This window comes from Topomyia yanbarensis, chromosome 3 (assembly GCF_030247195.1).
Source record: "Topomyia yanbarensis strain Yona2022 chromosome 3, ASM3024719v1, whole genome shotgun sequence".
In the NCBI taxonomy this organism is placed as follows: Eukaryota; Metazoa; Arthropoda; class Insecta; order Diptera; family Culicidae; genus Topomyia; species Topomyia yanbarensis.
The window spans coordinates 214,768,475-214,838,822 of record NC_080672.1 but is presented as its reverse complement, the minus strand read 5'-3'; positions in this window follow the sequence as shown (position 1 = coordinate 214,838,822).

The following is a 70,348-nucleotide window of genomic DNA, read 5'->3' as shown; positions in this document are numbered from 1 at the left end:
AAGCGCGAAAAAGAGCCCCAAGCCCGAAAAATGATCTCAAGTTCGAAAAAGGACCCCAAGCCCAAAAAGACCCCAACCCCAAAAGAGGACCCCAAGTTCGAAAAAGACAAGAAGCCCGAAAAAGGGCCCCAAGCCCGACAAAGGACCCCAAGCCCGAAGAAGGACCATATGCCGGAAAAAGGGCCACAAGACTATAAGCTTGAAAGAGGACCCCAAGTCCGAAAAGCACCCCAAGCCCGAAAAAGGACCCCAAGCCCGAAAAAGGACCCCAAGCCCGAAAAAGGACCCCAAGCCCGAAAAGGACCCCAAACCCGAAAAAGGACCCCAAGCCCGAAAAAGCATCCCAAACCCGACAAAGGACCCCAAGCCCGCATAAGGACCCCAAGCCCGAAAAATGACCCCAAGCCTGAAAAAGGATCCCCAGCCCGAAAAGGGACCCCAAGCCCGAAAAAGGACCCCAAGTCCGAAAAAGACCAAAAGCCCGAAAAAGGCCCCAAGCGTGAAAAAGCACCCTAAGATCGAAAAGGGACGACAAGCCCAAAAAAGGACCCCAAGCCCAAAAAACCCCAAGCCGGAAAGAGAACCCCAAGATAGAAAAGGACCACAAGCCCGAAAAAGGACCCCAAGCCCGAAAAATGAGCATAAGCCCGAAAAAGGAACCAAAGCCCGAATGCGGACCTCAAGTTCGTAAAAGGAACCCAAGCCCGAAAAAGGACCCCACGCCCGAAAAAGGACCATATGCCGGAAAAAGGACCATATGCCGGAAAAAGGACCACAACACTACAAGCTTGAAAGAGAATCCCAAGCCCGAAAAGGACCCCAAGCCTGAAAAAGCACCCCAAGCCCGAAAAAGCATCCCAAGCCCGTAAAAGGACCCCAAGTTCTAAAAAGATCCCCAAGCCCGAAAAAGACCACAACCCAGAAAAAGGGCCCCATGTCCGAAAAAGGACCCCAAGCCCGAAAAAGGACCCCAAGCCCGAAAAATGAACGTAAGCCCGAAAAAGGACCCCAAGCCCGTAAAAGGACCCCAAGTTCGTAAAAGGACCACAAGCCTGAAAAAGGACCCCAAGTCCGAAAAATAAACCCAAGCCCGAAAAAGGACCACAAGACTACAAGCTTGAAAGAGGATCCCAAGCCCGAAAAGGACCCCAAGCCTGAAAAAGCACCCCCAGCCCGAAAAAGCACCCCATGTCCGTAAAAGGACCCCAAGTTCTAAAAAGGACCCCAAGCCCGAAAAAGACCACAAGCCCGAAAAAGGACCCCAAGCCCTACAAAGGAACCCAAGCCCGAAAAAGGACCCCAATCACGAAAAATGAACGTAAGCCCGAAAAAGGACCAGAAGCCCGAAAAAGGACCCCAAGTTCGTAAAAGGATCCCAAGTTCGTAAAAGGACCCCAAGCCCGAAAAAGGACCCCAAACCCGAAAAAGGACCCCAAGCCCGAATAAGGATCCCAACCCCGACAAAGGACCCCAAGCCCGCATAAGGACCCCAAGCCCGAAAAATGACCCCAAGCCTGAAAAAGGATCCCCAGCCCGAAAAGGACCCCAAGCCCGAAAAAAGACCCCAAGTCCGAAAAAGACCAAAAGCCCGCTAAAGGCCCCAAGCCTGAAAAAGCACCCTAAGATCGAAAAGGGACGACAAGCCCAAAAAAGGACCCCGAAAAATGAGCATAAGCCCGAAAAAGGAACCCAAGCCCAAAAGCGGACCTCAAGTTCGTAAAAGGAACCCAAGCCCGTAAAAGGACCCCACGCCCGAAAAAGGAGCATATGCCGGAAAAAGGACCATATGACGGAAAAAGGACCACAACACTACAAGCTTGAAAGAGGATCCCAAGCCCGAAAAGGACCCCAAGCCTGAAAAAGCACCCCAAGCCCGAAAAAGCATCCCAAGCTGGTAAAAGGACCCCAAGTTCTAAAAAGGACCCCAAGCCCGAAAAAGACCACAAGCCCGAAAAAGGGCCCCAAGTCCGAAAAAGGACCCCAAGCCCGAAAAAGGACACCAAGCCCGAAAAATAAACCTAAGCCCGAAAAAGGACCCCAAGCCCGTAAAAGGACCCTAAGTTCGTAAAAGGACCACAAGCCTGAAAAGGGACCCCAAGTCCGAAAAATAAACCCAAGCCCGAAAAAGAACCACAAGACTACAAGCTTGAAAGAGGATCCCAAGCCCAAAAAGGACCCCAAGCCTGAAAAAGCACCCCAAGCCCGAAAAAGCACCCCATGTCCTTAAAAGGACCCCAAGTTCTAAAAAGGACCCCAAGCCCGAAAAAGACCACAAGCCCTACAAAGTAACCCAAGCCCTACAAAGGAACCCAAGCCCTACAAAGGAACCCAAGCCCGAAAAAGGACCCCAATCCCGAAAAATGAACGTAAGCCCGAAAAAGGACCAGAAGCCCGAAAAAGGACCCCAAGTTCGTAAAAGGACCCCAAGCCTGAAAAAGGACCCCAAGTCCGAAAAGGGACCCCAAGCCCGAAAAAGACCACAAGCCCAAAAAAGTACCTTAAGCACGAAAAGGACTTCAAGCCCGAAAAAGGACCCCAATCCCGAAAAAGAACACTAGCCCGAAAAAGAGCCCCAAGCCCGAAAAAGGACCCCAAGTTCGTAAAAGGACCCCAAGTTCGTAAAAGGACCCCAAGCCTGAAAAACGACCCCAAGTCTGAAAAAGGACCCCAAACCCGAAAAACACCACAAGCCCAAAAAAGTACCTCAAGCACGAAAAGGACTTCAAGCCCGAAATAGGACCCCAATCCCGAAAAAGAACCCTAGCCCGAAAAGAGCCCCAAGCCCGAAAAAGGATCTCAAGTTCGAAAAAGGACCCCAATTCCGAAAAAAACCACAAGCCCGAAAAGGACCCCAAGCCCGAAAAAGAACCCCAAGTTCGTAAAAGGACCCCAAGCTTGAAAAAGGACTCCAAGTCCAAAAAAGACCCCAAACCCGAAAAAGGAATCTACGCCCGAAATAGGACCATATGCCGGAAAAAGGACCACAACACTACAAGCTTGAAAGAGGATCCCAAGCCCGAAAAGGACCCCAAGCCTGAAAAAGCACCCCAAGCCCGAAAAAGCATCCCTAGCTGGTAAAAGGACCCCAAGTTCTAAAAAGGACCCCAAGCCCGAAAAAGACCACAAGCCCGCAAAAGGACCCCAAGCCCTACAAAGGAACCCAAGCCCGAAAAAGGACCCCAAGCCTGAAAAAGACCACAAGCCCAAAAAGTACCTCAAGCACGAAAAGGACTTCAAGCCCGAAAAAGGACCCCAATCAAGAAAAAGAACCCCAAGTCTGAAAAAGGACCCCAAGCCCGAAAAAGACCCCAAGACCGAAAAAGAGCCCCAAGCCCGAAAAAGGACCCCAAGTTCGTAAAATGACCCCAAGTTCGTAAAAGGACCCCAAGCCTGAAAAAGGACCCCAAGTCTGAAAAAGGACCCCAAGCCCGAAAAAGACCACAAGCCCAAAAAAGTACCTCAAGCACGAAAAGGACTTCAAGCCCGAAATAGGACCCCAATCCCGAAAAAGAACCCTAGCTCGAAAAGAGCCCCAAGCCCAAAAAAGGATCTCAAGTTCGAAAAAGGACCCCAAGCCTGAAAAAGGACCCCAAGTCCGAAAAAGACCCCAAACCCGAAAAAGGAATCCACGCCCGAAAAAGGACCATATTCCGGAAAAAGTACCACAACACTACAAGCTTGAAAGAGGATCCCAAGCCCGAAAAGGACCCAAAGCCTGAAAAAGTACCCCAAGCCCGAAAAAGCACCCCAAGTCCGTAAAAGGACCCCAAGTTCTAAAAAGGACACCAAGCCCGACAAAGACCACAAGCCCGAAAAAGGACCCCAAGCCCGACAAAGAAACCCAAGCCCGAAAAAGGACCCCAATCCCGAAAAATGAACGTAAGCCCGAAAAAGGACCAGAAGCCCGAAAAAGGACCCCAAGTTCGTAAAAGGACCCCAAGTTCGTAAAAGGTCCCCAAGCCTGAAAAAGGACCCCAAGTCCGAAAAAGGACCCCAAGCCCGAAAAAGACCACAAGCCCAAAAAAGTACCTCAAGCACGAAAAGGACTTTAAGCCCGAAAAAGTACCCCAATCCCGAAAAAGAACCCTAGCCCGAAAAAGCATCCCAAGCCCGAAAAAGAACCAGAAGCCCGAAAAAGACCCCAAGCCCGAAAAACGACCGTAAGCCCGCAAAAGCACCTCAAGCCCGAAAAACGACCCCAAGTCCGAAAAAGACCCCAAGCTAGAAAAACACCCCCAGCCCGAAAAAGGACCCCAAGCCCGAAAAAGGACCTCAAGTTCGAAAAAGAACCGAAGCCCGAAAAGAGCCCCGAGACCGAAAAAGGATCTCAAGTTCGAAAATGGACCCCAAGCCAGAAAAAGGTCCCCCAGCCCGAAAAGGACCCCAAGCTCAAAAAAGACAACAAGCCCGAAAAAGGATCACTAGCCCGAAAAAGGACCCCAAGCCTGAAAAAGGATCCTAAACCCGAAAAAGGACCCAAAGCCCAAAAAGGACAACAAGACTACAAGCTTGAAAGAGGACCCCAAGCCCGAAAAGGACCAAGCCCGAAAAAGATACCAAGCCCGAAAAAGAACCCTAAGCCCGAAAAAGGATCCCTAACCCGAAAAAAGATCACAAGCCCGCATAAGGACCCCAAGCCCGAAAAATGACCCCAAGCCTGATAAACGATCCCAAGCCCGAAAAATAACCCCAAGCCCGAAAAAGGACCCCAAGTCCGAAAAAGACACCAAGTCCCAAAAAGACCAAAAGCCAGCAAAAGGGCCCCTAGCCTGAAAAAGCACCCCAAGATCGAAAAATGACGACAAGCCAAAAGGACCCCAAGCCCGAAAAAAACCCCAAGCCGGAAAGAGGACCCCAAGTTTGAAAAAAAATCCAAGATCGAAAAAGGACCACAAGCCCAAAAAAGGACACCAAATCCGAAAAAAGGTCCCCAAGATCGAAGCAGAAACCAAAGCCCGAAAAAGACCACAAGCCCGAAAAAGGACCCCAAGCCTGAAAAGCACCCTAAGCCCGAAAAAGTACGACAAGCCCAAAATAGGACCCCAAGCCCGAAAAAGGACCACAAGCCCGAAAAGGACCCGTCGCCCGAAAAAGGACCCCAAGTTCGTAAAAGAACGCAAGCCCGAAAAAATACCACAAGCCCGAAACAGGATCACAAGGCTACAAGCCTGAAAAAGGACCCCAAATCCAAAAAAGGCCCCAAGCCCAAAAAAGGACACCTAGCCCGAAAAAGGACACCATGCTCGAAAAAGGACCCAAGCCCGAAAAAGGGTCCCAAACCCGAAAAAGGACCCCAAGCCCGCATAAGGACCCCAAACCTGAAAAATGACCCCAAGCATGAAAAAGGATCACAAGATTGAAAAGGGACAAGCCCAAAAACGGACCCCAAACCCAAAAAAGCCCAAGCCAGAAAGAGGACCCCAAGATCGAAAAGGACCCCAAGTCCGAAAAAGGTCCCCAAGCTCGAAAAAGACAACAAGCCCGAAACGGGACCCCTAGCCCGAAAAAGGACCTCAAGCCCGAAAGGGACCACAAGCCCGAAAGAGACCACAAGTCCAAAAAAGTCCCCAAGCCCAAAAAAGGAAACCTAGCCCGAAAAAGGAGTCCAAGCCCGAAAAAGGGGCCCAAGCCCAATAAAGGACCCCAAGCCTGAAAAAGGACCCCACGCCCGAAAAAACACCCCAAGCCCGTAAAAGGACCCCAAGTTCTAAAATAGACCCCAAGCCCGAAAAAGGACCCCAAGCCCGAAAAAGGACCCCAAGCCCGAAAAAGGACCCCAAGCCAGAAATAGGACACGAAGCTTGAAGAAGACCGCAAGCCCAAAAAGGACCCTAAGCCCGAAAAAGGACCCCAAGGCCGAAGAAGGACAATAAGCCGGAAAAAAGGACCAAAAGACTACAAGCTTGAAAGAGGACCCCAAGCCCAAAAAAAGACCCCAAGCCCGAAAAAGGACCCCAAGCCCGAAAAAGACCCCAAGCCCAAAATAGTACCTCAAGCACGAAAAGGACTCCAAGCCCGAAAAAGGACGCCAATCCCGAAAAAGCACCCCAAGCCCGAAAAACGACCCCAAGCGCGAAAAAGAGCCCCAAGCCCAAAAAGACCCCAAGCCCAAAAAAGGACCCCAAGTTCGAAAAAGACAAGAAGCCCGAAAAAGGATCCCAAGCCTGACAAAGGACCCCAAGCCCGAAGAAGGACCATATGCCGGAAAAAGGGCCACAAGTCTATAAGCTTGAAAGAGGACCCCAAGTCCGTAAAGCACCCCAAGCCCGAAAAAGGACCCCAAGCCCGAAAAAGGACCCCAAGCCCGAAAAAGGACCCCAAACCCGAAAAAAGACCCCAAGCCCGAAAAAGGATCCCAAACCCGACAAAGGACCCCAAGCCCGCATAAGGACCCCAAGCCCGGAAAATGACCCCAAGCCTGAAAAAGGATCCCCAACCCGAAAAAGGACCCCAAGCCCGAAAAAGGACCCCAAGTCCGAAAAAGGACCCCAAGTCCGAAAAAGACCAAAAGCCCGCAAAAGGCCCCAAGCCTGAAAAAGCACCCTAAGATCGAAAAGGGACGACAAGCCCAAAAAAGGACCCCAAGCCCAAAAAACCCCAAGCCGGAAAGAGAACCCCAAGATAGAAAAGGACCACAAGCCCGAAAAAGGACCCCAAGCCCGAAAAATGAGCATAAGCCCGAAAAAGGAACCCAAGCCCGAAAGCGGACCTCAAGTTCGTAAAAGGAACCCAAGCCCGAAAAAGGACCCCACGTCCAAAAAAGGACCATATGCCGGAAAAAGGACCACAACACTACAAGCTTGAAAGAGGATCCCAAGCCCGAAAAGGACCCCAAGCCTGAAAAAGCACCCCAAGTTCTAAAAAGGACCTCAAGCCCGAAAAAGGACCACAAGTCCGAAAAAGGGCCCAAGCCCGAAAAAGGACCCTAAGCCCGAAAAAGGACCCCAAGCCTGAAAAATGAACCGAAGCCCGAAAAAGGACCCCAAGCCCGAAGAAGGACCCCAAGCTCGTAAAAGGACCACAAGCCTGAAAAAGGACCCCAAGTCCGAAAAAGGACCCCAAACCTGAAAAATGACCCCAAGCCTGAAAAAGGATCACAAGATTGTAAAGGGACAAGCCCAAAAACGGACCTCAAGCCCAAAAAAGCCCAAGCCAGAAAGAGGACCCCGATCGAAAAGGACCCCAAGTCCGAAAAAGGTCCCCAAGCTCGAAAAGGACAACAAGCCCGACTCGGGACCCCTAGCCCGCAAAAGGACCTCAAGCCCGAAAGGGACCACAAGCCCGAAAGAGACCACAAGTCCAAAAAAGTCCCCAAGCCCAAAAAAGGAAACCTATCCCGAAAAAGGAGTCCAAGCCCGAAAAAGGGGGCCCAAGCCCAATAAAGGACCCCAAGCCTGAAAAAGCACCCCACGCCCGAACAAGCACCCCAAGCCCGTAAAAGGACCCCAAGTTCTAAAATGGACCCCAAGCCCGAAAAAGGACCCCAAGCCAGAAATAGGAAACGAAGCTTGAAGAAGACCGCAAGCCCAAAAAGGACCCTAAGCCCGAAAAAGGACCCCAAGGCCGAAGAAGGACAATAAGCCGGAAAAAGGACCAAAAGACTACAAGCTTGAAAGAGGACCCCAAGCCCAAAAAAGACCCCAAGCCCGAAAAAGGACCCCAAGCCCGAAAAAGACCCCAAGCCCAAAATAGTACCTCAAGCACGAAAAGGACTCCAAGCCCGAAAAAGGACGCCAATCCCGAAAAAGCACCCCAAGCCCGAAAAAGGACCCCAAGCGCGAAAAAGAGCCCCAAGCCCGAAAAATTATCTCAAGTTCGAAAAAGGACCCCAAGCCCAAAAAGACCCCAACCCCAAAAGAGGACCCCAAGTTCGAAAAAGACAAGAAGCCCGAAAAAGGACCCCAAGCCCGACAAAGGACCCCAAGCCCGAAGAAGGACCATATGCCGGAAAAAGGGCCACAAGACTATAAGCTTGAAAGAGGACCCCAAGTCCGAAAAGCACCCCAAGCCCGAAAAAGGACCCCAAGCCCGAAAAAGGACACCAAGCCCGAAAAAGGACCCCAAGCCCGAAAAAGGACCCCAAGCCCGAAAAGGACCCCAAACCCGAAAAAGGACCCCAAGCCCGAAAAAGCATCCCAAACCCGACAAAGGACCCCAAGCCCGCATAAGGACCCCAAGCCCGAAAAATGACCCCAAGCCTGAAAAAGGATCCCCAGCCCGAAAAGGGACCCCAAGCCCGAAAAAGGACCCCAAGTCCGAAAAAGACCAAAAGCCCGAAAAAGGCCCCAAGCCTGAAAAAGCACCCTAAGATCGAAAAGGGACGACAAGCCCAAAAAAGGACCCCAAGCCCAAAAAACCCCAAGCCGGAAAGAGAACCCCAAGATAGAAAAGGACCACAAGCCCGAAAAAGGACCCCAAGCCCGAAAAATGAGCATAAGCCCGAAAAAGGAACCCAAGCCCGAATGCGGACCTCAAGTTCGTAAAAGGAATCCAAGCCCGAAAAAGGACCCCAAGCCCGAAAAATTACCATATGCCGGAAAAAGGACCATATGCCGGAAAAAGGACCACAACACTACAAGCTTGAAAAAGGATCCCAAGCCCGAAAAGGACCCCAAGCCTGAAAAAGCACCCCAAGCCCGAAAAAGCATCCCAAGCCCGTAAAAGGACCCCAAGTTCTAAAAATGACCCCAAGCCCGAAAAAGACCACAACCCCGAAAAAGGGCCCCAAGTCCGAAAAAGGACCCCAAGCCCGAAAAAGGACCCCAAGCCCGAAAAATGAACGTAAGCCCGAAAAGGGCCCCAAGCCCGTAAAAGGACCCCAAGTTCGTAAAAGGACCACAAGCCTGAAAAAGACCCCAAGTCCGAAAAATAAACCCAAGCCCGAAAAAGGACCACAAGACTACAAGCTTGAAAGAGGATCCCAAGCCCGAAAAGGACCCCAAGCCTGAAAAAGCACCCCCAGCCCGAAAAAGCACCCCATGTCCGTAAAAGGACCCCAAGTTCTAAAAAGGACCCCAAGCCAGAAAAAGACCACAAGCCCGAAAAAGGACCCCAAGCCCTACAAAGGAACCCAAGCCCGAAAAAGGACCCCAATCACGAAAAATGAACGTAAGCCCGAAAAAGGACCAGAAGCCCGAAAAAGGACCCCAAGTTCGTAAAAGGATCCCAAGTTCGTAAAAGGACCCCGAGCCTGAAAAAGGACCCCAAGTCCGAAAAAGGACCCCAAGCCCGAAAAAGACCACAAGCCCAGAAAAATACCTCAAGCACGAAAAGGACTTCAAGCCCGAAAAAGCACCCCAAGCCCGTAAAAGGACCCCAAGTTCTAAAATGGACCCCAAGCCCGAAAAAGGACCCCAAGCCAGAAATAGGACACGAAGCTTGAAGAAGACCGCAAGCCCAAAAAGGACCCTAAGCCCGAAAAAGGACCCCAAGGCCGAAGAAGGACAATAAGCCGGAAAAAAGGACCAAAAGACTACAAGCTTGAAAGAGGACCCCAAGCCCAAAAAAAGACCCCAAGCCCGAAAAAGGACCCCAAGCCCGAAAAAGACCCCAAGCCCAAAATAGTACCTCAAGCACGAAAAGGACTCCAAGCCTGAAAAAGGACGCCAATCCCGAAAAAGCAACCCAAGCCCGAAAAAGGACCCCAAGCGCGAAAAAGAGCCCCAAGCCCGAAAAATGATCTCAAGTTCGAAAAAGGACCCCAATCCCAAAAAGACCCCAAGCCCAAAAAAGGACCCCAAGTTCGAAAAAGACAAGAAGCCCGAAAAAGGACCTTAAGCCCGACAAAGGACCCCAAGCCCGAAGAAGGACCATATGCCGGAAAAAGGGCCACAAGACTATAAGCTTGAAAGAGGACCCCAAGTCCGAAAAGCACCCCAAGCCCGAAAAAGGACCCCAAGCCCGAAAAAGGACCCCAAGCCCGAAAAAGGACCCCAATCCCGAAAAAGGACCCCAAACCCGAAAAAGGACCCCAAGCCCGAATAAGGATCCCAAACCCGACAAAGGACCCCAAGCCCGCATATGGACCCCAAGCCCGAAAAATGACCCCAAGCCTGAAAAAGGATCCCCAGCCCGAAAAGGACCCCAAGCCCGAAAAAAGACCCCAAGTCCGAAAAAGACCAAAAGCCCGCTAAAGGCCCCAAGCCTGAAAAAGCACCCTAAGATCGAAAAGGGACGACAAGCCCAAAAAAGGACCCCGAAAAATGAGCATAAGCCCGAAAAAGGAACCCAAGCCCAAAAGCGGACCTCAAGTCCGTAAAAGGAACCCAAGCCAGTAAAAGGACCCCACGCCCGAAAAAGGACCATATGCCGGAAAAATGACCATATGCCGGAAAAAGGACCACAACACTACAAGCTTGAAAGAGGATCCCAAGCCCGAAAAGGACCCCAAGCCCGAAAAAGCACCCCATGTCCGTAAAAGGACCCCAAGTTCTAAAAAGGACCCCAAGCCCGAAAAAGACCACAAGCCCGAAAAAGGACCCCAAGCCCTACAAAGGAACCCAAGCCCGAAAAAGGACCCCAATTCCGAAAAATGAACGTAAGCCCGAAAAAGGACCAGAAGCCCGAAAAAGGACCCCAAGTTCGTAAAAGGACCCCAAGCCTGAAAAAGGACCCCAAGTCCGAAAAGGGACCCCAAGCCCGAAAAAGACCACAAGCCCAAAAAAGTACCTCAAGCACGAAAAGGACTTCAAGCCCGAAAAAGGACCCCAATCCCGAAAAAGAACCCTAGCCCGAAAAAGAGCCCCAAGCCCAAAAAAGGACCCCAAGTTCGTAAAAGGACCCCAAGTTCGTAAAAGGACCCCAAGCCTGAAAAACGACCCCAAGTCTGAAAAAGGACCCCAAGCCCGAAAAAGACCACAAGCCCAAAAAAGTACCTCAAGCACGAAAAGGACTTCAAGCCCGAAAAAGGACCCCAATCCCGAAAAAGAACCCTAGCCCGAAAAAGAGCCCCAAGCCCAAAAAAGGACCCCAAGTTCGTAAAAGGACCCCAAGTTCGTAAAAGGACCCCAAGCTTGAAAAAGGACTCCAAGTCCGAAAAAGACCCCAAACCCGAAAAAGGAGTCTACGCCCGAAATAGGACCATATGCCGGAAAAAGGACCACAACACTACAAGCTTGAAAGAGGATCCCAAGCCAGAAAAGGACCCCAAGCCTGAAAAAGCACCCGAAGCCCGAAAAAGCACCCCATGTCCGTAAAAGGACCCCAAGTTCTAAAAAGGACCCCAAGCCCGAAAAAGACCACAGGCCCGCAAAAGGACCCCAAGCCCTACAAAGGAACCCACGCCCGAAAAAGGACCCCAAGCCCGAAAAAGACCACAAGCCCAAAAAAGTACCTCAAGCACGAAAAGGATTTCAAGCCCGAAAAAGGACCCCAATCAAGAAAAAGAACCCCAAGTCTGAAAAAGGACCCCAAGCCCGAAAAAGACCCCAAGACCGAAAAAGAGCCCCAAGCCCGAAAAAGGACCCCAAGTTCGTAAAATGACCCCAAGTTCGTAAAAGGACCCCAAGCCTGAAAAGGACCCCAAGTCTGAAAAAGGACCCCAAGCCCGAAAAAGACCACAAGCCCAAAAAAGTACCTCAAGCACGAAAAGGACTTCAAGCCCGAAATAGGACCCCAATCCCGAAAAAGAACCCTAGCCCGAAAAGAGCCCCAAGCCCGAAAAAGGATCTCATGTTCGAAAAAGGACCCCAAGTCCGAAAAAACCACAAGGCAGAAAAGGACCCCAAGCCCGAAAAAGGACCCTAAGTTCGTAAAAGGACCCCAAGCCTGAAAAAGGACCCCAAGTCCGAAAAAGACCCCAAACCCGAAAAAGGAATCCACGCCCGAAAAAGGACCATATTCCGGAAAAAGTACCACAACACTACAAGCTTGAAAGAGGATCCCAAGCCCGAAAAGAACCCCAAGCCTGAAAAAGTACCCCAAGCCCGAAAAAGCACCCCAAGTCCGTAAAAGGACCCCAAGTTCTAAAAAGGACACCAAGCCCGACAAAGACCACAAGCCCGAAAAAGGACCCCAAGCCCGACAAAGGAACCCAAGCCCGAAAAAGGACCCCAATCCCGAAAAATGAACGTAAGCCCGAAAAAGGACCAGAAGCCCGAAAAAGGACCCCAAGTTCGAAAAAGGACCCCAAGTTCGTAAAAGGTCCCCAAGCCTGAAAAAGGACCCCAAGTCCGAAAAAGGACCCCAAGCCCGAAAAAGACCACAAGCCCAAAAAAGTACCTCAAGCACGAAAAGGACTTTAAGCCCGAAAAAGTACCCCAATCCCGAAAAAGAACCCTAGCCCGAAAAAGCATCCCAAGCCCGAAAAAGAACCAGAAGCCCGAAAAAGACCCCAAGCCCGAAAAACGACCGTAAGCCCGCAAAAGCACCTCAAGCCCGAAAAACGACCCCAAGTCCGAAAAAGACCCCAAGCTAGAAAAACACCCCCAGCCCGAAAAAGGACCCCAAGCCCGAAAAAGGACCTCAAGTTCGAAAAAGAACCGAAGCCCGAAAAGAGCCCCTAGCCCGAAAAAGGATCTCAAGTTCGAAAATGGACCCCAAGCCAGAAAAAGGTCCCCCAGCCCGAAAAGGACCCCAAGCTCAAAAAAGACAACAAGCCCGAAAAAGGATCACTAGCCCGAAAAAGGACCCCAAGCCTGAAAAAGGACCCTAAACCCGAAAAAGGACCCAAAGCCCAAAAAGGACAACAAGACTACAAGCTTCAAAGAGGACCCCAAGCCCGAAAAGGACCAAGCCCGAAAAAGATACCAAGCCCGAAAAAGAACCCCAAGCCCGAAAAAGGATCCCTAACCCGAAAAAAGATCCCAAGCCCGCATAAGGACCCCAAGCCCGAAAAATGACCCCAAGCCTGAAAAACGATCCCAAGCCCGAAAAAGGACCCCAAGCCCGAAAAAGGACCCCAAGTCCGAAAAAGACACCAAGTCCACAAAAAGACCAAAAGCCAGCAAAAGGGCCCCTAGCCTGAAAAAGCACCCCAAGATCGAAAAATGACGACAAGCCAAAAAAGGACCCCAAGCCCGAAAAAAACCCCAAGCCGGAAAGAGGACCCCAAGTTCGAAAAAAAATCCAAGATCGAAAAAGGACCACAAGCCCAAAAAAGGACACCAAACCCGAAAAAAGGACCCCAAGCCTGAAAAGCACCCCAAGCCCGAAAAAGTACGACAAGCCCAAAATAGGACCCCAAGCCCGAAAAAGGACCACAAGCCCGAAAAGGACCCGTCGCCCGAAAAAGGACCCCAAGTTCGTAAAAGAACGCAAGCCCCAAAAAATACCACAAGCCCGAAACAGGATCACAAGGCTACAAGCCTGAAAAAGGACCCCAAATCCAAAAAAGGCCCCAAGCCCAAAAAAGGACACCTAGCCCGAAAAAGGACACCATGCTCGAAAAAGGACCCAAGCCCGAAAAAAGGGTCCCAAACCCGAAAAAGGACCCCAAGCCCGCATAAGGACCCCAAACCTGAAAAATGACCCCAAGCATGAAAAAGGATCACAAGATTGAAAAGGGACAAGCCCAAAAACGGACCCCAAACCCAAAAAAGCCCAAGCCAGAAAGAGGACCCCAAGATCGAAAAGGACCCCAAGTCCGAAAAAGGTCCCCAAGCTCGAAAAAGACAACAAGCCCGAAACAGGACCCCTAGCCCGAAAAAGGACCTCAAGCCCGAAAGGGACCACAAGCCCGAAAGAGACCACAAGTCCAAAAAAGTCCCCAAGCCCAAAAAAGGAAACCTAGCCCGAAAAAGGAGACCAAGCCCGAAAAAGGGGCCCAAGCCCAATAAAGGACCCCAAGCCTGAAAAAGGACCCCACGCCCGAAAAAACATCCCAAGCCCGTAAAAGGACCCCAAGTTCTAAAATAGAACCCAAGCCCGAAAAAGGACCCCAAGCCCGAAAAAGGACCCCAAGCCAGAAATAGGACACGAAGCTTGAAGAAGACCGCAAGCCCAAAAAGGACCCTAAGCCCGAAAAAGGACCCCAAGGCCGAAGAAGGACAATAAGCCGGAAAAAAGGACCAAAAGACTACAAGCTTGAAAGAGGACCCCAAGCCCAAAAAAAGACCCCAAGCCCGAAAAAGGACCCCAAGCGCGAAAAAGACCCCAAGCCCAAAATAGTACCTCAAGCACGAAAAGGACTCCAAGCCCGAAAAAGGACGCCAATCCCGAAAAAGCACCCCAAGCCCGAAAAACGACCCCAAGCACGAAAAAGAGCCCCAAGCCCAAAAAGACCCCAAGCCCAAAAAAGGACCCCAAGTTCGAAAAAGACAAGAAGCCCGAAAAAGGATCCCAAGCCTGACAAAGGACCCCAAGCCCGAAGAAGGACCATATGCCGGAAAAAGGGCCACAAGTCTATAAGCTTGAAAGAGGACCCCAAGTCCGAAAAGCACCCGAAGCCCGAAAAAGGACCCCAAGCCCGAAAAAGGACCCCAAGCATGAAAAAGGACCCCAAACCCGAAAAAGGACCCCAAGCCCGAAAAAGGATCCCAAACCCGACAAAGGACCCCAAGCCCGCATAAGGACCCCAAGCCCGAAAAATGACCCCAAGCCTGAAAAAGGATCCCCAGCCCGAAAAAGGACCCCAAGCCCGAAAAAGGACCCCAAGTCCGAAAAAGACCAAAAGCCCGCAAAAGGCCCCAAGCCTGAAAAAGCACCCTAAGATCGAAAAGGGACGACAAGCCCAAAAAAGGACCCCAAGCCCAAAAAACCCCAAGCCGGAAAGAGAACCCCAAGATAGAAAAGGACCACAAGCCCGAAAAAGGACCCCAAGCCCGAAAAATGAGCATAAGCCCGAAACAGGAACCCAAGCCCGAAAGCGGACCTCAAGTTCGTAAAAGGAACCCAAGCCCGAAAAAGGACCCCACGCCCGAAAAAGGACCATATGCCGGAAAAAGGACCATATGCCGGAAAAAGGACCACAACACTACAAGCTTGAAAGAGGATCCCAAACCCGAAAAGGACCCAAAGCCTGAAAAAGCACCCCAAGCCCGAAAAAGCACCCCATGTCTGTAAAAGGACCCCAAGTTCTAAAAAGGACCCCAAGCCCGAAAATGACCACAAGCCCGAAAAAGGACCCCAAGCCCTACAAAGGAACCCAAGCCCGAAAAAGGACCCCAAGCCCGAAAAATGAACCTAAGCCCGAAAAAGGACCCCAAGCCCGTAAAAGGACCCCAAGTTCGTAAAAGGACCACAAGCCTGAAAAAGGACCCAAAGTCCGAAAAGGGACCCAAGCCCGAAAAAGGACCACAAAACTACAAGCTTGAAAGAGGATCCCAAGCCCGAAAAGGACCCCAAGCCTGAAAAAGCACCCGAAGCCCGAAAAAGCACCCCATGTCCGTAAAAGGACCCCAAGTTCTAAAAAGGACCCCAAGCCCGAAAAAGACCACAAGCCCGAAAAAGGACCCCAAGCCCTACAAAGGAAGCCAAGCCCGAAAAAGGACCCCAATCCCGAAAAATGAACGTAAGCCCGAAAAAGGACCAGAAGCCCGAAAATGGACCCCAAGTTCGTAAAAGGACCCCAAGTTCGTAAAAGGACCCCAAGCCTGAAAAAGGACCCCAAGTCAGAAAAAGGACCCCAAGCCCGAAAAAGACCACAAGCCCAAAAAAGTACCTCAAGCACGAAAAGGACTTCAAGCCCGAAAAAGCACCCCAAGCCCGTAAAAGGACCTTAAGTTCTAAAATGGACCCCAAACCCGAAAAAGGACCCCAAGCCAGAAATAGGACACGAAGCTTGAAGAAGACCGCAAGCCCAAAAAGGACCCTAAGCCCGAAAAAGGACCCCAAGGCCGAAGAAGGACAATAAGCCGGAAAAAGGACCAAAAGACTACAAGCTTGAAAGAGGACCCCAAGCCAAAAAAAGACCCCAAGCCCGAAAAAAGACCCCAAGCCCGAAAAAGACCCCAAGCCCAAAATAGTACCTCAAGCACGAAAAGGACTCCAAGCCTGAAAAAGGACGCCAATCCCGAAAAAGCACCCCAAGCCCGAAAAAGAGCCCCAAGCCAGAAAAATGATCTCAAGTTCGAAAAACGACCCCAAGCCCAAAAAGACCCCAAGCCCAAAAAAGGACCCCAAGTTCGAAAAAGACAAGAAGCCCGAAAAAGGACCCCAAGCCAGACAAAGGACCCCAAGCCCGAAGAAGGACCATATGCCGGAAAAAGGGCCACAAGACTATAAGCTTGAAAGAGGACCCCAAGTCCGAAAAGCACCCCAAGCCCGAAAAAGGACCAGAAGCCCGAAAAAGCATCCCTAGCTGGTAAAAGGACCCCAAGTTCTAAAAAGAACCCCAAGCCCGAAAAAAACCACAAGCCTGAAAAAGGGCCCCAAGTCCGAAAAAGGACCCCAAGCCCGCATAAGGACCCCAAGCCCGAAAAATGACCCCAAGCCCGAAAAAGGACCCCAAGTCCGAAAAAGACCAAAAGTTCGCTAAAGGCCCCAAGCCTGAAAAAGCACCCAAAGATCGAAAAGGGACGACAAGCCCAAAAAAGGACCCCGAAAAATGAGCATAACCCCGAAAAAGGAACCCAAGCCCGAAAGCGGACCTCAAGTTCGTAAAAGGAACCCAAGCCCGAAAAAGGACCCCACGCCCAAAAAAGGACCATATGCCGGAAAAAGGACCACAACACTACAAGCTTGAAAGAGGATCCCAAGCCCGAAAAGGACCCCAAGCCTGAAAAAGCACCCCAAGCCCGAAAAAGCATCCCTAGCTGGTAAAAGGACCCCAAGTTCTAAAAAGGACCCCAAGCCCGAAAAAAACCACAAGCCCGAAAAAGGGCCCCAAGTCCGAAAAAGGACCCCAAGCCCGAAAAAGGACCCCAAGCCCGAAAAATAAATCTAAGCCTGAAAAAGGACCCCAAGTCCGAAAAATAAACCCAAGCCCGAAAAAGGACCACAAGAGTAAAAGCTTGAAAGAGGATCCCAAGCCCGAAAAGGATCTCAAGTTCGAAAATGGACCCCAAGCCCGAAAAAGCACCCCATGTCCGTAAAAGGACCCCAAGTTCTAAAAAGGACCCCAAGCCCGAAAAAGACCACAAGCCCGAAAAAGGACCCCAAGCCCTACAAAGGAACCCAAGCCCGAAAAAGGACCGCAATCCCGAAAAATGAACGTAAGCCCGAAAAAGGACCAGAAGCCCGAAAAAGGACCCCAAGTTCGTAAAAGAACCCCAAGCCTGAAAAAGGACCCCAAGTCCGAAAAGGGACCCCAAGCCCGAAAAAGACCACAAGCCCAAAAAAGTACCTCAAGCACGAAAAGGACTTCAAGCCCGAAAAAGGACCCCAATCCCGAAAAAGAACCCTAGCCCGAAAAAGAGCCCCAAGCTCGAAAAAGGACCCCAAGTTCGTAAAAGGACCCCAAGTTCGTAAAAGGACCCCAAGCCTGAAAAACGATCCCAAGTCTGAAAAAGGACCCCAAGCCCGAAAAAGACCACAAGCCCAAAAAAGTACCTCAAGCACGAAAAGGACTTCAAGCCCGAAATAGGACCCCAATCCCGAAAAAGAACCCTAGCCCGAAAAGAGCCCCAAGACCGAAAAAGGATCTCAAGTTCGAAAAAGGACCCCAATTCCGAAAAAAACCACAAGCCCGAAAAGGACCCCAAGCCCGAAAAAGAACCCCAAGTTCGTAAAAGGACCCCAAGCTTGAAAAAGGACCCCCAGTCCGAAAAAGACCCCAAACCCGAAAAAGGAATCCACGCCCGAAATAGGACCATATTCCGGAAAAAGGACCACAACACTACAAGCTTGAAAGAGGAACCCAAGCCCGAAAAGGACCCCAAGCCTGAAAAAGCAGCCCAAGCCCGAAAAAGCACCCTATGTCCGAAAAAGTATTCCAAGTTCTAAAAAGGACACCAAGCCCGAAAAAGACCACAAGCCCGAAAAAGGACCCCAAGCCCTACAAAGGAACCCAAGCCCGAAAAAGGACCCCAAGCCCGAAAAAGACCACAAGCCCAAAAAAGTTACTCAAGCACGAAAAGGACTTCAAGCCCGAAAAAGGACCCCAATCAAGAAAAAGAACCGCAAGTCTGAAAAAGGACCCCAAGCCCGAAAAAGACCCCAAGACCGAAAAAGAGCCCCAAGCCCGAAAAAGGACCCCAAGTTCGTAAAATGACCCCAAGTTCGTAAACGGACCCCAAGCCTGAAAAAGGACCCCAAATCTGAAAAAGGACCCCAAGCTCGAAAAAGACCACAAGCCCAAAAAAGTACCTCAAGCACGAAAAGGACTTCAAGCCCGAAATAGGACCCCAATCCCGAAAAAGAACCCTAGCCCGAAAAAGAGCCCCAAGTCCGAAAAAGGACCCCAAGCGCGAAAAAGAGCCCCAAGCCCGAAAAATGATCTCAAGTTCGAAAAAGGACCCCAAGCCCAAAAAGACCCCAAGCCCAAAAAAGGACCCCAAGTTCGAAAAAGACAAGAAGCCCGAAAAAGGATCCCAAGCCTGACAAAGGACCCCAAGCCCGAAGAAGGACCATATGCCGGCAAAAGGGCCACAAGTCTATAAGCTTGAAAGAGGACCCCAAGTCCGAAAAGCACCCCAAGCCCGAAAAAGGACCCCAAGCCCGAAAAAGGACCCCAAGCCCGAAAAAGGACCCCAAACCCGAAAAAGGACCCCAAGGCCGAAAAAGGATCCCAAACCCAACAAAGGACCCCAAGCCCGCATAAGGACCCCAAGCCCGAAAAATGACCCCAAGCCTGAAAAAGGATCCCCAGCCCGAAAAAGGACCCCAAGCCCGAAAAAGGACCCCAAGCCCGCATAAGGACCCCAAGCCCGAAAAATGACCCCAAGCCTGAAAAAGGATCCCCAGCCCGAAAAAGGACCCCAAGCCCGAAAAAGGACCCCAAGTCCGAAAAAGACCAAAAGCCCGCAAAAGGCCCCAAGCCTGAAAAAGCACCCTAAGATCGAAAAGGGACGACAAGCCCAAAAAAGGACCCCAAGCCCAAAAAACCCCAAGCCGGAAAGAGAACCCCAAGATAGAAAAGGACCACAAGCCAGAAAAAGGACCCCAAGCCCGAAAAATGAGCATAAGCCCGAAAAAGGAACCCAAGCCCGAAAGCGGACCTCAAGTTCGTAAAAGGAACCCAAGCCGGAAAAAGGACCCCACGCCCGAAAAAGGACCATATGCCGGAAAAAGGACCATATGCCGGAAAAAGGACCACAACACTACAAGCTTGAAAGAGGATCCCAAACCCGAAAAGGACCCCAAGCCTGAAAAAGCACCCCAAGCCCGAAAAAGCACCCCATGTCCGTAAAAGGACCCCAAGTTCTAAAAAGGACCCCAAGCCCGAAAAGGACCACAAGCCCGAAAAAGGACCCCAAGCCCTACAAAGGAACCCAAGCCCGAAAAAGGACCCCAAGCCCGAAAAATGAACCTAAGCCCGAAAAAGGACCCCAAGCCCGTAAAAGGACCCCAAGTTCGTAAAAGGACCACAAGCCTGAAAAAGGACCCAAAGTCCGAAAAATAAACCCAAGCCCGAAAAAGGACCACAACACTACAAGCTTGAAAGAGGATCCTAAGCCCGAAAAGGACCCCAAGCCTGAAAAAGCACCCCAAGCCCGAAAAAGCACCCCATGTCCGTAAAAGGACCCCAAGTTCTAAAAAGGACCACAAGCCCGAAAAAGACCACAAGCCCGAAAAAGGAACCCAAGCCCGAAAAAGGACCCCAATCCCGAAAAATGAACGTAAGCCCGAAAAAGGACCAGAAGCCCGAAAAAGGACCCCAAGTTCGTAAATGGACCCCAAGCCTGAAAAAGGACCCCAAGTCCGAAAAAGGACCCCAAGCCCGAAAAAGGACCCCATGTCCGAAAAAGACACCAAGTCCCAAAAAGACCAAAAGCCAGCAAAAGGGCCCCTAGCCTGAAAAAGCACCCCAAGATCGAAAAATGACGACAAGCCAAAAAAGGACCCCAAGCCCGAAAAAACCCCAAGCCGGAAAGAGGACCCCAAGTTCGAAAAAAAATCCAAGATCGAAAAATGACCCCAAGCCCAAAAAAGGACACCAAATCCGAAAAAAGGTCCCCAAGACCGGAACAGAAACCAAAGCCCGAAAAAGACCACAAGCCCGAAAATGGACCCCAAGCCTGAAAAGCACCCCAAGCCCGAAAAAGTACGACAAGCCCAAAATAGGACCCCAAGCCCGAAAAAGGACCACAAGCCCGAAAAGGACCCGTCGCCCGAAAAAGGACCCCAAGTTCGTAAAAGAACGCAAGCCCCAAAAAATACCACAAGCCCGAAACAGGATCACAAGGCTACAAGCCTGAAAAAGGACCCCAAATCCAAAAAAGGCCCCAGGCCCAAAAAAGGACACCTAGCCCGAAAAAGGACACCATGCTCGAAAAAGGACCCAAGCCCGAAAAAGGGTCCCAAACCCGAAAAAGGATCCCAAGCCCGCATAAGGACCCCAAACCTGAAAAATGACCCCAAGCCTGAAAAAGGATCACAAGATTGAAAAGGGACAAGCCCAAAAACGGACCCCAAGCCCAAAAAAGCCCAAGCCAGAAAGAGGACCCCAAGATCGAAAAGGACCCCAAGTCCGAAAAAGGTCCCCAAGCTCGAAAAAGACAACAAGCCCAAAACGGGACCCCTAGCCCGAAAAAGGACCTCAAGCCCGAAAGGGACCACAAGCCCGAAAGAGACCATAAGTCCAAAAAAGTCCCCAAGCCCAAAAAAGGAAACCTAGCCCGAAAAAGGAGTCCAAGCTCGAAAAAGGGGCCCAAGCCCAATAAAGGACCCCAAGCCTGAAAAAGCACCCCACGCCCGAAAAAACACCCCAAGCCCGTAAAAGGACCCCAAGTTCTAAAATGGACCCCAAGCCCGAAAAAGGACCCCAAGCCAGAAATAGGACACGAAGCTTGAAGAAGACCGCAAGCCCAAAAAGGACCCTAAGCCCGAAAAAGGACCCCAAGGCCGAAGAAGGACAATAAGCCGGAAAAAAGGACCAAAAGACTACAAGCTTGAAAGAGGACCCCAAGCCCAAAAAAAGACCTCAAGCCCGAAAAAGGACCCCAAGCCCGAAAAAGACCCCAAGCCCAAAATAGTACCTCAAGCACGAAAAGGATTCCAAGCCCGAAAAATGACGCCAATCCCGAAAAAGCACCCCAAGCCCGAAAAAGGACCCCAAGCGCGAAAAAGAGCCCCAAGCCCGAAAAATGATTTCAAGTTCGAAAAAGGACCCCAAGCCCAAAAAGACCCCAAGCCCAAAAAGGGACCCCAAGTTCGAAAAAGACAAGAAGCCCGAAAAAGGATCCCAAGCCTGACAAAGGACCCCAAGCCCGAAGAAGGACCATATGCCGGAAAAAGGGCCACAAGTCTATAAGCTTGAAAGAGGACCCCAAGTCCGAAAAGCACCCCAAGCCCGAAAAAGGACCCCAAGCCCGAAAAAGGACCCCAAGCCCGAAAAGGACCACAAACCCGAAAAAGGACCCCAAGCCCGAAAAAGGATCCCAAGCCCGAAAAAGGACCCCAAGCCAGAAATAGGACACGAAGCTTGAAGAAGACCGCAAGCCCAAAAAGGACCCTAAGCCCGAAAAAGGACCCCAAGGCCGAAGAAGGACAATAAGCCGGAAAAAAGGACCAAAAGACTACAAGCTTGAAAGAGGACCCCAAGCCCAAAAAAAGACCCCAAGCCCGAAAAAGGACCCCAAGCGCGAAAAAGACCCCAAGCCCAAAATAGTACCTCAAGCACGAAAAGGACTCCAAGCCCGAAAAAGGACGCCAATCCCGAAAAAGCACCCCAAGCCCGAAAAACGACCCCAAGCACGAAAAAGAGCCCCAAGCCCAAAAAGACCCCAAGCCCAAAAAAGGACCCCAAGTTCGAAAAAGACAAGAAGCCCGAAAAAGGATCCCAAGCCTGACAAAGGACCCCAAGCCCGAAGAAGGACCATATGCCGGAAAAAGGGCCACAAGTCTATAAGCTTGAAAGAGGACCCCAAGTCCGAAAAGCACCCGAAGCCCGAAAAAGGACCCCAAGCCCGAAAAAGGACCCCAAGCATGAAAAAGGACCCCAAACCCGAAAAAGGACCCCAAGCCCGAAAAAGGATCCCAAACCCGACAAAGGACCCCAAGCCCGCATAAGGACCCCAAGCCCGAAAAATGACCCCAAGCCTGAAAAAGGATCCCCAGCCCGAAAAAGGACCCCAAGCCCGAAAAAGGACCCCAAGTCCGAAAAAGACCAAAAGCCCGCAAAAGGCCCCAAGCCTGAAAAAGCACCCTAAGATCGAAAAGGGACGACAAGCCCAAAAAAGGACCCCAAGCCCAAAAAACCCCAAGCCGGAAAGAGAACCCCAAGATAGAAAAGGACCACAAGCCCGAAAAAGGACCCCAAGCCCGAAAAATGAGCATAAGCCCGAAACAGGAACCCAAGCCCGAAAGCGGACCTCAAGTTCGTAAAAGGAACCCAAGCCCGAAAAAGGACCCCACGCCCGAAAAAGGACCATATGCCGGAAAAAGGACCATATGCCGGAAAAAGGACCACAACACTACAAGCTTGAAAGAGGATCCCAAACCCGAAAAGGACCCAAAGCCTGAAAAAGCACCCCAAGCCCGAAAAAGCACCCCATGTCTGTAAAAGGACCCCAAGTTCTAAAAAGGACCCCAAGCCCGAAAATGACCACAAGCCCGAAAAAGGACCCCAAGCCCTACAAAGGAACCCAAGCCCGAAAAAGGACCCCAAGCCCGAAAAATGAACCTAAGCCCGAAAAAGGACCCCAAGCCCGTAAAAGGACCCCAAGTTCGTAAAAGGACCACAAGCCTGAAAAAGGACCCAAAGTCCGAAAAGGGACCCAAGCCCGAAAAAGGACCACAAAACTACAAGCTTGAAAGAGGATCCCAAGCCCGAAAAGGACCCCAAGCCTGAAAAAGCACCCGAAGCCCGAAAAAGCACCCCATGTCCGTAAAAGGACCCCAAGTTCTAAAAAGGACCCCAAGCCCGAAAAAGACCACAAGCCCGAAAAAGGACCCCAAGCCCTACAAAGGAAGCCAAGCCCGAAAAAGGACCCCAATCCCGAAAAATGAACGTAAGCCCGAAAAAGGACCAGAAGCCCGAAAATGGACCCCAAGTTCGTAAAAGGACCCCAAGTTCGTAAAAGGACCCCAAGCCTGAAAAAGGACCCCAAGTCAGAAAAAGGACCCCAAGCCCGAAAAAGACCACAAGCCCAAAAAAGTACCTCAAGCACGAAAAGGACTTCAAGCCCGAAAAAGCACCCCAAGCCCGTAAAAGGACCTTAAGTTCTAAAATGGACCCCAAACCCGAAAAAGGACCCCAAGCCAGAAATAGGACACGAAGCTTGAAGAAGACCGCAAGCCCAAAAAGGACCCTAAGCCCGAAAAAGGACCCCAAGGCCGAAGAAGGACAATAAGCCGGAAAAAGGACCAAAAGACTACAAGCTTGAAAGAGGACCCCAAGCCAAAAAAAGACCCCAAGCCCGAAAAAAGACCCCAAGCCCGAAAAAGACCCCAAGCCCAAAATAGTACCTCAAGCACGAAAAGGACTCCAAGCCTGAAAAAGGACGCCAATCCCGAAAAAGCACCCCAAGCCCGAAAAAGAGCCCCAAGCCAGAAAAATGATCTCAAGTTCGAAAAACGACCCCAAGCCCAAAAAGACCCCAAGCCCAAAAAAGGACCCCAAGTTCGAAAAAGACAAGAAGCCCGAAAAAGGACCCCAAGCCAGACAAAGGACCCCAAGCCCGAAGAAGGACCATATGCCGGAAAAAGGGCCACAAGACTATAAGCTTGAAAGAGGACCCCAAGTCCGAAAAGCACCCCAAGCCCGAAAAAGGACCAGAAGCCCGAAAAAGCATCCCTAGCTGGTAAAAGGACCCCAAGTTCTAAAAAGAACCCCAAGCCCGAAAAAAACCACAAGCCTGAAAAAGGGCCCCAAGTCCGAAAAAGGACCCCAAGCCCGCATAAGGACCCCAAGCCCGAAAAATGACCCCAAGCCCGAAAAAGGACCCCAAGTCCGAAAAAGACCAAAAGTTCGCTAAAGGCCCCAAGCCTGAAAAAGCACCCAAAGATCGAAAAGGGACGACAAGCCCAAAAAAGGACCCCGAAAAATGAGCATAACCCCGAAAAAGGAACCCAAGCCCGAAAGCGGACCTCAAGTTCGTAAAAGGAACCCAAGCCCGAAAAAGGACCCCACGCCCAAAAAAGGACCATATGCCGGAAAAAGGACCACAACACTACAAGCTTGAAAGAGGATCCCAAGCCCAAAAAGGACCCCAAGCCTGAAAAAGCACCCCAAGCCCGAAAAAGCATCCCTAGCTGGTAAAAGGACCCCAAGTTCTAAAAAGGACCCCAAGCCCGAAAAAAACCACAAGCCCGAAAAAGGGCCCCAAGTCCGAAAAAGGACCCCAAGCCCGAAAAAGGACCCCAAGCCCGAAAAATAAATCTAAGCCTGAAAAAGGACCCCAAGTCCGAAAAATAAACCCAAGCCCGAAAAAGGACCACAAGAGTAAAAGCTTGAAAGAGGATCCCAAGCCCGAAAAGGATCTCAAGTTCGAAAATGGACCCCAAGCCCGAAAAAGCACCCCATGTCCGTAAAAGGACCCCAAGTTCTAAAAAGGACCCCAAGCCCGAAAAAGACCACAAGCCCGAAAAAGGACCCCAAGCCCTACAAAGGAACCCAAGCCCGAAAAAGGACCGCAATCCCGAAAAATGAACGTAAGCCCGAAAAAGGACCAGAAGCCCGAAAAAGGACCCCAAGTTCGTAAAAGAACCCCAAGCCTGAAAAAGGACCCCAAGTCCGAAAAGGGACCCCAAGCCCGAAAAAGACCACAAGCCCAAAAAAGTACCTCAAGCACGAAAAGGACTTCAAGCCCGAAAAAGGACCCCAATCCCGAAAAAGAACCCTAGCCCGAAAAAGAGCCCCAAGCTCGAAAAAGGACCCCAAGTTCGTAAAAGGACCCCAAGTTCGTAAAAGGACCCCAAGCCTGAAAAACGATCCCAAGTCTGAAAAAGGACCCCAAGCCCGAAAAAGACCACAAGCCCAAAAAAGTACCTCAAGCACGAAAAGGACTTCAAGCCCGAAATAGGACCCCAATCCCGAAAAAGAACCCTAGCCCGAAAAGAGCCCCAAGACCGAAAAAGGATCTCAAGTTCGAAAAAGGACCCCAATTCCGAAAAAAACCACAAGCCCGAAAAGGACCCCAAGCCCGAAAAAGAACCCCAAGTTCGTAAAAGGACCCCAAGCTTGAAAAAGGACCCCCAGTCCGAAAAAGACCCCAAACCCGAAAAAGGAATCCACGCCCGAAATAGGACCATATTCCGGAAAAAGGACCACAACACTACAAGCTTGAAAGAGGAACCCAAGCCCGAAAAGGACCCCAAGCCTGAAAAAGCAGCCCAAGCCCGAAAAAGCACCCTATGTCCGAAAAAGTATTCCAAGTTCTAAAAAGGACACCAAGCCCGAAAAAGACCACAAGCCCGAAAAAGGACCCCAAGCCCTACAAAGGAACCCAAGCCCGAAAAAGGACCCCAAGCCCGAAAAAGACCACAAGCCCAAAAAAGTTACTCAAGCACGAAAAGGACTTCAAGCCCGAAAAAGGACCCCAATCAAGAAAAAGAACCGCAAGTCTGAAAAAGGACCCCAAGCCCGAAAAAGACCCCAAGACCGAAAAAGAGCCCCAAGCCCGAAAAAGGACCCCAAGTTCGTAAAATGACCCCAAGTTCGTAAACGGACCCCAAGCCTGAAAAAGGACCCCAAATCTGAAAAAGGACCCCAAGCTCGAAAAAGACCACAAGCCCAAAAAAGTACCTCAAGCACGAAAAGGACTTCAAGCCCGAAATAGGACCCCAATCCCGAAAAAGAACCCTAGCCCGAAAAAGAGCCCCAAGTCCGAAAAAGGACCCCAAGCGCGAAAAAGAGCCCCAAGCCCGAAAAATGATCTCAAGTTCGAAAAAGGACCCCAAGCCCAAAAAGACCCCAAGCCCAAAAAAGGACCCCAAGTTCGAAAAAGACAAGAAGCCCGAAAAAGGATCCCAAGCCTGACAAAGGACCCCAAGCCCGAAGAAGGACCATATGCCGGCAAAAGGGCCACAAGTCTATAAGCTTGAAAGAGGACCCCAAGTCCGAAAAGCACCCCAAGCCCGAAAAAGGACCCCAAGCCCGAAAAAGGACCCCAAGCCCGAAAAAGGACCCCAAACCCGAAAAAGGACCCCAAGGCCGAAAAAGGATCCCAAACCCAACAAAGGACCCCAAGCCCGCATAAGGACCCCAAGCCCGAAAAATGACCCCAAGCCTGAAAAAGGATCCCCAGCCCGAAAAAGGACCCCAAGCCCGAAAAAGGACCCCAAGCCCGCATAAGGACCCCAAGCCCGAAAAATGACCCCAAGCCTGAAAAAGGATCCCCAGCCCGAAAAAGGACCCCAAGCCCGAAAAAGGACCCCAAGTCCGAAAAAGACCAAAAGCCCGCAAAAGGCCCCAAGCCTGAAAAAGCACCCTAAGATCGAAAAGGGACGACAAGCCCAAAAAAGGACCCCAAGCCCAAAAAACCCCAAGCCGGAAAGAGAACCCCAAGATAGAAAAGGACCACAAGCCAGAAAAAGGACCCCAAGCCCGAAAAATGAGCATAAGCCCGAAAAAGGAACCCAAGCCCGAAAGCGGACCTCAAGTTCGTAAAAGGAACCCAAGCCGGAAAAAGGACCCCACGCCCGAAAAAGGACCATATGCCGGAAAAAGGACCATATGCCGGAAAAAGGACCACAACACTACAAGCTTGAAAGAGGATCCCAAACCCGAAAAGGACCCCAAGCCTGAAAAAGCACCCCAAGCCCGAAAAAGCACCCCATGTCCGTAAAAGGACCCCAAGTTCTAAAAAGGACCCCAAGCCCGAAAAGGACCACAAGCCCGAAAAAGGACCCCAAGCCCTACAAAGGAACCCAAGCCCGAAAAAGGACCCCAAGCCCGAAAAATGAACCTAAGCCCGAAAAAGGACCCCAAGCCCGTAAAAGGACCCCAAGTTCGTAAAAGGACCACAAGCCTGAAAAAGGACCCAAAGTCCGAAAAATAAACCCAAGCCCGAAAAAGGACCACAACACTACAAGCTTGAAAGAGGATCCTAAGCCCGAAAAGGACCCCAAGCCTGAAAAAGCACCCCAAGCCCGAAAAAGCACCCCATGTCCGTAAAAGGACCCCAAGTTCTAAAAAGGACCACAAGCCCGAAAAAGACCACAAGCCCGAAAAAGGAACCCAAGCCCGAAAAAGGACCCCAATCCCGAAAAATGAACGTAAGCCCGAAAAAGGACCAGAAGCCCGAAAAAGGACCCCAAGTTCGTAAATGGACCCCAAGCCTGAAAAAGGACCCCAAGTCCGAAAAAGGACCCCAAGCCCGAAAAAGGACCCCATGTCCGAAAAAGACACCAAGTCCCAAAAAGACCAAAAGCCAGCAAAAGGGCCCCTAGCCTGAAAAAGCACCCCAAGATCGAAAAATGACGACAAGCCAAAAAAGGACCCCAAGCCCGAAAAAACCCCAAGCCGGAAAGAGGACCCCAAGTTCGAAAAAAAATCCAAGATCGAAAAATGACCCCAAGCCCAAAAAAGGACACCAAATCCGAAAAAAGGTCCCCAAGACCGGAACAGAAACCAAAGCCCGAAAAAGACCACAAGCCCGAAAATGGACCCCAAGCCTGAAAAGCACCCCAAGCCCGAAAAAGTACGACAAGCCCAAAATAGGACCCCAAGCCCGAAAAAGGACCACAAGCCCGAAAAGGACCCGTCGCCCGAAAAAGGACCCCAAGTTCGTAAAAGAACGCAAGCCCCAAAAAATACCACAAGCCCGAAACAGGATCACAAGGCTACAAGCCTGAAAAAGGACCCCAAATCCAAAAAAGGCCCCAGGCCCAAAAAAGGACACCTAGCCCGAAAAAGGACACCATGCTCGAAAAAGGACCCAAGCCCGAAAAAGGGTCCCAAACCCGAAAAAGGATCCCAAGCCCGCATAAGGACCCCAAACCTGAAAAATGACCCCAAGCCTGAAAAAGGATCACAAGATTGAAAAGGGACAAGCCCAAAAACGGACCCCAAGCCCAAAAAAGCCCAAGCCAGAAAGAGGACCCCAAGATCGAAAAGGACCCCAAGTCCGAAAAAGGTCCCCAAGCTCGAAAAAGACAACAAGCCCAAAACGGGACCCCTAGCCCGAAAAAGGACCTCAAGCCCGAAAGGGACCACAAGCCCGAAAGAGACCATAAGTCCAAAAAAGTCCCCAAGCCCAAAAAAGGAAACCTAGCCCGAAAAAGGAGTCCAAGCTCGAAAAAGGGGCCCAAGCCCAATAAAGGACCCCAAGCCTGAAAAAGCACCCCACGCCCGAAAAAACACCCCAAGCCCGTAAAAGGACCCCAAGTTCTAAAATGGACCCCAAGCCCGAAAAAGGACCCCAAGCCAGAAATAGGACACGAAGCTTGAAGAAGACCGCAAGCCCAAAAAGGACCCTAAGCCCGAAAAAGGACCCCAAGGCCGAAGAAGGACAATAAGCCGGAAAAAAGGACCAAAAGACTACAAGCTTGAAAGAGGACCCCAAGCCCAAAAAAAGACCTCAAGCCCGAAAAAGGACCCCAAGCCCGAAAAAGACCCCAAGCCCAAAATAGTACCTCAAGCACGAAAAGGATTCCAAGCCCGAAAAATGACGCCAATCCCGAAAAAGCACCCCAAGCCCGAAAAAGGACCCCAAGCGCGAAAAAGAGCCCCAAGCCCGAAAAATGATTTCAAGTTCGAAAAAGGACCCCAAGCCCAAAAAGACCCCAAGCCCAAAAAGGGACCCCAAGTTCGAAAAAGACAAGAAGCCCGAAAAAGGATCCCAAGCCTGACAAAGGACCCCAAGCCCGAAGAAGGACCATATGCCGGAAAAAGGGCCACAAGTCTATAAGCTTGAAAGAGGACCCCAAGTCCGAAAAGCACCCCAAGCCCGAAAAAGGACCCCAAGCCCGAAAAAGGACCCCAAGCCCGAAAAGGACCACAAACCCGAAAAAGGACCCCAAGCCCGAAAAAGGATCCCAAACCCGACAAAAGACCCCAAGCCCGCATAAGGACCCCAAGCCCGAAAAATGACCCCAAGCCTGAAAAAGGATCCCCAGCCCGAAAAAGGACCCCAAGCCCGAAAAAGGACCCCAAGTCCGAAAAAGACCAAAAGCCCGCAAAAGGCCCCAAGCCTGAAAAAGCACCCTAAGATCGAAAAGGGACGACAAGCCCAAAAAAGGACCCCAAGCCTAAAAAACCCCAAGCCGGAAAAAGAACCCCAAGATAGAAAAGGACCACAAGCCCGAAAAAGGACCCCAAGCCCGAAAAATGAGCATAAGCCCGAAAAAGGAACCCAAGCCCGAAAGCGGACCTCAAGTTCGTAAAAGGAACCCAAGCCCGAAAAAAGACCCCACGCCCGAAAAAGGACCATATGCCGGAAAAAGGACCATATGCCGGAAAAAGGACCACAACACTACAAGCTTGAAAGAGGATCCCAAACCCGAAAAGGACCCCAAGCCTGAAAAAGCACCCCAAGCCCGAAAAAGCACCCCAAGCCCGTAAAAGGACCTCAAGTTCTAAAAAGGACACCAAGACCGACAAAGACCACAAGCCCGAAAAAGGACCCCAAGCCCGACAAAGGAACCCAAGCCCGAAAAAGGACCCCAATCCCGAAAAATGAACGTAAGCTCGAAAAAGGACCAGAAGCCCGAAAAAGGACCCCAAGTTCTAAAAAGGACCCCAAGCCCGAAAAAGACCACAAGCCCGAAAAAGGACCCCAAGCCCTACAAAGGAACCCAAGCCCGAAAAAGGACCCCAATCCCGAAAAATGAACGTAAGCCCGAAAAAGGACCAGAAGCCCGAAAAAAGACCCCAAGTTCGTAAAAGGACCCCAAGTTCGTAAAAGGACCCCAAGCCCGAAAAAGCACCCCAAGCCCGAAAAAGGACCCCAAGCCCGAAAAAGGACCCCAAGCCCGAAAAAGAACCCCAAGCCAGAAATAGGACACGAAGCTTGAAGAAGACCGCAAGCCCAAAAATGACCCTAAGCCCGAAAAAGGACCCCAAGGCCGACGGACAATAAGCCGGAAAAAGGACCAAAAGACTACAAGCCTGAAAGAGGACCCCAAGCCCAAAAAAAGACCCCAAGCCCGAAAAAAGACCCCAAGCCCAAAATAGTACCTCAAGCACGAAAAGGACTCCAAGCCCGAAAAAGGACGCCAATCCCGAAAAAGCACCCCAAGCCCGAAAAAGGACCCCAAGCGCGAAAAAGAGCCCCAAGCCCGAAAAATGATCTCAAGTTCGAAAAAGGACCCCAAGCCCAAAAAGACCCCAAGCCCAAAAAAGGACCCCAAGTTCGAAAAAGACAAGAAGCCCGAAAAAGGACCCCAAGCCCGACAAAGGACCCCAAGCCCGAAGAAGGACCATATGCCGGAAAAAGGGCCACAAGACTATAAGCTTGAAAGAGGACCCCAAGTCCGAAAAGCACCCCAAGCCCGAAAAAGGACCCCAAGCCCGAAAAAGGACCCCAAGCCCGAAAAAGGACCCCAAACCCGAAAAAGGACCCCAAGCCCGAAAAAGGATCCCAAACCCGACAAAGGACCCCAAGCCCGCATATGGACCCCAAGCCCGAAAAATGACCCCAAGCCTGAAAAAGTATCATCAGCCCGAAAAAGGACCCCAAGCCCGAAAAAGGACCCCAAGTCCGAAAAAGACCAAAAGTTCGCTAAAGGCCCCAAGCCTGAAAAAGCACCCTAAGATCGAAAAGGGACGACAAGCCCAAAAAAGGACCCCGAAAAATGAGCAAAAGCCCGAAAAAGGAACCCTAGCCCGAAAGCGGACCTCAAGTTCGTAAAAGGAACCCTAGCCCGAAAAAGGACCCCACGCCCGAAAAAGCCATATGCCGGAAAAAGGACCACAACACTACAAGCTTGAAAGAGGATCCCAAGCCCGAAAAGGATCCCAAGCCTGAAAAAGCACCCCAAGCCCGAAAAAGCATCCCAAGCTGGTAAAAGGACCCCAAGTTCTAAAAAGGACCCCAAGCCCGAAAAAGGACCACAAGCCCGAAAAAGGGCCCCAAGTCCGAAAAAGGACCCCAAGCCCGAAAAAGGACTCCAAGCCCGAAAAATAAACTTAAGCCCGAAAAAGGACCCCAAGCCCGTAAAAGGACCCCAAGTTCGTAAAAGGACCACAAGCCTGAAAAAGGACCCCAAGTCCGAAAAATAAACCCAAGCCCGAAAAAGGACCACAAGAGTAAAAGCTTGAAAGAGGATCCCAAGCCCGAAAAGGACCCCAAGCCTGAAAAAGCACCCCAAGCCCGAAAAAGCACCCCATGTCCGTAAAAGAACCCCAAGTTCTAAAAAGGACCCCAAGCCCGAAAAAGACCACAAGGCCGAAAAAGGACCCCAAGCCCGACAAAGGAACCCAAGCCCGAAAAAGGACCCCAATCCCGAAAAATGAACGTAAGCCCGAAAAAGGACCAGAAGCCCGAAAAAGGACCCCAAGTTCGTAAAAGGACCCCAAGCCTGAAAAAGGACCCCAAGTCCGAAAAGGGACCCCAAGCCCGAAAAAGACCACAAGCCCAAAAAAGTACCTCAAGCACAAAAAGGACTTCAAGCCCGAAATAGGACCCCAATCCCGAAAAAGAACCCTAGCCCGAAAAGAGCCCCAAGCCCGAAAAAGGATATCAAGTTCGAAAAAGGACCCCAAGTCCGAAAAAAACCACAAGCCCGAAAAGGACCCCAAGCCCGAAAAAGAACCCCAACTTCGTAAAAGGACCCCAAGCCTGAAAAAGGACCCCAAGTCCGAAAGAGACCCCAAACCCGAAAAAGGAATCCACGCCCGAAAAAGGACCATATTCCGGAAAAAGGACCACAACACAACAAGCTTGAAAGAGGATCCCAAGCCCGAAAAGGACCCCAAGCCTGAAAAAGCACCCCAAGCCCAAAAAAGCACCCCAAGTCCGTAAAAGGACCCCAAGTTCTAAAAAGGACACCAAGCCCGACAAAGACCACAAGCCCGAAAAAGGACCCCAAGCCCGACAAAGGAACCCAAGCCCGAAAAAGGACCCCAATCCCGAAAAATGAACGTAAGCCCGAAAAAGGACCAGAAGCCCGAAAAAGGACCCCAAGTTCGTAAAAGGACCCCAAGCCTGAAAAAGGACCCCAAGTCCTAAAAAGGACCCTAAGCCCGAAAAAGACCACAAGCCCAAAAAAGTACCTCAAGCACGAAAAGGAATTCAAGCCCGAGAAAGGACCCCAATCCCGCAAAAGAACCCTAGCCCGAAAAAGAGCCCCAAGCCCGAAAAAGGACCCCAAGTTCGTAAAACGACCGCAAGTTCGTAAAAGGACCCTAAGCCTGAAAAACGACCCCAAGTCTGAAAAAGGACCCCAAGCCCGAAATAGACCACAAGCCCAAAAAAGTACCTCAAGCACGAAAAGGACTTCAAGCCCGAAATAGGACCCCAGTCCCGAAAAAGAACCCTAGCTCGAAAAGAGCCCCAAGCCCGAAAAAGGATCTCAAGTTCGAAAAAGGACCCCAAGTCCGAAAAAAACCACAAGCCCGAAAAGGACCCCAAGCCCGAAAAAGAACCCCAACTTCGTAAAAGGACCCCAAGCCTGAAAAAGGACCCCAAGTCCGAAAGAGACCCCAAACCCGAAAAAGGAATCCACGCCCGAAAAAGGACCATATTCCGGAAAAAGGAACACAACACTACAAGCTTGAAAGAGGATCCCAAGCCAGAAAAGGACCCCAAGCCTGAAAAAGCACCCCAAGCCCGAAAAAGCACCCCAAGTCCGTAAAAGCACCCCAAGTTCTAAAAAGGACACCAAGCCCGACAAAGACCACAAGCCCGAAAAAGGACCCACAGCCCGACAAAGGAACCCAAGCCCGAAAAAGGACCCCAATCCCGAAAAATGAACGTATGCCCGAAAAAGGACCAGAAGCCCGAAAAAGGACCCCAAGTTCGTAAAAGGACCCCAAGTTCGTAAAAGGACCCCAAGCCTGAAAAAGGACCCCAAGTCCTAAAAAGGACCCCAAGCCCGAAAAAGACCACAAGCCCAAAAAAGTACCTCAAGCACGAAAAGGACTTCAAGCCCGAAAAAGGACCCCAATCCCGAAAAAGAACCCTAGCCCGAAAAAGCACCCCAAGCCCGAAAAAGAACCACAAGCCCGAAAAAGACCCCAAGCCCGAAAAACGACCGTAAGCCCGCAAAAGCACCTCAAGCCCGAAAAAGGACCCCAAGTCCAAAAAAGACCCCAAGCTAGAAAAACAACCCCAAGCCCGAAAAAGGTTCCCAAGACCGAAAAAACCCCAAGCCCGAAAAAGGACCCTAAGTTCGAAAAAGAACCGAAGCCCGAAAAGAGCCCCAATCCCGAAAAAGGATCTCAAGTTCGAAAATGGACCCCAAGCCAGAAAAAGGTCCCCCAGCCCGAAAAAGGACCCCAAGCTCGAAAAGACAACAAGCCCGAAAAAGGACCACTAGCCCGAAAAAGGACCCCAAGTCTGAAAAAGGACCCTAAACCCGAAAAAGGACCCCAAGCCCAAAAAGGACAACAAGACTACAAACTTGAAAGAGGACCCCAAGCCCGAAAAGGACCAAGCCCGAAAAAGACACCAAGCCCGAAAAAGGACCCCATGCCCGAAAAAGAACCTTAAGCCCGAAAAAGGATACCTAACCCGAAAAAGGATCCCAAGCCGCATAAAGACCACAAGCCCGAAAAATGACCCCAAGCCTGAAAAACGATCCCATGCCCGAAAAAGGACCCCAAGCCCGAAAAAGAAACCCATATCCGAAAAAAGACCCCAAGTCCCAAAAAGACCAAAAACCAGCAAAAGGGCCCCTAGCCAGAAAAAGCACCCCAAGATCGAGAAATGACGACAAGCCCAAAAAAGGACCCCAAGCCCGAAAAAACCCCAAGCCGGAAAGAGGACCCCAAGTTCGAAAAAAAATCCAAGATCGAAGAAGGACCCCAAGCCCAAAAAAGGACCCCAAGCCAGAAATAGGACACGAAGCTTGAAGAAGACCGCAAGCCCAAAAAGGAACCTAAGCCCGAAAAAGGACCCCAAGGCCGAAGAAGGACAATAAGCCGGAAAAAGTACCAAAAGACTACAAGCTTGAAAGAGGACCCCAAGCCCAAAAAAAGACCTCAAGCCCGAAAAAGGACCCCAAGCCCGAAAAAGACCCCAAGCCCAAAATATTACCTCTAGCACGAAAAGGACTCCAAGCCCGAAAAAGGACGCCAATCCCGAAAAAGCACCCCAAGCCCGAAAACAGGACCCCAAGCCCGAAAAAGAGCCCGAAAAATGATCTCAAGTTCGAAAAAGGACCCCAAGCCCAAAAAGACTCCACGCCCAAAAGAGGACCACAAGTTCGAAAAAGACAAGAAGCCCGAAAAAGGACCCCAAGCCCGACAAAGGACCCCCAGCCCGAAAAAGGACCATATGCCGGAAAAAGGGCCACAAGTCTATAAGCTTGAAAGAGGACACCAAGCCCAAAAAAGGACCCCAAGCCCGAAAAAGGACCCCAAACCCGAAAAAGGACCCCAAGCCCGAAAAAGGATCCCAAACCCGACAAAGGACCCCAAGCCCGCATAAGGACCCCAAGCCCGAAAAATGACCCCAAGCCTGAAAAAGGATCCCCAGCCCGAAAAAGGACCCCAAGTCCGAAAAAGACCAAAAGCCCGCAAAAGGCCCCAAGCCTGAAAAAGCACGCCCGAAGAATGACCATAAGCCGGAAAAAGGACCAAAAGACCACAAGCCCAAAAAAGTACCTTAAGCACGAAAAGGACTTCAATCTCGATAAAGGACCCCAATCCCGAAAAAGAACCCCAGCCCGAAAAAGAGCCCCAAGCCCGAAAAAGGATCTCAAGTTCGAAAAAGGACCCCAAGTCCGAAAAAGGACCATATGCTGGAAAATGGACCACAAGACTACAAGCTTGAAAGATGATCCCAAGCCCGAAAAGGACCCCAAGCCCGAAAAAGGAGAAAAGCTCGAAAAGGAGCCCAATCCCGAAATGGATCCCAAGCCTGAAAAAGCACCCCAAGCCCGAAAAAGGACCCCAAGCCCGAAAAAGGACCCCAAGCCCGAAGAAGGACCATAATCCAGAAAAAGGAACACAAGACTACAAGCTTGAAAAAGGACTGCAAGCCCGTAAAAGGACCCCAAGCCCGAAAAAGGACCAAAAGCCCGAAAAAGGACACCAAGCCCGAAAAGGACTACAAGCCCGAAAAATAAACCTAAGCCTGAAAAAGAACCCCAAGCCCGAAAAAGACCACAAGCCCGAAAAAGGACCCCAAGCCCGAAAAAGGACCCCACGCCTGAATAAGGACCATATGCCGAAAAAAATACCACAAGACTACTAGCTTGAAGGAGGATCCCAAACCCGAAAAAGGGGCCCAATCCCGAGAAAGAACCCCAAGCCCGAAAAAGCACCCCAAGCCCGTAAAAGGACCCCAAGTTCTAAAAAGGACCCCAGCCCGAGAAAGACCCCAAGACCGAAAAAGGACCCCAAGCCCGAAAAAGACCACAAGCCCGAAAAAGGACCACAAGCCCGAAAAATGAACCTAAGCCTGAAAACGGACCTCAAGTTCGTAAAAGGACCCCAGGTCCGAAAATGGACCCCATGCCCGATAAAGGACTATATGCCGGAAAAAGGACTACAAGACTACAAGCTTGAAAGAGGATCCCAAGCCCGAAAAGGACCCCAAGCCCGGAAAACGAGCAGTAGCCCGAAAAAGGGGCCCAATCCCGAAAAAAGACCCCAAGCCTGAAAAAGCACCCCAAGCCCGAAAAAGCTTCCCAAGTTCGTAAAAGGACCCAAAGTTCTAAAAAGGACCAGAAGCCCGAAAAAGGCCACAAGCCCGAAAAAGGACCCAAGCCCGAAAAATGAACCTAAGCCTGAAAAAGGACCCCAAGCCCGAAAACGGACCTCAAGTTCGTAAAAGGACCCCAAGCCCGAAAAAGGACCCCACGCCCGAAAAAGGACCATATGACGGAAAAAGGACCACAAGGCTACAAGCTAGAAAGAGGACCCCAAGCCCGAAAAGGACCCCAAGCCTAAAAAAGGACCCCAGCCCGAAAAAGCACCAAGCCCGTAAAAGGACCCCTAGTTCTAAAAAGGACCACAAGCCCGAAAAAACCACAACCACGAAAAAGGACATCAAGCCCGAAAAAGGACCCCAAGCCCGAAAAAGGACCCCAATCCCGAAAAAGGTCCCCACGCCCGAAAAAGACAATATGCGGGAAAAAGGGCCACAACACTACAAGCTTGAAAGAGGATCCCAAGCCCGAAAAGGACCCCAAGCCTAAAAAAGCACCCCAAGCCCGAAAAAGCACCCTAAACCCGTAAAACGACCTCGAGTTCTAAAAAGGACCCCAAGCCCGAAAATGACCACAAGCCCGAAAAAGGACCCCAAGTCCGAAAAAGGTCCTCAAGCCCGAAAAAGGACCACAAGCCCAAAAAATGAGCGTAAGCCCGAGAAAGGACCAGAAACCCGAAAAGGAACCCCAAGCTCGAAAAAGGACCCCGAGCCTGAAAAAGGACCCCAAGTCCGAAAAAGGACCCCAAGCGCGAAAGAGACCACAAGCCCAAAAAAGTACCTCAAGCACGAAAAGGAATTCAAGCCCGAAAATGGACCCCAATCCCGAAAAAGAACCCAAGCCCGAAAAAGAGCCCCAAGCCCGAACTCAAGTTCGAAAAAGGACCCCAAGTCCGAAAAAGGACCATATGCCGGAAAAAGGACCACAAGACTACCAGCTTGAAAGAGGATCCCAAGTCCGAAAAGGACCCCAAGCCCGAAAAAGGAGCAAAAGCCCGAAAAAGGGGCCCAGTCCCGAAATGGACCCCAAGCCTCAAAAAGCACCCCAAGCCCGTAAAAGGACCCCAAGTTCTAAAATGGACCCAGAGCCCGAAAAAGACCCCAAGACCGAAAAAGGACCCCAAGCCCTAAAAGGACCACAAGCCCGAAAAAGATACATATTCTGGAAAATGGACCACAAGACTACAAGCTTGAAAGAGGACCCCAAGCCCGAAAAAGGGGCCCAATCCCGAAAAAGGACCCCAAGCCCGAAAAAGGACCCCACGCCCGAAAAAGGACCATATGCCGGAAAAAGGACCACAACACTACAAGCTTGAAAAAGCACCCCAAGCCCGAAAAAGCACCCCAAGCCCGTAAAAGGACCCCAAGTTCTAAAAAGGACCATATGCCCGTAAAAATACCCAAAGTTCTAAAAAGGACCCCAAGCCCGAAAAAGACCACAGGCCCGAAAAAGAACCCCAAGCCCGAAAAAGGTCCCCAAGCCCGAAAAAGGACCCCAAGCCCGAAAAATGAACGTAAGCCCGAGAAAGGACCAGAAGCCCGAAAAAGGACCCCAAGTTCGTAAAAGGACCCCGAGCCTGTAAAAGGACCCCATGCCCGAAAAAGAACCCCAAGCCCGAAAAAGGATACCTAACCCGAAAAAGGATCCCAAGCCGCATAAAGACCACAAGCCCGAAAAATGACCCCAAGCCTGAAAAACGATCCCAAGCCCGAAAAAGGACTCCAAGCCCGAAAAAGAAACCCATATCCGAAAAAAGACACCAAGTCCCAAAAAGACCAAAAACCAGCAAAAGGGCCCCTAGCCAGAAAAAGCACCCCAAGATCGAGAAATGACGACAAGCCCAAAAAAGGACCCCAAGCCCGAAAAAACCCCAAGCCGGAAAGAGGACCCCAAGTTCGAAAAAAAATCCAAGATCGAAGAAGGACCCCAAGCCCAAAAAAGGACCCCAAGCCAGAAATAGGACACGAAGCTTGAAGAAGACCGCAAGCCCAAAAAGGAACCTAAGCCCGAAAAAGGACCCCAAGGCCGAAGAAGGACAATAAGCCGGAAAAAGTACCAAAAGACTACAAGCTTGAAAGAGGACCCCAAGCCCAAAAAAAGACCCCAAGCCCGAAAAAGACCCCAAGCCCGAAAAAGACCCCAAGCCCAAAATAGTACCTCTAGCACGAAAAGGACTCCAAGCCCGAAAAAGGACGCCAATCCCGAAAAAGCACCCCAAGCCCGAAAACAGGACCCCAAGCCCGAAAAATGATCTCAAGTTCGAAAAAGGACCCCAAGCCCAAAAAGACTCCACGCCCAAAAGAGGACCACAAGTTCGAAAAAGACAAGAAGCCCGAAAAAGGACCCCAAGCCCGACAAAGGACCCCCAGCCCGAAAAAGGACCATATGCCGGAAAAAGGGCCACAAGTCTATAAGCTTGAAAGAGGACACCAAGCCCAAAAAAGGACCCCAAGCCCGAAAAAGGACCCCAAACCCGAAAAAGGACCCCAAGCCCGAAAAAGGATCCCAAACCCGACAAAGGACCCCAAGCCCGCATAAGGACCCCAAGCCCGAAAAATGACCCCAAGCCTGAAAAAGGATCCCCAGCCTGAAAAAGGACCCCAAGTCCGAAAAAGACCAAAAGCCCGCAAAAGGCCCCAAGCCTGAAAAAGCACGCCCGAAGAATGACCATAAGCCGGAAAAAGGACCAAAAGACCACAAGCCCAAAAAAGTACCTTAAGCACGAAAAGGACTTCAATCCCGATAAAGGACCCCAATCCCGAAAAAGAACCCCAGCCCGAAAAAGAGCCCCAAGCCCGAAAAAGGATCTCAAGTTCGAAAAAGGACCCCAAGTCCGAAAAAGGACCATATGCTGGAAAATGGACCACAAGACTACAAGCTTGAAAGATGATCCCAAGCCCGAAAAGGACCCCAAGACCGAAAAAGGAGCAAAAGCTCGAAAAGGAGCCCAATCCCGAAATGGATCCCAAGCCTGAAAAAGCACCCCAAGCCCGAAAAAGGACCCCAAGCCCGAAAAAGGACCCCAAGCCCGAAGAAGGACCATAATCCAGAAAAAGGAACACAAGACTACAAGCTTGAAAAAGGACTGCAAGCCCGTAAAAGGACCCCAAGCCCGAAAAAGGACCAAAAGCCCGAAAAAGGACACCAAGCCCGAAAAGGACTACAAGCCCGAAAAATAAACCTAAGCCTGAAAAAGAACCCCAAGCCCGAAAAGGACCACAAGCCCGAAAAAGGACCCCAAGCCCGAAAAAGGACCCCACGCCTGAATAAGGACCATATGCCAAAAAAAATACCACAAGACTACTAGCTTGAAGGAGGATCCCAAACCCGATAAAGGGGCCCAATCCCGAGAAAGAACCCCAAGCCCGAAAAAGCACCCCAAGCCCGTAAAAGGACCCCAAGTTCTAAAAAGGACCCCAGCCCGAGAAAGACCCCAAGACCGAAAAAGGACCCCAAGCCCGAAAAAGACCACAAGCCCGAAAAAGGACCACAAGCCCGAAAAATGAACCTAAGCCTGAAAACGGACCTCAAGTTCGTAAAAGGACCCCAGGTCCGAAAATGGACCCTGCCGGAAAAAGGACTACAAGACTACAAGCTTGAAAGAGGATCCCAAGCCCGAAAAGGACCCCAAGCCCGGAAAACGAGCACTAGCCCGAAAAAGGGGCCCAATCCCGAAAAAAGACCCCAAGCCTGAAAAAGCACCCCAAGCCCGAAAAAGCTTCCCAAGTTCGTAAAAGGACCCAAAGTTCTAAAAAGGACCAGAAGCCCGAAAAAGGCCACAAGCCCGAAAAAGGACCCAAGCCCGAAAAATGAACCTAAGCCTGAAAAAGGACCCCAAGCCCGAAAACGGACCTCAAGTTCGTAAAAGGACCCCAAGCCCGAAAAAGGACCCCACGCCCGAAAAAGGACCATATGACGGAAAAAGGACCACAAGGCTACAAGCTTGAAAGAGGACCCCAAGCCCGAAAAGGACCCCAAGCCTAAAAAAGGACCCCAGCCCGAAAAAGCACCAAGCCCGTAAAAGGACCCCTAGTTCTAAAAAGGACCACAAGCCCGAAAAAACCACAACCACGAAAAAGGACATCAAGCCCGAAAAAGGACCCCAAGCCCGAAAAAGGACCCCAATCCCGAAAAAGGTCCCCACGCCCGAAAAAGACAATATGTGGGAAAAAGGGCCACAACCCTACAAGCTTGAAAGAGGATCCCAAGCCCGAAAAGGACCCCAAGCCTAAAAAAGCACCCCAAGCCCGAAAAAGCACCCTAAACCCGTAAAACGACCCCGAGTTCTAAAAAGGACCCCAAGCCCGAAAATGACCACAAGCCCGAAAAAGGACCCCAAGTCCGAAAAAGGTCCTCAAGCCCGAAAAAGGACCACAAGCCCAAAAAATGAGCGTAAGCCCGAGAAAGGACCAGAAACCCGAAAAAGAACCCCAAGCTCGTAAAAGGACCCCGAGCCTGAAAAAGGACCCCAAGTCCGAAAAAGGACCCCAAGCGCGAAAGAGACCACAAGCCCAAAAAAGTACCTCAAGCACGAAAAGGAATTCAAGCCCGAAAAAGGACCCCAATCCCGAAAAAGAACCCAAGCCCGAAAAAGAGCCCCAAGCCCGAACTCAAGTTCGAAAAAGGACCCCAAGTCCGAAAAAGGACCATATGCCGGAAAAAGGACCACAAGACTACCAGCTTGAAAGAGGATCCCAAGTCCGAAAAGGACCCCAAGCCCGAAAAAGGAGCAAAAGCCCGAAAAAGGGGCCCAGTCCCGAAATGGACCCCAAGCCTCAAAAAGCACCCCAAGCCCGTAAAAGGACCCCAAGTTCTAAAAAGGACCATATGCCCGTAAAAATACCCAAAGTTCTAAAAAGGACCCCAAGCCCGAAAAAGACCACAGGCCCGAAAAAGAACCCCAAGCCCGAAAAAGGTCCCCAAGCCCGAAAAAGGACCCCAAGCCCGAAAAATGAACGTAAGCCCGAGAAAGGACCAGAAGCCCGAAAAAGGACCCCAAGTTCGTAAAAGGACCCCGAGCCTGTAAAAGGACCCCATGCCCGAAAAAGACCACAAGCCCAAAAAAGTACCTCAAGCACGAAAAGGAGTTCAAGCCCGAAAAAGAACCCAATCCCGAAAAGGAACCAAAGCCCGAAAAAGAGCCCCAAGCTTGAAAAAGGATCTCAAGTTCGAAATAGGACCCCAAGTCCGAAAATGGACCATATGCCGGAAAAAGGACCACAAAACTACAAGCTTAAAAGAGGATCCCAAGCCCGGAAAGGACCCCAAGCCCGCAAAAGGAGCAAAAGCTCGAAAAAGGGGCCCAATCCCGAAATGGACCACAAGCCTGAAAAGCACCCCAAGCCCGAAAACGGACCCCAAGCCCGCAAAATGAACCTAAGCCTGAAAAAGGACCCCAAGCCCGAAAACGGACCTCAAGTTCGTAAAAGTTCTAAAAAGGACCCCAAGCCCGAAAAAGACCACAAGCCCGAAAATGGACCCCAAGCCCGAATAAGGTCCCCAAGCCCGAAAAAGGACCCCAAGCCCGAAAAATGAACGTAATTCCGAGAAAGGACCAGAAGCCCGAAAAAGACCCCTAGTTTGTAAAAGGACCCCGAGCCTAAAAAAGGACCCCAAGTCCGAAAATGGACCCCAAGCGCGAAAAAGACCACAAGCCCAAAAAACTACCTTAAGCACGAAAAGGACTTCAAGCCCGAAAAAAGACCCCAATCCCGAAATAGAACCCAAGCCCGAAAAAGAGCCCCAAGCCCGAAAAAGGATCTCAAGTTTGAAAAAGGACCCTAAGTCCGAAAAAGGACCAAATGCCGGAAAAAGGACCACAAGACTACAAGCTTGAAAGAGGATCCCAAGCCGGAAAAGGACCCCAAGCCCGAAAAAGGAGCAAAAGCTCGAAAAAGAAGCCCAATCCCGACATGGACACCAAGCCTGAAAAAGCACCCAAAGCCCGAAAAAGGAACCCAAGCCCGAAGAAGGACCATAATCCAGAAAGAGGACCACAAGACTACAAGCTTGAAAAAGGACCGCAAGCCCGAAAAAGGACCCCAAGCCCGAAAAAGACCACAAGCTCGAAGAAGGACCCCAAGCCCGAAAAAGGACCCCACGCCCGAAAAAGGACCATATGCCGGAAAAGGTACCACAAGACTACTAGCTTGAAAGAGGATCCCAAGCCCGAAAAGGGGCCCAATCCCGAAAAAGGACCCCTAGTCCGAAAAAGGTCCCCAAGCCCGAAAAAGGACCACAAGCCCGAAAAATGAGCGTAAGCCGAGAAAGGACCAGAAGCCCGAAAAAGGACCCCAAGTTCGTAAAAGGACCGCGAGGCTGAAAAAGGACCCCAAGTACGAAAAAGGACCCCAAGCGCTAAAGAGACCACAAGCCCAAAAAAGTACCTCAAGCACGAAAAGGATCTCAAGCTCGAAAAAGGACCCCAGGTCCGAAAAAGACCATATGCCGGAAAAAGGACTACAAGACTACAAGCTTGAAAGAGGATCCCAAGCCCGAAAAGGACCCCAAGCCCGGAAAACGAGCACTAGCCCGAAAAAGGGGCCCAATCCCGAAAAAAGACCCCAAGCCTGAAAAAGCACCCCAAGCCCGAAAAAGCACCCCAAGTTCGTAAAAGGACCCAAAGTTCTAAAAGTACCCCAGCCCGAAAAAGACCACAAGCCCGAAAAAGGACCCAAGCCCGAAAAATTAATCTAAGCCTGAAAAAGAACCCCAAGCCCGAAAACGGACCTCAAGTTTGAAAAAGGACCCCAAGCCCGAAAAGGACCCCACGCCCGAAAAAGGACCATATGCCGGAAAAAGGACCACAAGACTACAAGCTTGAAAGAGGACCCCACGCCCGAAAAGGACCCCAAGCCTAAAAAAGGACCCCAGCCCGAAAAAGCACCAAGCCCGTAAAAGGACCCCAAGTTCTAAAAAGGACCACAAGGAAAGGGATCTCAAGTTCGAAAAAGGACTCCAAGTCCGAAAAAGGACCATATGCTGGAAAATGGACCACAAGACTACAAGCTTGAAAGAGGACCCCACGCCCGAAAAGGACCCCAAGCTTAAAAAAGGACCCCAGCCCGAAAAAGCACCAAGCCCGTAAAAGGACCCCAAGTTCTAAAAAGGACCACAAGGAAAAGGATCTCAAGTTCGAAAAAGGACTCCAAGTCCGAAAAAGGACCATATGCTGGAAAATGGACCACAAGACTACAAGCTTGAAAGAGGATCCCAAGCCCGAAAAGGACCCCAAGCCCGCAAAAGGAGCAAAAGCCCGAAAAAGGGGCCCAATCCCGAAATGGACCCCAAGCCTGAAAAAGCACCCCAAGCCCGCAAAAGAACCCCAAGTTCTAAAATAGACCCCAAGCCTGAAAAAGACCCCAAGACCGAAAAAGGACCCCAAGCCCGAAGAAGGACCATAAGCCAGAAAAAGGGCCACAAGACTACAAGCTTGAAAGAGGACCCCAAGCCCGAAAAAGGACACCAAGCCCGAAAAAGGACCCAAAGCCCGAAAAGCACCCCAAGCCCTAAAAGGACCACAAGCCCGAAAAATACCACAAGCCCGAAAAAGGACCCCACGCCTGAAAAATGAACCTAAGCCTGAAAACGGACCTCAAGTTCGTAAAAGGACCCCAGGCCCGAAAAATGACCCCACGCCCGAAAAAGGACCATATGCCGGAAAAAGGACCACAAGACTACAAGCTTGAAAGAGGACCTCACGCCCGAAAAGGACCCCAAGCCCGAAAAAGGAGAAAAGCTCGAAAAGGAGCCCAATCCCGAAATGGACCCCAAGCCTGAAAAAGCACTTAAAGCCCGAAAAAGGACCCCAAGCCCGAAGAAGGACCATAATCCAGAAAGAGGAACACAAGACTACAAGCTTGAAAAAGGACTGCAAGCCCGTAAAAGGACCCCAAGCCCGAAAAAGGACCAAAAGCCCGAAAAAGGACACCAAGCCCGAAAAGGACTACAAGCCCGAAAAATAAACCTAAGCCTGAAAAAGAACCCCAAGCCCGAAAAAGACCACAAGCCCGAAAAAGGACCCCAAGCCCGAAAAAGGACCCCACGCCCGAAAAAGGACCATATGCCGGATAAAGGACCACAAGGCTACAAGCTTGAAAGAGGACCCCAAGCCCGAAAAGGACCTCAAGCCTAAAAAAGGACCCCAGCCCGAAAAAGCACCAAGCCCGTAAAAGGACCCCAAGTTCTAAAAAGGAGCACAAGCCCGAAAAAGACCACAAGCACGAAAAAGGACATCAAGCCCGAAAAAGGACCCCAAGCCCGAAAAAGGACCCCAAGCCCGAAAAAGGACCCCACGCCCGAAAAAGGACCCCAAGTTCTAAAATAGACCCCAAGCCCGAAAAAGCACCAAGCCCGTAAAAGGACCCCAAGTTCTAAAAAGGACCACAAGGAAAAGGATCTCAAGTTCGAAAAAGGACTCCAAGTCCGAAAAAGGACCATATGCTGGAAAATGGACCACAAGCCTACAAGCTTGAAAGTGGATCCCAAGCCCGAAAAGGACCCCAAGCCCTAAAAAGGAGAAAAGATCGAAAAGGAGCCCAATCCCGAAATGGACCCCAAGCCTGAAAAAGCACCCCAAGCCCGAAAAAGGACCTCAAGCCCGAAGAAGGACCATAATCCAGAAAGAGGAACACAAGACTACAAGTTTGAAAAAGGATTGCAAGCCCGTAAAAGGACCCCAAGCCCGAAAAAGGACCAAAAGCCCGAAAAAGGACACCAAGCCCGAAAAAGGACCCCACGCCCGAAAAAGGACCATATGCCGGATAAAGGACCACAAGCCTACAAGCTTGAAAGAGGACCCCAAGCCCGAAAAGGACCTCAAGCCTAAAAAAGGACCCCAGCCCGAAAAAGCACCAAGCCCGTAAAAGGACCCCAAGTTCTAAAAAGGAGCACAAGCCCGAAAAAGACCACAAGCACGAAAAAGGACATCAAGCCCGAAAAAGGACCCCAAGCCCGAAAAAGGACCCCAAGCCCGAAAAAGGATCCCACGCCCGAAAAAAGAACCATATGCGGGAAAAAGGACCACAACATTACAAGCTTGAAAGAGGATCCCAAGCCCGAAAAGGACCCCAAGCCTGAAAAAGTACCCCAAGCCCGAAAAAGCACCCTAAACCCGTAAAACGACCCCGAGTTCTAAAAAGGACCCCAAGCCCGAAAAAACCACAAGCCCGAAGAAGGACCCCAAGTCCGAAAAAGGTCCTCAAGCCCGAAAAAGGACCACAAGCCCGAAAAATGAGCGTAAGCCCGAGAAAGGACCAGAAACCCGTAAAAGGACCCCAAGCTCGTAAAAGGACCCCGAGCCTGAAAAAGGACCCCAAGTCCGAAAAAGGACCCCAAGCGCGAAAGAGACCACAAGCCCAAAAAAGTACCTTAAGCACGAAAAGGACTTCAAGCCCGAAAAAGGACCCCAATCCCGAAAAAGAACCCAAGCCCGAAAAAGGATCTCAAGTTCGAAAAAGGACCCCAGGTCCGAAAAAGGACAATATGCCGGAAAAAGGACCACAAGACTACAAGCTTGAAAGAGGATCCCAAGTCCGCAAAGGACCCCAAGCCCGAAAAAGGAGCAAAAGCCCGAAAAAGGGGCCCAATCTCGAAATGGACCTGAAGCCTGAAAAAGCACCCCAAGCCCGTAAAAGGACCCCAAGTTCTAAAATGGACCCAGAGCCCGAAAAGGACCCCAAGACCGAAAAAGGACCCCAAGCCCGAAAAGGACCACAAGCCCGAAAAAGAAACATATTCTGGAAAATGGACCACAAGACTACAAGCTTGAAAGAGGACCCCAAGCCCGAAAAAGGGGCCCAATTCCAAAAAAGGACCCCAAGCCCGAAAAAGGACCCCACGCTTGAAAAAGGACCATATGCCGGAAAAAGGACCACAACACTACAAGCTTGAAAAAGCACAAGCCCGAAAAAGCACCCCAAGCCCGTAAAAGGACCCCAAGTTCTAAAAAGGACCCCAAGCCCGTAAAAATACCCAAAGTTCTAAAAAGGACCCCAAGCCCGAAAAAGACCACAGGCCCGAAAAAGAACCCCAAGCCCGAAAAAGGTCCCCAAGCCCGAAAAAGGACCCCAAGCCCGAAAAATGAACGTAAGCCCGAGAAAGGACCAGAAGCCCGAAAAAGGACCCCAAGTTCTTAAAGGACCCCGAGCCTGTAAAAGGACCCCAAGTCCGAAAAAGGACCCCAAGTGCGAAAAAGACCACAAGCCCAAAAAATTACCTCAAGCACGAAAAGGAGTTCAAGCCCGAAACAGACCCCAATCCCGAAAAAGAACCAAAGCCCGAAAAAGAGCCCCAAGCCCGAAAAAGGATCTCAAGTTCGAAATAGGACCCCAAGTCCGAAAATGGACCATATGCCAGAAAAAGGACCACAAAACTACAAGCTTGAAAGAGGATCCCAAGCCCGAAAAGGACCCCAAGCCCGCAAAAGGAGCAAAAGCTCGAAAAAGGGGCCCAATCCCGAAATGGACCACAAGCCTGAAAAGCACCCCAAGCCCGAAAACGGACCCCAAGCCCGAAAAATGAACCTAAGCCTGAAAAAGGACCCCAAGCCCGAAAACGGACCTCAAGTTCGTAAAAGGACCCCAAGCCCGAAAAGGGACCCCACGCCCGAAAAAGGACCATATGCCGGAAAAATGACCACAAGACTACAAGCTTGAAAGAGGACCCCAAGCCCGAAAAGGACCCCAAGCCTAAAAAAGGACCCCAGCCCGAAAAACCACCAAGCCCGTAAAAGGACCCCAAGTTCTAAAAAGGACCACAAGCCCGAAAAAGACCACAAGCACGAAAAAGGACATCAAGCCCGAAAAAGGACTCCAAGCCCGAAAAAGCACCCCAAGCCGGAAAAAGAACCCCACGCCCGAAAAAGGACCATATGCCGGAAAAAGGACCACAACACTACAAGCTTGAAAGAGGATCCCAAGCCCGAAAAGGACCCCGAGCCTGAAAAAGGACCCCAAGTACGAAAAAGGACCCCAAGCGCGAAAGAGACCACAAGACCAAAAATGTACCTCAAGCACGAAAAGGACTTCAAGCCCGAAAAAGGATCCCAATCCCGAAAAGGAACCCAAGCCCGAAAAAGAGCCCCAAGGCCGAAAAAGGATCTAAAGCTCGAAAAAGGACCCCAGGTCCGAAAAAGGACCATATGCCGGAAAAAGGACCTTAAGACTACAAGCTTGAAAGAGGATCCCAAGCCCGAAAAGGACCCCAAGCCCGAAAAAGGACCCCAAGCGCGAAAAAGACCACAAGCCCAAAAAAGTACCTCAAGCACGAAAAGGAGTTCAAGCCCGAAAAAGAACCCAATCCCGAAAAGGAACCAAAGCCCGAAAAAGAGCCCCAAGCCCGAAAAAGGATCTCAAGTTCGAAATAGGACCCCAAGTCCGAAAATGGACCATGTGCCGGAAAAAGGACCACAAAACTACAAGCTTAAAAGAGGATCCCAAGCCCGGAAAGGACCCCAAGCCCGCAAAAGGAGCAAAAGCTCGAAAAAGGGGCCCAATCCTGAAATGGACCACAAGCCTGAAAAGCACCCCAAGCCCGAAAACGGACCCCAAGCCCGCAAAATGAACCTAAGCCTGAAAAAGGACCCCAAGCCCGAAAACGGACCTCAAGTTCGTAAAAGTTCTAAAAAGGACCCCAAGCCCGAAAAAGACCACAAGCCCGAAAAGAGACCCCAAGCCCGAATAAGGTCCCCAAGCCCGAAAAAGGACCCCAAGCCCGAAAAATGAACGTAATTCCGAGAAAGGACCAGAAGCCCGAAAAAGACCCCTAGTTTGTAAAAGGACCCCGAGCCTAAAAAAGGACCCCAAGTCCGAAAATGGACCCCAAGCGCGAAAAAGACCACAAGCCCAAAAAACTCCAAGCCTGAAAAAGCACCCCAAGCCCGAAAAAGCACCCCAAGTTCGTAAAAGGACCCAAAGTTCTAAAAGTACCCCAGCCCGAAAAAGACCACAAGCCCGAAAAAGGACCCAAGCCCGAAAAATTAATCTAAGCCTGAAAAAGGACCCCAAGCCCGAAAACGGACCTCAAGTTTGAAAAAGGACCCCAAGCCCGAAAAAGGACCCCACACCCGAAAAAGGACCCCAAGCCCGAAAACGGACCTCAAGTTCGTAAAAGTTCTAAAAAGGACCCCAAGCCCGAAAAAGACCACAAGCCCGAAAATAGACCCCAAGCCCGAATAAGGTCCCCAAGCCCGAAAAAGGACCCCAAGCCCGAAAAATGAACGCAATTCCGAGAAAGGACCAGAAGCCCGAAAAAGACCCCTAGTTTGTAAAAGGACCCCGAGCCTAAAAAAGGACCCCAAGTCCGAAAATGGACCCCAAGCGCGAAAAAGACCACAAGCCCAAAAAACTACCTTAAGCACGAAAAGGACTTCAAGCCCGAAAAAAGACCCCAATCCCGAAATAGAACCCAAGCCCGAAAAAGAGCCCCAAGCCCGAAAAAAGATCTCAAGTTTGAAAAAGGACCCTAAGTCCGAAAAAGGACCAAATGCCGGAAAAAGGACCACAAGACTACAAGCTTGAAAGAGGATCCCAAGCCGGAAAAGGACCCCAAGCCCGAAAAAGGAGCAAAAGCTCGAAAAAGAAGCCCAATCCCGACATGGACACCAAGCCTGAAAAAGCACCCCAAGCCCGAAAAAGGACCCCAAGCCCGAAAAAGGACCATAATCCAGAAAGAGGACCACAAGACTACAAGCTTGAAAAAGGACCGCAAGCCCGAAAAAGGACCCCAAGCCCGAAAAAGACCACAAGCTCGAAGAAGGACCCCAAGCCCGAAAAAGGACCCCACGCCCGAAAAAGGACCATATGCCGGAAAAGGTACCACAAGACTACTAGATTGAAAGAGGATCCCAAGCCCGAAAAGGGGCCCAATCCCGAAAAAGGACCCCTAGTCCGAAAAAGGTCCCCAAGCCCGAAAAAGGACCACAAGCCCCAAAAATGAGCGTAAGCCGAGAAAGGACCAGAAGCCCGAAAAAGGACCCCAAGTTCGTAAAAGGACCGCGAGCCTGAAAAAGGACCCCAAGTACGAAAAAGGACCCCAAGCGCTAAAGAGACCACAAGCCCAAAAAAGTACCTCAAGCACGAAAAGGACTTCAAGCCCGAAAAAGGACCCCAATCCCGAAAAGGAACCCAAGCCCGAAAAAGCGCCCCAAGCCCGAAAAAGGATCTCAAGCTCGAAAAAGGACCCCAGGTCCGAAAAAGACCATATGCCGGAAAAAGGACTACAAGACTACAAGCTTGAAAGAGGATCCCAAGCCCGAAAAGGACCCCAAGCCCGGAAAACGAGCATTAGCCCGAAAAAGGGGCCCAATCCCGAAAAAAGACCCCAAGCCTGAAAAAGCACCCCAAGCCCGAAAAAGCACCCCAAGGACCATATGCCGGAAAAAGGACCACAAGACTACAAGCTTGAAAGAGGACCCCACGCCCGAAAAGGACCCCAAGCCTAAAAAAGGACCCCAGCCCGAAAAAGCACCAAGCCCGTAAAAGGACCCCAAGTTCTAAAAAGGACCACAAGGAAAGGGATCTCAAGTTCGAAAAAGGACTCCAAGTCCGAAAAAGGACCATATGCTGGAAAATGGACCACAAGACTACAAGCTTGAAAGAGGATCCCAAGCCCGAAAAGGACCCCAAGCCCGCAAAAGGAGCAAAAGCCCGAAAAAGGGGCCCAATCCCGAAATGGACCCCAAGCCTGAAAAAGCACCCCAAGCCCGCAAAAGGACCCCAAGTTCTAAAATAGACCCCAAGCCTGAAAAAGACCCCAAGACCGAAAAAGGACCCCAAGCCCGAAGAAGGACCATAAGCCAGAAAAAGGGCCACAAGACTACAAGCTTGAAAGAGGACCCCAAGCCCGAAAAAGGACACCAAGCCCGAAAAAGGACCCAAAGCCCGAAAAGCACCCCAAGCCCTAAAAGGACCACAAGCCCGAAAAATACCACAAGCCCGAAAAAGGACCCCACGCCCGAAAAATGAACCTAAGCCTGAAAACGGACCTCAAGTTCGTAAAAGGACCCCAGGCCCGAAAAATGACCCCACGCCCGAAAAAGGACCATATGCCGGAAAAAGGACCACAAGACTACAAGCTTGAAAGAGGACCTCACGCCCGAAAAGGACCCCAAGCCCGAAAAAGGAGAAAAGCTCGAAAAGGAGCCCAATCCCGAAATGGACCCCAAGCCTGAAAAAGCACTTAAAGCCCGAAAAAGGACCCCAAGCCCGAAGAAGGACCACAATCCAGAAAGAGGAACACAAGACTACAAGCTTGAAAAAGGACTGCAAGCCCGTAAAAGGACCCCAAGCCCGAAAAAGGACCAAAAGCCCGAAAAAGGACACCAAGCCCGAAAAGGACTACAAGCCCGAAAAATAAACCTAAGCCTGAAAAAGAACCCCAAGCCCGAAAAAGACCACAAGCCCGAAAAAGGACCCCAAGCCCGAAAAAGGACCCCACACCCGAAAAAGGACCATATGCCGGATAAAGGACCACAAGGCTACAAGCTTGAAAGAGGACCCCAAGCCCGAAAAGGACCTCAAGCCTAAAAAAGGACCCCAGCCCGAAAAAGCACCAAGCCCGTAAAAGGACCCCAAGTTCTAAAAAGGAGCACAAGCCCGAAAAAGACCACAAGCACGAAAAAGGACATCAAGCCCGAAAAAGGACCCCAAGCCCGAAAAAGGACCCCAAGCCCGAAAAAGGACCCCAAGCCCGAAAAAGAACCCCACGCCCGAAAAAGGACCCCAAGTTCTAAAATAGACCCCAAGCCCGAAAAAGCACCAAGCCCGTAAAAGGACCCCAAGTTCTAAAAAGGACCACAAGGAAAAGGATCTCAAGTTCGAAAAAGGATTCCAAGTCCGAAAAAGGACCATATGCTGGAAAATGGACCACAAGCCTACAAGCTTGAAAGAGGATCCCAAGCCCGAAAAGGACCCCAAGCCCTAAAAAGGAGAAAAGATCGAAAAGGAGCCCAATCCCGAAATGGACCCCAAGCCTGAAAAAGCACCCCAAGCCCGAAAAAGGACCCCAAGCCCGAAGAAGGACCATAATCCAGAAAGAGGAACACAAGACTACAAGTTTGAAAAAGGATTGCAAGCCCGTAAAAGGACCCCAAGCCCGAAAAAGGACCAAAAGCCCGAAAAAGGACACCAAGCCCGAAAAGGACTACAAGCCCGAAAAATAAACCTAAGCCTGAAAAAGAACCCCAAGCCCGAAAAAGACCACAAGCCCGAAAAAGGACCCCAAGCCCGAAAAAGGACCCCACGCCCGAAAAAGGACCATATGCCGGATAAAGGACCACAAGCCTACAAGCTTGAAAGAGGACCCCAAGCCCGAAAAGGACCTCAAGCCTAAAAAAGGACCCCAGCCCGAAAAAGCACCAAGCCCGTAAAAGGACCCCAAGTTCTAAAAAGGAGCACAAGCCCGAAAAAGACCACAAGCACGAAAAAGGACATCAAGCCCGAAAAAGGACCCCAAGCCCGAAAAAGGACCCCAAGCCCGAAAAAGGACCCCACGCCCGAAAAAGGACCATATGCGGGAAAAAGGACCACAACATTACAAGCTTGAAAGAGGATCCCAAGCCCGAAAAGGACCCCAAGCCTGAAAAAGTACCCCAAGCCCGAAAAAGCACCCTAAACCCGTAAAACGACCCCGAGTTCTAAAAAGGACCCCAAGCCCGAAAAAACCACAAGCCCGAAGAAGGACCCCAAGTCCGAAAAAGGTCCTCAAGCCCGAAAAAGGACCACAAGCCCGAAAAATGAGCGTAAGCCCGAGAAAGGACCAGAAACCCGTAAAAGGACCCCAAGCTCGTAAAAGGACCCCGAGCCTGAAAAAGGACCCCAAGTCCGAAAAAGGACCCCAAGCGCGAAAGAGACCACAAGCCCAAAAAAGTACCTTAAGCACGAAAAGGACTTCAAGCCCGAAAAAGGACCCCAATCCCGAAAAAGAACCCAAGCCCGAAAAAGAGCCCCAAGCCCGAAAAAGGATCTCAAGTTCGAAAAAGGACCCCAGGTCCGAAAAAGGACAATATGCCGGAAAAAGGACCACAAGACTACAAGCTTGAAAGAGGACCCCAAGCCCGAAAAAGGAGCAAAAGCCCGAAGAAGGGGCCCAATCTCGAAATGGACCTGAAGCCTGAAAAAGCACCCCAAGCCCGTAAAAGGACCCCAAGTTCTAAAATGGACCCAGAGCCCGAAAAAGACCCCAAGACCGAAAAAGGACCCCAAGCCCGAAAAGGACCACAAGCCCGAAAAAGAAACATATTCTGGAAAATGGACCACAAGACTACAAGCTTGAAAGAGGACCCCAAGCCCGAAAAAGGGGCCCAATTCCAAAAAAGGACCCCAAGCCCGAAAAAGGACCCCACGCTTGAAAAAGGACCATATGCCGGAAAAAGGACCACAACACTACAAGCTTGAAAAAGCACCACAAGCCCGAAAAAGCACCCCAAGCCCGTTAAAGGACCCCAAGTTCTAAAAAGGACCCCAAGCCCGTAAAAATACCCAAAGTTCTAAAAAGGACCCCAAGCCCGAAAAAGACCACAGGCCCGAAAAAGAACCCCAAGCCCGAAAAAGGTCCCCAAGCCCGAAAAAGGACCCCAAGCCCGAAAAATGAACGTAAGCCCGAGAAAGGACCAGAAGCCCGAAAAAGGACCCCAAGTTCGTAAAAGGACCCCGAGCCTGTAAAAGGACCCCAAGTCCGAAAAAGGACCCCAAGTGCGAAAAAGACCACAAGCCCAAAAAATTACCTCAAGCACGAAAAGGAGTTCAAGCCCGAAACAGACCCCAATCCCGAAAAAGAACCAAAGCCCGAAAAAGAGCCCCAAGCCCGAAAAAGGATCTCAAGTTCGAAATAGGACCCCAAGTCCGAAAATGGACCATATGCCGGAAAAAGGACCACAAAACTACAAGCTTGAAAGAGGATCCCAAGCCCGAAAAGGACCCCAAGCCCGCAAAAGGAGCAAAAGCTCGAAAAAGGGGCCCAATCCCGAAATGGACCACAAGCCTGAAAAGCACCCCAAGCCCGAAAACGGACCCCAAGCCCGAAAAATGAACCTAAGCCTGAAAAAGGACCCCAAGCCCGAAAACGGACCTCAAGTTCGTAAAAGGACCCCAAGCCCGAAAAGGGACCCCACGCCCGAAAAAGGACCATATGCCGGAAAAATGACCACAAGACTACAAGCTTGAAAGAGGACCCCAAGCCCGAAAAGGACCCCAAGCCTAAAAAAGGACCTCAGCCCGAAAAACCACCAAGCCCGTAAAAGGACCCCAAGTTCTAAAAAGGACCACAAGCCCGAAAAAGACCACAAGCACGAAAAAGGACATCAAGCCCGAAAAAGGACTCCAAGCCCGAAAAAGCACCCCAAGCCGGAAAAAGAACCCCACGCCCGAAAAAGGACCATATGCCGGAAAAAGGACCACAACACTACAAGCTTGAAAGAGGATCCCAAGCCCGAAAAGGACCCCGAGCCTGAAAAAGGACCCCAAGTACGAAAAAGGACCCCAAGCGCGAAAGAGACCACAAGACCAAAAATGTACCTCAAGCACGAAAAGGACTTCAAGCCCGAAAAAGGATCCCAATCCCGAAAAGGAACCCAAGCCCGAAAAAGCGCCCCAAGGCCGAAAAAGGATCTAAAGCTCGAAAAAGGACCCCAGGTCCGAAAAAGGACCATATGCCGGAAAAAGGACCTTAAGACTACAAGCTTGAAAGAGGATCCCAAGCCCGAAAAGGACCCCAAGCCCGAAAAAGGAGCAAAAGCCCGAAAAAGGGGCCCAATCCCGAAATGGTCCCCAAGCCTGAAAAAGCACCCCAAGCCCGCAAAAGGACCCCATGCCCGAGAAAGACCCCAAGACCGAAAAAGGACCCCAAGCCCGAAGAAGGACCATAAGCCAGAAAAAGGACCACAAGACTACAAGCTTGAAAAAGGACCCCAAGCCCGAAAAAGGACACCAAGCCCGAAAAAGCACCCAAAGCCCGAAAAAGGACCCCAAGCGCGAAAAGGACCACAAGCCCGAAAAAGACCACAAGCCCGAAAAAGGACCCCACGCCCGAAAAAGGACCATATGCCGGAAAAAGTACCACAAGACTACAAGCTTGAAAGAGGATCCCTAGCCCGAAAAGGACCCCAAGCCCAAAAAGGAGCCCAAGCCCGAAAAAGCACCCCATGCCCGAGAAAGACCCCAAGACCGAAAAAGGACCCCAAGCCCGAGAAAGACCCCAAGACCGAAAAAGGACCCCAAGTCCGAAAAGGAGCACATGCCCGAAAAAGGACCCCAAGCCCGAAAAATGAACCTAAGCCTGAAAACGGACCTCAAGTTCGTAGAAGGACCCCAGGCCCGAAAAATGACCCCACGCCCGAAAATGGACTATATGCCGGAAAAAGGATCACTAGACTACAAGCTTGAAAGAGGATCCCAAGCCCGAAAAAAGACCCCAAGCCTGAAATAGCACCCCAAGCCCAAAAAAGCACCCCAAGTTCGTAAAAGGACCCAAAGTTCTAAAAAGTACCCCAGCCCGAAAAAGACCACAAGCCCGAAAAAGGACCCAAGCCCGAAAAATTAATCTAAGCCTGAAAAAGGACCCCAAGCCCGAAAACGGACCTCAAATTTGTAAAAGGACCCCAAGCCCGAAAAAGGACCCCACGTACGAAAAAGGACCATATGCCGGAAAAAGGACCACAAGACTACAAGCTTGAAAGAGGACTCCACGCCCGAAAGGGACCCCAAGCTTAAAAAAGGACCCCAGCCCGAAAAAGCACCAAGCCCGTAAAAGGACCCCAAGTTCTAAAAAGGACCACAAGGAAAAGGATCTCAAGTTCGAAAAAGGACCCCAAGTCCGAAAAAGGACCATATGCTGGAAAATGGACCACAAGACTACAAGCTTGAAAGAAGATCCCAAGCCCGAAAAGGAACCCAAGCCCGAAAAAGGAGCAAAAGCTCGAAAAAGAGCCCAATCCCGAAATGGACCCCAAGCCTGAAAAAGCACCCCAAGCCCGAAAAAGGACCCCAAGCCCGAAGAAAGACCATAATCCAGAAAGAGGAACACAAGACTACAAGCTTGAAAAAGGACTGCAAGCCCGTAAAAGGACCCCAAGCCCGAAAAAGGACCAAAAGCCCGAAAAAGGACACCAAGTCCGAAAAGGACTACAAGCCCGAAAAATAAACCTAAGCCTGAAAAAGGTCCCCAAGCCCGAAAAAGATCACAAGCCCGAAAAAGGACCCAAGCCCGAAAAAGGACCCCACGCCCGAATAAGGACCATATGCCGACAAAAGTACCACAAGACTACTAGCTTGAAAGAGGATCCCAAACCCGAAAAAGGGGCTTAATCCTGAGAAAGGACCCCAAGCCCGAAAAAGCACCCCAAGCCCGTAAAAGGACCCCAAGTTCTAAAAAGGACCCCAGCCCGAGAAAGACCCCAAGACCGAAAAAGGACCCCATGCCCGAAAAAGACCACAAACCCGAAAAAGACCACAAGTCCAAAAAAGACCACAAGCCCGAAAAAGGACCACAAGCCCGAAAAATGAACCTAAGCCTGAAAACGGACCTCAAGTTCGTAAAAGGACCCCAGGTCCGAAAATGGACCCCATGCCCGATAAAGGACTATATGCCGGAAAAAGGACCACAAGACTATAAGCTTGAAAGAGGATCCCAAGCCCGAAAACGACCCCAAGCCCGGAAAACGAGCACTAGCCCGAAAAAGGGGCCCAATCCCGAAAAAAGACCCCAAGCCTGAAAAAGCACCCCAAGCCCGAAAAAGCACCCCAAGTTCGTAAAAGGACCCAAAGTTCTAAATAGGACCAGAAGCCCGAAAAAGATCACAAGCCCGAAAAAGGACCCAAGCCCGAAAAATGAACCTAAGCCTGAAAAAGGACCCCAAGCCCGAAAACGGACCTCAAGTTTGTAAAAGGACCTCAAGCCCGAAAAAGGACCCCACGCCCGAAAAAGGACCATATGCCGGAAAAAGGACCACAAGACTACAAGCTTGAAAGAGGACCCCACGCCCGAAAAGGACCCCAAGCTTAAAAAAGGACCCCAGCCCGAAAAAGCACCAAGCCCGTAAAAGGACCCCAAGTTCTAAAAAGGACCACAAGGAAAAGGATCTCAAGTTCGAAAAAGGACTCCAAGTCCGAAAAAGGACCATATGCTGGAAAATGGACCACAAGACTACAAGCTTGAAAGAGGATCCCAAGCCCGAAAAGGACCCCAAGCCCGAAAAAGGAGCAAAAGCCCGAAAAGGGGCTTAATCCCGAAATGGACCCCAAGCCTGAAAAAGCACCCCAAGCCCGCAAAAGGACCCCAAGTTCTAAAATAGACCCCAACCCTGAAAAAGACCCCAAGACCAAAAAAGGACCCCAAGCCCGAAGAAGGACCATAAGCCAGAAAAATGGCCACAAGACTACAAGCTTGAAAAAGGACCCCAAGCCCGAAAAAGGACACCAAGCCCGAAAAAGACCCCAAAGCCCGAAAAAGCACCCCAAGCCCTAAAAGGACCACAAGCCCGAAAAATACCACAAGCCCGAAAAAAGACCCCACGCCCGAAAAATGAACCTAAGCCTGAAAACGGACCTCAAGTTCGTAAAAGGACTCCAGGCCCGAAAAATGACCCCACGCCCGAAAATGGACTATATGTCGGAAAAAGGACCACAAGACTACAAGCTTGAAAGAGGATCCCAAGCCCGAAAAGGACCCCAAGCCCGGAAAACGAGCACTAGCCCGAAAAAGGGGCCCAATCCCGAAAAAAGACCCCAAGCCTGAAAAAGCACCCCAAGCCCAAAAAGCACCCCAAGTTCGTAAAAGGACCTAAAGTTTTAAAAAGTACCCCAGCCCGAAAAAGACCAAAAGCCCGAAAAAGGACCCAAGCCCGAAAAATTAATCTAAGCCTGAAAAAGGACCCCAAGCCCGAAAACGGACCTCAAGTTTGTAAAAGGACCCTAAGCCCGAAAAAGGACCCCACGCCCGAAAAAGGACCATATGCCGGAAAAAGGACCACAAGACTACAAGCTTGAAAGAGGACCCCACGCCCGAAAAGGACCCCAAGCTTAAAAAGGACCCCAGCCCGAAAAAGCACCAAGCCCGTAAAAGGACCCCAAGTTCTAAAAAGGACCACAAGGAAAAGGATCTCAAGTTCGAAAAAGGACTCCAAGTCCGAAAAAGGAGAAAAGCTCGAAAAGGAGCCCAATCCCGAAATGGACCCCAAGCCTGAAAAAGTTCTAAAAAGGAGCACAAGCCCGAAAAAGACCACAAGCACGAAAAAGGACATCAAGCCCGAAAAAGGACCCCAAGCCCGAAAAAGGACCCCAAGCCCGAAAAAGGACCCCACGCCCGAAAAAGGACCATATGCGGGAAAAAGGACCACAACATTACAAGCTTGAAAGAGGATCCCAAGCCCGAAAAGGACCCCAAGCCTGAAAAAGTACCCCAAGCCCGAAAAAGCACCCTAAACCCGTAAAACGACCACGAGTTCTAAAAAGGACCCCAAGCCCTAAAAGGACCACAAGCCCGAAAAATACCACAAGCCCGAAAAAGGACCCCACGCCCGAAAAATGAACCTAAGCCTGAAAACGGACCTCAAGTTCGTAAAAGGACCCCAGGCCCGAAAAATGACCCCACGCCCGAAAATGGACTATATGCCGGAAAAAGGACCACAAGACTACAAGCATGAAAGAGGATCCCAAGCCCGAAAAGGACCCCAAGCCCGGAAAACGAGCACTAGCCCGAAAAAGGGGCCCAATCCCGAAAAAAGACCCCAAGCCTGAAAAAGCACCCCAAGCCCAAAAAAGCACCCCAAGTTGGTAAAAGGACCCAAAGTTCTAAAAAGTACCCCAGCCCGAAAAAGACCACAAGCCCGAAAAAGGACCCAAGCCAGAAAAATTAATCTAAGCCTGAAAAAGGACCCCAAGCCCGAAAACGGACCTCAAGTTTGTAAAAGGACCCTAAGCCCGAAAAAGGACCCCACGCCCGAAAAAGGACCATATGCCGGAAAAAGGACCACAAGACTACAAGCTTGAAAGAGAACCCCACGCCCGAAAAAGACCCCAAGCTTAAAAAAGGACCCCAGCCCGAAAAAGCACCAAGCCCGTAAAAGGACCCCAAGTTCTAAAAAGGAGCACAAGCCCGAAAAAGACCACAAGCACGAAAAAGGACATCAAGCCCGAAAAAGTACCCCAAGCCCGAAAAAGGACCCCAATCCCGCAAAAGGACCCCACGCCCGAAAAAGGACCATATACGGGAAAAAGGACCACAACACTACAAGTTTGAAAGAGGATCCCAAGCCCGAAAAAGGACCCCAAGCCTGAAAAAGCACCCCAAGCCCGAAAAAGCACCCTAAACCCGTAAAACGACCCCTAGTTCTAAAAAGGACCCCAAGCCCGAAAAAGACCACAAGCCCGAAGAAGGACCCCAAGTTCGAAAAAGGTCCTCAAGCCCGAAAAAGGACCACAAGCCCGAAAAATGAGCGTAAGCCCGAGAAAGGACCAGAAGCCCGAAAAAAGACCCCAAGCTCGTAAAAGGACCCCGAGCCTGAAAAAGGACCCCAAGTCCGAAAAAGGACCCCAAGCGCGAAAGAGACCACAAGCCCAAAAATGTACCTCAAGCACGAAAAGGACTTCAAGCCCGAAAAAGGACCCCAATCCCGAAAAAGAACCCCAAGCCCGAAAAAGAGCCCCAAGCCCGAAAAAGGATCTCAAGTTAGAAAAAGGACCCCAGGTCCGAAAAAGGACCATATGCCGGAAAAAGTACCACAAGACTACAAGCTTGAAAGAGGATCCCAAGTCCGAAAAGGACCCCAAGCCCGAAAAAGGAGCAAAAGCCCGAAAAAGGGGCCCAATCTCGAAATGGACCTGAAGCCTGAAAAAGCACCCCAAGCCCGTAAAAGGACCCCAAGTTCTAAAATGGACCCCAAGCCCGAAAAAGACCCCAAGACCGAAAAAGGACCCCAAGCCCGAAAAGGACCACAAGCCCGAAAAAGAAACATATTCTTGAAAATGGACCACAAGACTACAAGCTTGAAAGAGGACCCCAAGCCCGGAAAAGGGGCCCAATCCCGAAAAAGGACCCCAAGCCCGAAAAAGGACCCCACGCCCGAAAAAGGACCATATGCCGGAAAAAGGACCACAACACTACAAGCTTGAAAAAGCACCCCAAGCCCGAAAAAGCACCCCAAGCCCGTAAAAGGACCCCAAGTTCTAAAAAGGACCCCAAGCCCGTAAAAATACCCAAAGTTCTAAAAAGGACCCCAAGCCCGAAAAAGACCACAGGCCCGAAAAAGAACCCCAAGCCCGAAAAAGGTCCCCAAGCCCGAAAAAGGACCCCAAGCCCGAAAAATGAGCCTAAGCCCGAGAAAGGACCAGAAGCCCGAAAAAGGACCCCAAGTTCGTAAAAGGACCCCGAGCCTGTAAAAGGACCCCAAGTCCGAAAAAGGACCCCAAGCGCGAAAAAGACCACAAGCCCAAAAAAGTACCTCAAGCACGAAAAGGAGTTCAAGCCCGAAAAAGACCCCAATCCCGAAAAAGAATCAAAGCCCGAAAAAGCACCCCAAGCCCGAAAAAGGATCTCAAGTTCGAAATAGGACCCCAAGTCCGAAAATGGACCATATGCCGGAAAAAGGACCACAAAACTACAAGCTTGAAAGAGGATCCCAAGCCCGAAAAGGACCCCAAGCCCGCAAAAGGAGCAAAAGCTCGAAAAAGGGGCCCAATCCCGAAATGGACCACAAGCCTGAAAAGCACCTCAAGCCCGAAAAAGGACCCCAAGCCCGAAAAATGAACCTAAGCCTGAAAAAGAACCCCAAGCCCGAAAACGGACCTCAAGTTCGTAAAAGGACCCCAAGCCCGAAAAGGGACCCCACGCCCGAAAAAGGACCATATGCCGGAAAAATGACCACAAGACTACAAGCTTGAAAGAGGACCCCAAGCCCGAAAAGGACCCCAAGCCTAAAAAAGGACCCCAGCCCGAAAAACCACCCAGCCCGTAAAAGGACCCCAAGTTCTAAAAAGGACCACAAGCCCGAAAAAGACCACAAGCACGAAAAAGGACATCAAGCCCGAAAAAGGACTCCAAGCCCGAAAAAGGACCCCAAGCGCGAAAGAGACCACAAGCCCAAAAAAGTACCTCAAGCACGAAAAGGAGTTCAAGCCCGAAAAAGGACCCCAATCCCGAAAAGGAACCCCAAGCCCGAAAAAGGATCTCAAGCTCGAAAAAGGACCCCAGGTCCGAAAAAGGACCATATGCCGGAAAAAGGACCACAAAACTACAAGCTTGAAAGAGGATCCCAAGCCCGAAAAGGACCCCAAGCCCGAAAAAGGAGCAAAAGCCCGAAAAAGGGGCCCAATCACGAAATGGACCCCAAGCCTGAAAAAGCACCCCAAGCCCGCAAAAGGACCCCAAGTTCTAAAATAGACCCCAAGCCTGAAAAAGACCCCAAGACCGAAAAAGGACCCCAAGCCCGAAGAAGGACCATAAGCCAGAAAAAGGACCACAAGACTACAAGCTTGAAAAAGGACCCCAAGCCCGAAAAAGGACACCAAGCCCGAAAAAGCACCCAAAGCCCGAAAAAGGACCCCTAGCCCGAAAAGGACCACAAGCCCGAAAAAGACCACAAGCCCGAAAAAGGACCCCACGCCCGAAAAAGGACCATATGCCGGAAAAAGTACCACAAGACTAGAAGCTTGAAAGAGGATCCCAAGCCCGAAAAGGACCCCAAGCCCAAAAAGGAGCACAAGCCCGAAAAAGGACCCCAAGCCCAAAAAAGCACCCCAAGTTCGTAAAAGGACCCAAAGTTCTAAAAAGTACCCCAGCCCGAAAAAGACCACAAGCCCGAAAAAGGACCCAAGCCCGAAAAATTAATCTAAGCCTGAAAAAGGACCCCAAGCCCGAAAACGGACCTCAAGTTTGTAAAAGGACCCCAAGCCCGAAAAAGGACCATATGCCGGAAAAAGGACCACAACACTACAAGCTTGAAAGAGGATCCCAAGCCCGAAAAGGACCCCGAGCCTGAAAAAGGATCCCAAGTACGAAAAAGGACCCCAAGCGCGAAAGAGACCACAAGCCCAAAAAAGTACCTCAAGCACGAAAAGGACTTCAAGCCCGAAAAAGGACCCCAATCCCGAAAAGGAACCCAAGCCCGAAAAAGAGCCCCAAGCCCGAAAAAGGATCTAAAGCTCGAAAAAGGACCCCAGGTCCGAAAAAGGACCATATGCCGGAAAAAGGACCACAAGACTAAAAGCTTGAAAGAGGATTCCAAGCCCGAAAAGGACCCCAAGCCCGAAAAAGGAGCAAAAGCCCGAAAAAGGGGCCCAATCCCGAAATGGTCCCCAAGCCTGATAAAGCACCCCAAGCCCGCAAAAGGACCCCATGCCCGAGCAAGACCCCAAGACCGAAAAAGGACCCCAAGCCCGAAGAAGGACCATAAGCCAGAAAAAGGACCACAAGACTACAAGCTTGAAAAAGAACCCCAAGCCCGAAAAAGGACACCAAGCCCAAAAAAGCACCCAAAGCCCGAAAAAGGACCCCAAGCCCGAAAAGGACCACAAGCCCGAAAAAGACCACAAGCCCGAAAAAGGACCCCACGCCCGAAAAAGGACCATATGCCGGAAAAAGTACCACAAGACTACAAGCTTGAAAGAGGATCCCAAGCCCGAAAAGGACCCCAAGCCCAAAAAGGAGCACAAGCCCGAAAAAGGACCCCAAGCCTGAAAAAGCAGCCCTAGCCCGAAAAAGCACCCCATGCCCGAGAAAGACCCCAAGACCGAAAAAGGACCCCAAGCCCGAGAAAGACACTAAGACCGAAAAAGGACCCCAAGTCCGAAAAGGACCACATGCCCGAAAAAGGACCCCAAGCCCGAAAAATGAACCTAAGCCTGAAAACGGACCTCAAGTTCGTAAAAGGACCCCAGGCCCGAAAAATTACCCCACGCCCGAAAATGGACTATATGCCGGAAAAAGGACCACAAGACTACAAGCTTGAAAGAGGATCCCAAGCCCGAAAAAAGACCCCAAGCTTGAAAAAGCACCCCAAGCCCAAAAAAGCACCCCAAGTTCGTAAAAGGACCCAAAGTTCTAAAAAGTACCCCAGCCCGAAAAAGACCACAAGCCCGAAAAAGGACCCCACGCCCGAAAAAGGACCATATGCCGGAAAAAGTACCACAAGACTACAAGCTAGAAAGAGGATCCAAAGCGCGAAAAGGACCCCAAGCCCAAAAAGGAGCACAAGCCCGAAAAAGGACCCCAAGCCTGAAAAAGCAGCCCAAGCCCGAAAAAGCACCCCATGCCCGAGAAAGACCCCAAGACCGAAAAAGGACCCCAAGCCCGAGAAAGACACCACGACCGAAAAAGGACCCCAAGTCCGAAAAGGACCACATGCCAGAAAAAGGACCCCAAGCCCGAAAAATTAACCTAAGCCTGAAAACGGACCTCAAGTTCGTAAAAGGACCCCAGGCCCGAAAAATGACCCCACGCCCGAAAATGGACTATATGCCGGAAAAAGGACCACAAGACTACAAGCTTGAAAGAGGATCCCAAGCCCGAAAAAAGACCCCAAGCCTGAAAAAGCACCCCAAGTTCGTAAAAGGACCCAAAGTTCTAAAAAGTACCCCAGCCCGAAAAAGACCACAAGCCCGAAAAAGGACCCAAGCCCGAAAAATTAATCTAAGCCTGAAAAAGGACCCCGAAAAAGCACCCCAAGCCCGTAAAAGGACCACAAGCCCGAAAAATGAGCGTAAGCCCGAGAAATGACCAGAAGCCCGAAAAAGGACCCCAAGTTCGTAAAAGGACCCCGAGCCTGAAAAAGGACCCCAAGTACGAAAAAAGGACCCCAAGCGCGAAAGCGACCACAAGCCCAAAAAAGTGCCTCAAGCACGAAAAGGACTTCAAGCCCGAAAAAGGACCCCAATCCCGAAAAGGAACCCAAGCCCGAAAAAGAGCCCCAAGCCCGAAAAAGGATCTCAAGCTCAAAAAAGGACCCCAAGTCCGAAAAAGGACCATATGCCGGAAAAGGACCACAAGACTACAAGCTTGAAAGAGGACCCCAAGCCCGAAAAGGACCCCAAGCCCGCAAAAGGAGCAAAAGCCCGAAAAAGGGGCCCAATCCCGAAATGGACCCCAAGCCTGAAAAAGCACCCCAAGCCCACAAAAGGACTCCAAGTTCTAAAATAAATCCCAAGCCCGAAAAGGACCCCAAGCCCGAAAAAGGAGCAAAAGCGCGGAAAAGGGGCCCAATCCCGAAATAGACCCCAAGCCTGAAAAAGACCCCAAGACCGAAAAAGGACCCCAAGCCCGAAGAAGGACCATAAGCCAGAAAAAGGACCACAAGACTACAAGCTTGAAAAAGGACCCCAAGCCCGAAAAAGGACACCAAGCCCAAAAAGGACCCAAAGCCCGAAAAAGACCCCAAGCCCGAAAAGGACCACAAGCCCGAAAAAGACCACAAGCCCGAAAAAGGACCCCACGCCCGAAAAAGGACCATATGCCGGAAAAAGTACCACAAGACTACAAGCTTGAAAGAGGATCCCAAGCCCGAAAAGGACCCCAAGCCCAAAAAGGAGCACAAGCCCGAAAAAGGGGCCCAAGCCTGAAAAAGGACCCCAAGCCTGAAAAAGCAGCCCAAGCCCGAAAAAGCAACCCATGCCCGAGAAAGACCCCAAGACCGAAAAAGGACCCCAAGCCCGAGAAAGACCCCAAGACCGAAAAAGGACCCCAAGTCCGAAAAAGACCACAAGCCTGAAAAAGGACCCCAAGCCCGAAAAATGAACCTAAGCCTGAAAACGGACCTCAAGTTCGTGAAAGGACCCCAGGACCGAGAAATGACCCCACGCCCGAAAATGGACTATATGCCGGAAAAAGGATCACTAGACTACAAGCTTGAAAGAGGATCCCAATCCCGAAATAGACCCCAAGCCTGAAAAAGACCCCAAGACCGAAAAAGGACCCCAAGCCCGAAGAAGGACCATAAGCCAGAAAAAGGACCACAAGACTACAAGCTTGAAAAAGGACCCCAAGCCCGAAAAAGGACACCAAGCCCGAAAAGGACCCAAAGCCCGAAAAAGACCCCAAGCCCGAAAAGGACCACAAGCCCGAAAAAGACCACAAGCCCGAAAAAGGACCCCACGCCCGAAAAAGGACCATATGCCGGAAAAAGTACCACAAGACTACAAGCTTGAAAGAGGATCCCAAGCCCGAAAAGGACCCCAAGCCCAAAAAGGAGCACAAGCCCGAAAAAGGGGCCCAAGCCTGAAAAAGGACCCCAAGCCTGAAAAAGCAGCCCAAGCCCGAAAAAGCAACCCATGCCCGAGAAAGACCCCAAGACCGAAAAAGGACCCCAAGCCCGAGAAAGACCCCAAGACCGAAAAAGGACCCCAAGTCCGAAAAAGACCACAAGCCTGAAAAAGGACCCCAAGCCCGAAAAATGAACCTAAGCCTGAAAACGGACCTCAAGTTCGTGAAAGGACCCCAGGACCGAGAAATGACCTCACGCCCGAAAATGGACTATATGCCGGAAAAAGGACCATAAGACTACAAGTTTGAAAGAGGATCCCAAGCCCGAAAAGGACCCCAAGCCCGGAAAACGAGCACTAGCCCGAAAAAGGGGACCAATCCCGAAAAAAGACCCCAAGCCTGAAAAAGCACCCCAAGCCCGCAAAAGGACCTCATGCCCGAGCAAGACCCCAAGACCGAAAAAGGACCCCAAGCCCGAAGAAGGACCATAAGCCAGAAAAAGGACCACAAGACTACAAGCTTGAAAAAGAACCCCAAGCCCGAAAAAGGACACCAAGCCCAAAAAAGCACCCAAAGCCCGAAAAAGGACCCCAAGCCCGAAAAGGACCACAAGCCCGAAAAAGACCACAAGCCCGAAAAAGGACCCCACGCCCGAAAAAGGACCATATGCCGGAAAAAGTACCACAAGACTACAAGCTTGAAAGAGGATCCCAAGCCCGAAAAGGACCCCAAGCCCAAAAAGGAGCACAAGCCCGAAAAAGGACCCCAAGCCTGAAAAAGCAGCCCTAGCCCGAAAAAGCACCCCATGCCCGAGAAAGACCCCAAGACCGAAAAAGGACCCCAAGCCCGAGAAAGACACTAAGACCGAAAAAGGACCCCAAGTCCGAAAAGGACCACATGCCCGAAAAAGGACCCCAAGCCCGAAAAATGAACCTAAGCCTGAAAACGGACCTCAAGTTCGTAAAAGGACCCCAGGCCCGAAAAATTACCCCACGCCCGAAAATGGACTATATGCCGGAAAAAGGACCACAAGACTACAAGCTTGAAAGAGGATCCCAAGCCCGAAAAAAGACCCCAAGCTTGAAAAAGCACCCCAAGCCCAAAAAAGCACCCCAAGTTCGTAAAAGGACCCAAAGTTCTAAAAAGTACCCCAGCCCGAAAAAGACCACAAGCCCGAAAAAGGACCCCACGCCCGAAAAAGGACCATATGCCGGAAAAAGTACCACAAGACTACAAGCTAGAAAGAGGATCCAAAGCGCGAAAAGGACCCCAAGCCCAAAAAGGAGCACAAGCCCGAAAAAGGACCCCAAGCCTGAAAAAGCAGCCCAAGCCCGAAAAAGCACCCCATGCCCGAGAAAGACCCCAAGACCGAAAAAGGACCCCAAGCCCGAGAAAGACACCACGACCGAAAAAGGACCCCAAGTCCGAAAAGGACCACATGCCAGAAAAAGGACCCCAAGCCCGAAAAATTAACCTAAGCCTGAAAACGGACCTCAAGTTCGTAAAAGGACCCCAGGCCCGAAAAATGACCCCACGCCCGAAAATGGACTATATGCCGGAAAAAGGACCACAAGACTACAAGCTTGAAAGAGGATCCCAAGCCCGAAAAAAGACCCCAAGCCTGAAAAAGCACCCCAAGTTCGTAAAAGGACCCAAAGTTCTAAAAAGTACCCCAGCCCGAAAAAGACCACAAGCCCGAAAAAGGACCCAAGCCCGAAAAATTAATCTAAGCCTGAAAAAGGACCCCGAAAAAGCACCCCAAGCCCGTAAAAGGACCACAAGCCCGAAAAATGAGCGTAAGCCCGAGAAATGACCAGAAGCCCGAAAAAGGACCCCAAGTTCGTAAAAGGACCCCGAGCCTGAAAAAGGACCCCAAGTACGAAAAAAGGACCCCAAGCGCGAAAGCGACCACAAGCCCAAAAAAGTGCCTCAAGCACGAAAAGGACTTCAAGCCCGAAAAAGGACCCCAATCCCGAAAAGGAACCCAAGCCCGAAAAAGAGCCCCAAGCCCGAAAAAGGATCTCAAGCTCAAAAAAGGACCCCAAGTCCGAAAAAGGACCATATGCCGGAAAAGGACCACAAGACTACAAGCTTGAAAGAGGACCCCAAGCCCGAAAAGGACCCCAAGCCCGCAAAAGGAGCAAAAGCCCGAAAAAGGGGCCCAATCCCGAAATGGACCCCAAGCCTGAAAAAGCACCCCAAGCCCACAAAAGGACTCCAAGTTCTAAAATAAATCCCAAGCCCGAAAAGGACCCCAAGCCCGAAAAAGGAGCAAAAGCGCGGAAAAGGGGCCCAATCCCGAAATAGACCCCAAGCCTGAAAAAGACCCCAAGACCGAAAAAGGACCCCAAGCCCGAAGAAGGACCATAAGCCAGAAAAAGGACCACAAGACTACAAGCTTGAAAAAGGACCCCAAGCCCGAAAAAGGACACCAAGCCCAAAAAGGACCCAAAGCCCGAAAAAGACCCCAAGCCCGAAAAGGACCACAAGCCCGAAAAAGACCACAAGCCCGAAAAAGGACCCCACGCCCGAAAAAGGACCATATGCCGGAAAAAGTACCACAAGACTACAAGCTTGAAAGAGGATCCCAAGCCCGAAAAGGACCCCAAGCCCAAAAAGGAGCACAAGCCCGAAAAAGGGGCCCAAGCCTGAAAAAGGACCCCAAGCCTGAAAAAGCAGCCCAAGCCCGAAAAAGCAACCCATGCCCGAGAAAGACCCCAAGACCGAAAAAGGACCCCAAGCCCGAGAAAGACCCCAAGACCGAAAAAGGACCCCAAGTCCGAAAAAGACCACAAGCCTGAAAAAGGACCCCAAGCCCGAAAAATGAACCTAAGCCTGAAAACGGACCTCAAGTTCGTGAAAGGACCCCAGGACCGAGAAATGACCCCACGCCCGAAAATGGACTATATGCCGGAAAAAGGATCACTAGACTACAAGCTTGAAAGAGGATCCCAATCCCGAAATAGACCCCAAGCCTGAAAAAGACCCCAAGACCGAAAAAGGACCCCAAGCCCGAAGAAGGACCATAAGCCAGAAAAAGGACCACAAGACTACAAGCTTGAAAAAGGACCCCAAGCCCGAAAAAGGACACCAAGCCCGAAAAGGACCCAAAGCCCGAAAAAGACCCCAAGCCCGAAAAGGACCACAAGCCCGAAAAAGACCACAAGCCCGAAAAAGGACCCCACGCCCGAAAAAGGACCATATGCCGGAAAAAGTACCACAAGACTACAAGCTTGAAAGAGGATCCCAAGCCCGAAAAGGACCCCAAGCCCAAAAAGGAGCACAAGCCCGAAAAAGGGGCCCAAGCCTGAAAAAGGACCCCAAGCCTGAAAAAGCAGCCCAAGCCCGAAAAAGCAACCCATGCCCGAGAAAGACCCCAAGACCGAAAAAGGACCCCAAGCCCGAGAAAGACCCCAAGACCGAAAAAGGACCCCAAGTCCGAAAAAGACCACAAGCCTGAAAAAGGACCCCAAGCCCGAAAAATGAACCTAAGCCTGAAAACGGACCTCAAGTTCGTGAAAGGACCCCAGGACCGAGAAATGACCCCACGCCCGAAAATGGACTATATGCCGGAAAAAGGACCATAAGACTACAAGTTTGAAAGAGGATCCCAAGCCCGAAAAGGACCCCAAGCCCGGAAAACGAGCACTAGCCCGAAAAAGGGGCCCAATCCCGAAAAAAGACCCCAAGCCTGAAAAAGCACCCCAAACCCGAAAAAGCACCCCAAGTTCGTAAAAGGCCCCAAGGTCCAAAATGTACCCCAGCCCGAAAAAAACCACAAGCCCGAAAAAGGACCCAAGCCCGAAAACGGACCTCAAGTTTGTAAAAGGACCCCAAGCCCGAAAAAGGACCCCACGCCCGAAAAAGGACCATATGCCGGAAAAAGGACCACAAGACTACAAGCTTGAAAGAGGACCCCACGCCCGAAAAGGACCCCAAGCTTAAAAAAGGACCCCAGCCCGAAAAAGCACCAAGCTAAAAGGACCCCAAGTTCTAAAAAGGACCACAAGCCCGAAAAAGACCACAAGCACGAAAAAGGACCCCAAGCCCGATAAAGGACCCCAAGCCCGAAAAAGGACCCCATGCCCGAAAAATGAACATAAGCCCGATAAAGGAATCCAAGCCCGAAAAAGGACCCCAAGTTCGTAAAAGGACCCCAAGCCTCAAAAAGACCCCAAGTACGAAAAAGTACCCCAAGCCCGAAAAAGGACCCCACGCCCGACCCCAAGTTCGTAAAAGGACCCCAAGCCTGAAAAAGGACCCCAAGTCCGAAAAAGTACCCCAAGCCCGAAAAAGGACCCCACGCCTGAAAAAGGACCATATGCCGGAAAAAGTACCACAACAGTACAAGCTTGAAAGAGGATCCCAAGCCCGAAAAGAACCCCAAGCCTGAAAAAGCACCCCAAACCCGAAAAAGCACCCCAAGCCCGTTAAAGACCCCAAGTTCTAAAAAGGACCCCAAGCCCGAAAAAGACCACAAGCTCGAAAAATGACCCCAAGTCCGAAAAAGGTCCCCAAGCCCGAAAAAGGACCACAAGCCCGAAAAAGACCACAAGCCCGTAAAAGAAACATGTGCCGCAAAAACGACCACCAGACTACAAGCATGAAAGAGGATCCCAAGCCCGAAAAGGGCCCCAAGCCAGAAAAAGCACCCCAAGCCCTAAAAAGGACCCCAAGCCCGAAAAATGAACCTAAGCCCAAAAAAGGACCACAACACCGAAAAAGAACCCCAAGTTCGTAAAAGAACCCCAAGCCCGAAAAAGGACCCCAAGTCCAAAAAAGGACCGCAAGCCCGAAAAAGAACCCAAGCCCGAAAAAGAGCCCCAAGCACGTAAAAGGACCCCAAGTTCTAAAAAGGACCCCAAGCCCGAAAAAGAACCAAAGCCCGAAAAAGAACCCAAGCCCAAAAAAGAGACCCAAGCCCGAAAAAGGATCTCATGTTCGAAAAAGGACCCCAAGCCCAAAGAAAGACCATAAGCCAGAAAAAGGACCACAAAACTACAAGCTTGAAAGAGGACACCAAGTCCGGAAAAGGACCCCAGGCCTGCAACAGGACCCCAAGCCCGAAAAAGCACCACAAGACTACAAGCATGAAAGAGGATCCCAAACCCGAAAAGCACCCCAAGCCCGTAAAAGGACCCCACGTTCTTAAAAGGACCCCAAGCCTGAAAAAGACCCAAAGCCCGAAAAAGGACACGAAGCTTGAAAATGACCACAAGCCCGAAAAAAACACCCTAAGCCCGAAAAGGAATCCAAGCCCGAAAAAGCACCCCAAGCCCGAAAAAGCACCCTAAGCCCGTAAAAGGACCCAAGTTCTAAAAAGGACCCCAAGCCCGAAAAAGACCACAAGCCCGAAAAAGGACCCTAAACCCGAAAAAGGTCCCCAAGCCCGAAAAAGGTCCCCAAGCCCGAAAAAGGTCCCCAAGCCCGAAAAAGGACCCCAAGCCCGAAAAATGAACGTAAACCCGAGAAAGGACCAGAAGCCCAAAAAAGGACCCCAAGTTCGTAAAAGGACTCCGAGCCTGAAAAAGGACCCCAAGTCCGAAAAAGGACCCCAAGCGCGAAAAAGACCACAAGCCCAAAAAGTACCTCAAGCACGAAAAGAACTTCATGCCCGAAAAAGGACCCCAATCCCGAAAAATAACCCAAGCCCGAAAAAAAGCCCCAAGTCCGAAAAAAAATCTCAAGCTCGAAAAAGGACCCCAGGTCCGAAAAAGGACCATATGCCGGAAAAAGGACCACAAGACTACAAGCTTGAAAGAGGATCCCAAGCCCGAAAAGGTCCCCAAGCCCGAAAAAGGAGCACAAGCCCGAAAAAGGGGCCCAATCCCGAAGTGGACCCCAAGACTGAAAAAGCACCCCAAGCCCGAAAAGCACCCCAAGCCCGAAAAAGGACCCCAAGCCCGAAGAAGGACCATAAGCCAGAAAAAGACCACAAGAATACAAGCTTGAAAAAGGACCCCAAGCCCGAAAAAGGCCCCAAGCCCGAAAAAGGACCCCAAGCCCGAAAAGGACCACAAGCCCGAAAAATAAACCTAAGCCTGAAAAAGGACCCCAAGCCCGAAAAAGGACCCCAAGCCCGAAAAAGACCCCAAACCCGAAAAAGAACCCCAAGCCCGCAAAAGGACCCCAAGCTCGAAAAAGGACCCCAAGCCCGAAAAAGGACCACAAGCCCGAAAAAGGACCCCAAGCCCGAAAAAGGACACCAAGCCCGAAATAGGACCCCAAGCCCGAAAAGGACCACAAGCCCGAAAAATAAACCTAAGCCTGAAAAAGGACCCCAAGCCCGAAAAGGACCCCAAACCCAAAAAAGGACCACAAATCTCAAAAATAGTCCCCCAGCCCGAAAAAGGAACCAAAGCCCGCAAAAGACCACAAGCCCGAAAAAGGACCCCAAGCCTGAAAAGCACCCCAAGCCCGAAAAAGT